General features: G+C 39.9%; 1 protein-coding gene and 1 long non-coding RNA gene across 2 annotated transcripts; one reads left to right on the top strand and one right to left on the bottom strand.

Moving 5' to 3' along the window:
• Positions 1–634: 634 nt before the first annotated feature.
• On the top strand, positions 635–11685 carry LOC139827048 (uncharacterized). Its single transcript, XR_011737233.1, has 4 exons — positions 635–809; positions 8370–8478; positions 10254–10324; positions 10791–11685. It is a non-coding gene; the product is annotated as an uncharacterized lncRNA (long non-coding RNA).
• A 914-nt stretch (positions 11686–12599) lies between these two features.
• On the bottom strand, positions 12600–57436 carry PKP2 (plakophilin 2). The gene is made up of 13 exons (XM_065842269.2): positions 57071–57436; positions 49766–49878; positions 46495–47192; positions 40982–41120; positions 37812–38019; positions 32173–32350; positions 23507–23624; positions 21894–22055; positions 20876–21049; positions 20139–20292; positions 17724–17913; positions 16703–16790; positions 12600–15179 (listed from the first exon to the last, which is right to left on the bottom strand). Exons 1-13 carry the CDS (start codon positions 57282–57284, stop codon positions 15111–15113), a joined length of 2505 nt encoding a protein of 834 aa, XP_065698341.2. The 5' UTR covers positions 57285–57436; the 3' UTR covers positions 12600–15110.
• Between the last annotated feature and the right edge of the window lie 3512 nt (positions 57437–60948).

The following is a 60948-nucleotide window of genomic DNA, read 5'->3' as shown; positions in this document are numbered from 1 at the left end:
CTGTCAGAAATAATAAATAAATTTTAAAAAGTTTATAGATATTCAACCTTGAAGGTGGAGTATCACCCAACTAACTCCTGAACCTGCTGTGCTTATAGCAGTCTGAATGATTATGAACACTGGTAGGGCTGCTCAGAACGTTGATGCCCTTTGATATCAAGCTTGTGTAACAGCTAAATATTGAAGTGGCCAAAGTGGGGTCAGGGAGATAGAAATCACCGAAACTGCAGTCCATCCAAACTGTAAAAAAGTGATGTTAAGTGACAGATTTATCCATATGCTTGTGGCCTTCCTGATCTTTTGAAAAATTTCTCCAGGTCTTTGGTCACACGGCTGAGATGCAGCTGTGCAGTCTTCCTAATCTGAGCCTGAGGTTGGGTCTGGGCTGCAGGGCTGTCTGCATCAAGCTGGTTTACACCGCTGAGTTAAGGCATGTTGAGCTGTAGTATGGATGGGCTACCTATACATTTGGAATACCTATGATTTATATTTTTAATATTAAGAACAAACTATATGTTATTAAAAAATACTGAAACAATACAATTATATGTTAGCTAATGCCTGTCTATTCCATAACTGTACAGTGCACTGACCTTTCCCTTTCTTATTTCTTTCAGCAAGGATGGGAAGGTGATGTATGGCCTCCCATCCACATGTACTGTGTGCTCAGGAGGGCTCCACAGTGTCCATTGCTGCAACAGGACATCTGTAAAGAGCAGCTTGCTTGCGAAGTGATGTATCTACTGGAATCAGGGAGGACTGTTAAAACAAACAAGCAAAAAGCAAACAACACAACCACAGATTTTCAAGTTAGTATACAGTTATATAACTGTGCATTTTTTTTAATCCAAAGATTTGATTGATATTGCTATTACTGCCTCCATCTCCACAGGGATAAGTGAGTATTGCCAGGAATGGTGATTGTTTTTTTTCTAAACGGAAACATTGAGTTGTTGTGGATATTCCCATTGCCCCAAAGAAAGGTTTTGGTAGTATCTTTGGTCTCTCTCTCTCTTTTTTTTTTTTTTTTTTTTTGAGGATATAGCTCTGTACATTCATTACACATGCTTGTGGGCTCCTAGCAGACACTGAGAAAATTCTACTTGATGTATCTAGTCTTTTAATAAGCTTTTTTCAAAGTATTAGAAAACTACTTAACAACAACAAACCACCACATCAGTACTTCGTATGGAAGTGGCATGGATTGTGATCACTGGAGAGTAACCTGAGGTGGACCTTTTAGGATAGAATAGAGTTATGTCCCTGTGGAGTTTGACGTGCTCTTCTAGATGAGGCCAGGGACAACTGGTGGTTTCTTGAAGGGCATCAAGTTCATAAAAGATTCTGATGATGCCAAGAGACTTGAATTGATGTGACAGGTGAACAACAATAAATAGATTGCCTTTGGGTGCAGGAATCCAGTAAACTCTTCAAGAACAGGTAAAACTTGTTGCTCTCTTCCTGCAGTATATTCTAAACCATAATATCTACATGGAGAATAAGATTTGAGCACAGTGTTCAGGTTGTTATTTCCTCTGTACTTTTGCGTATGCAGAGGCTTAGACATGAAATACTAAAGCGTAGTTCTGTATCCCAGTGGCATTCTGTGATTTTTCCTTAAAGTGCCTACATACTTTAGGAATAAAAATCCCTTTTTTTTTTTTTACATGCAACTCATGATGGTAACTAAGCTTCTTGAGGCTACAAACATTGAAAGGAAGGCTCTAGGGTAAAGTTATTCTACTTGCTGAGGTTTTTGGTGATCCTTAAAACACTTATCTTCACTTACTCAATTATTTGCATCTGGACTATTTGCTTGTGCTCTGACGCGCAGCAGGCATTTCAGTTTTGTAAGGCCAGGACTAACTCCCCTATTACTAGTTACTGCTGACTAGTTCATATATTTTCACAGAACTATAGCAGAGGTTGGTCAACACAGCATAACTGCTGAGATGTGGTGCTTTCAGCAGATATTCCTCAAATTTTACACCAACTAAGGAAGAAACACGGGATTTATCCTGTAAATGAACTGCCTCCAACTTCATGACTGCTGTTAGAATAGCAGATTTCTGTGATGTTCTTCCTGGGGTAGGCGGGGAGGCATAAGAGGTAAATTACTTCAGTATTAAGTTTTTTCATGATTTCTTAAAACTGTACTGTTCCCTTTTGAGCTGTTACACCTGTTCCTCCCTTTTGCTTTGTTCAGAATTTACTAAGTAACAGATGCAGCACAAGTCTTACCCATATATTAACTGCTACCCACAGGCCCAAACCTTTTCCCATTCCCCTTACGTAAGTAGGATTTAGGTTTCTAAATATGTTTAAAATCTAGGCTCAGCCTCCACAGACACTTGTTTAACCCATCAGTTGTTTATACCTTGTTCCCAAGTAAGCTAGTGTATGTAACTCAAAGCTGTTGAAAAGAAGCAGAATAAAACTGAGGCGGAGTTATCATATCAGTTACAAAATTAGTTGCAGAAGCTCCAAAATTTGAAATGAAGCAGGCTCTACATTACATTATTATCCTTCTCTCCTTTCCTCCATGATTTTTTCTCTAGGAAATAAAAATGACAATAATGAAGACCCATAAATCAAAATGAATCTATGCATCCAAGTCCTAGTACTCTAACTAATGATAAACTGATTTTTACCTATTGAATGTGGTAATTTACATCCACAGTAACTATAATGAAATAAACCAGTGTCACATTATACGAACATCAGCACTGAGGGCTCAAGGCTTGGATCCATCTGGAAGCCATTTATTGATTACAGCTGGTGAAAACAGCCAATGAACAAGGTTAGGTTTCCTCCTTATCTGAGGTCTTTTCCACAATTGGCTGTCTTTCTCATTCATCAGCTGGGCAAGACTCAAAATCATTTAAGAGATGGGACTGCTTCTTCATGTGGGGCTCGCATAAAATCTCCTGATTAGTGAGTTGACTAAAGGAATTTCCAAAGCTGGCCTGTTCTGACTGATGGTGGCTATTACAGCTATAATATGAGACTTATACTGAAAGAAGAAGATAAAAGAATAAAAGTGAAGGGAGCTGCCAGGGTTATGAAAAATCAATGCTCAAGCAAAAGTACAGTAGATTCTGAAAACAGATATGGGGAAGCTCTTTTGTAGTGATGATTTTAAGACCTGCTTCAGGAAAGTCTGTAAGTAAGGCTTGTTTTTTTATTTTTCTTAACATGTACCTTTCCTTTCATGAAAGAAATGTATGGAATTTCCTTGAGGCAGAACTGTTGGCTTAATTGGAACAACAAGAAGGAAGTACAGACCCATTCAAAAACTGTGAAAAACTATTTATTTTGCTGTTAAGCTAAGGTTTGTGATAGGCGATAAGAAAGGGATTTTTTTTTTTATTCTAGTACAAGGTCAAAACCTCTTGTTCTACTGTCATTGGTCAAACCAAATTAATGCTAATGTTAGTTGGAACAAATGTAGCTCTGGTCTGCTTCCTGCAGCACATGGTGTTTGGGTCCCCAACGAGTGAATGAAATTGCAAATGTTTCCTAGTCTTTAGCTAAAGTTAGCTCAAAAAATTTATCTTTCTATCCCCATGAAAATAAACTGGTTTGTTATTCTTTCACTTTATGCCAAGAAGCTTTTAAATTCCTGTAGGGATTATATTGTATAGAGGGGAGCAGACACAGAAGCACCACTGAAATGTCACCTGCTGACAGCAATTGTCTTGGTTGCACTGGAGATACCACCATTTGCACTGTGAACAGGGTAGGAAATATGTAGTTACTATGCCATTTTTTTCTAGCCAAGTCTTCAAAAGTGTTAAGGATGGAGCATCTCTGACCTCTCTGGGTAGCCATTTCTAGTGTGACATCACTGTCTTGATAAGATTTTTTTTTTTTTTTCCTAATACCTACTCTAAATCTCCCAAACCTCAGAATGATGCTGTTGCCTTTTTCCCCCTTGCTTTACCACCTATCACTATGTGACAAGTTTGGTTTTGTCATCTCTGGGGTTTATTTTCAAGTATTGGTAGGTTGCTTTACATCACCACTTTGCCTCCTCTTGACCAGACCAAAAAAGCCCACATCCTTCAACCTTTTGTTTCAGATTATGTGGTTTAGGTTTCTCACCATCTTCGTAGCTCTCTGCTGGATCCTCTCCAGTTTCTTGGCATGTCCCTTCTTGAACTAGGAGGGTTCAAGTCACAGTGCTGCAGTGCAGTGTTCTTTCCCTGCCAAATAGGGGTAACAACTTCCCTTGGTCTGCTGGTTGTGCCTCTCCTAACATAGCCCGTTATGCCATGTCCCCAGTTCACAAAGTAAGAGCACTGTTGTGTCAAATTTCACTTGGTGTCTGCTGTAAATCCCAGGCCCTTTTCAGCAAAGCCTTTTCTCAGTTCCAACCAGCACTGACATCTGGGTTTATTCCACCTGCAGTGCAGAAATTTGCACTTCTTGAACATTGAGATCTATGTTGTCACAGAATCACAGAATGTTAGGGATTGGAAAGGACTTCAAAAGATCACCTAGTCCAATCCCCCTGCAAGAGCAGGAACACTTAGGTGAGGTTACACAGGAATGTGTCCAGGAGGGTTTTGAATGTCTCCAGAGAAGGAGACTGCACAACCTCCCTGGGCAGCCTGTTCCAGTGCTCTGGCACTCTCACTGAGAAGTTGTTTCTTCTCAAATTTAAGTGGAAGCTCTTGTGTTCCAGTCTGAACCCATTACCCCTTGTCCTACCGTTGGTTGTCACCGAGAAGAGCCTGGCTCCATCCTCGTGACACTCACCCTTTACATATTTATAGCAATTAATGAGGTCACCCCTCAATTTCCTCTTCTCCAAGCTAAAGAGACCCAGCTCCCTCAACCTTTCCTCATAAGGGAGATGCTCCACTCCCTTAATCATCTTTGTTGACCTACGCTGGACTCTCTCCAGCAGTTCCCTGTCCTTCTTGAACTGAGGGGCCCAGAACTGGACACAATATTCTAGATGTGGTCTCACCAGGGCAGAGTAGAGGAGAAGGAGAACCTCTCTGGACCTGCTAACCACCCCCTTTCTAATACACCCCAGGATGTCATTGGCCTTCTTGAGTCTGTGTGTCAAAATGAGTGTCTCTGTTGTAGATCCTAACACAGCTTAGTCTTGTTTCCACTCCCAAGAAAGCCCAAAGTATTCCTAGGAAACTTGATTTCACAAAACTTATAGCCTGTTTCTTTTGTTTAATATTCGCATCCAAACCTGAAGTTCTCTTTGCACTTCTTCAGTTACGTGTAATACTCCTGGATTGCAAAATCACTGATATCTCCATTAGTAAGCCCTGACCAAATCCTCTATCTAGTGCAGGCATTAGCAGTAGCAATGTGGCTGTGAGAGCAGCATGCCTGCATTTTGCAGAGACCGACAAGAATAGATATTAAAAGAAATAAAATGTTTGTTTTGTAAAGTGACAAGTTGATTTGGTGTGGATAGAAGAGCTGACCACCTGCAATGGTACGTGAATAATGTATGTGATAACAGGGATCGATGCTCTACCCAAATATGCCTGTCTGTGGGATACTAATGAAAGAACAGGATGGCAAAGCTCCTGAGCCCCTAAAACTATTTGTGTTTAAGGAGAAGCATTTAAAAACTAGAAGCCAATTAACATAAAGGATTTTTAAACAAGATAAATCACATGTTGCTGTATTGCTTGAAAAAAAAAAAAAAGTTATAGAAAGCTTTTAACAGAACTTGAAAATCCAAGGTGTGGTGATTTGATTTTTTTTTTTTACAACCTGAAGTTTTATCATGTTGTTGTTTATATCAAACTGTAAGTTCAGATTTCACATAACTACCCATCCCAAACCCTCAAAGTCCCTTAGAATAGGAAGCTGTTTATGGACACAGGTGTCTCAAATAAGAAGCCTTTTTATAAAGACTCCAAACAGACCTTCTGTTATGAAATCTCTATAGTGGATGCAGTTATCAGTCAGGCGAAAAGAACTATGTACTGCACAGCACAGGTGTGAGAAACCTGTTGGATCTCCTTACCTATAAATTACAAGGGTCAGAGCTATGCAGGGAAGGGTTCACAGGTTTGAAAAAGTCATAGTGAGAAGAAGAAAATGACAAGTGATGCAATGTGGGGATGGTCTGCTAAATTCAGGCATTGATGACAGCCAGTGACAGTTGAACGAGCTGGCATCAAGAGTGGATACAAGCTTCTAGATACCACTTTACACAGAAATGATGGGATATTTCCCCCTTAGACTTTGTGGTATGTTGCTGAGAGGTGTGTTTGGAGAAATATGGGACTCCAGCAACTAGAACAATATTGCTGAAGATGCTTCCCATTGAAGCTCTTCAGGGAGAAATAAATAGACATAAGAGGTTTGCCTCATCTCTCTTGTCCCTTCAGAAATTATCTTGCATCTGAACAAAGTTTCAGTGAGCTGGGCTGCATCTCCTGATACATTCCAGTGAAAGGGCAGGTTGCGAAGCAAGCCTGAGAGCTTCTGAATCCTCTTACCACTGACAATGTGCTATCCCTTATTTTAGGGGTATCCCTTACAGGACCCATGTTTTTAAATTCCCTCTCCATCACCTGGAGGATTCCGTTCTTTGTATGGTGCTGGTACTGCAAAACACCCGTGTGTGTGTCTGCGTGGGGCCTTCCTGCACTGTTGTGACCTTAACCCTCCCCATGTGGGGAGAGCCTGTAAACCTGTGAGCAACCATTGTATTAACACAACTACTGTAATGAAGAAGGACCCAAACAGATGTATATGTCTTTGTTTTGCCAAGAAAATCCTCAAGCCACATTTGCGATATCCTTTGTTTCGCGAACCTCTCTTCCATCCACTCTGTCCTGACTTTTGTATGCCTGGTAATATATTTTGGGTTATATGGAGGTAAGCAATATGTTACTATGATTTCACTGCTTAATTTAGAGGAGATGGAACTGACTTAGATGTGGGAGCAGAGATGGGACTGCTGAATTATTTCTACTTGCATCTGTGTCAGTGAGATGTCACCCTCAGAGGTTGTCTGCTAAGCCAGAGCAAAAATCATTTGTACTTTATAACATGTTTGCAGTTTTCAGCAAGCCTGTTGTACAAAGAGATTCTAAAAAAAAAATAATATTTATTCTGGATGGGGATGGACAAAGAATAATATTTTGCTTAATTTAGGGGGATAGTTATTGTTATGGGCCAGAAAGAGAAAAAATGTTGGGAACATCTTCACAGAAACCCTTCTTCTCTTTTCCTCCTTGCCTTCCTCTTCTTACCCTGAAAAACCTATGTTAAATAGCATGAATATAGAAATTAAAATGGACAGCAGCATAAGTCAGTGTAAACTATGGACTATTTGCAGTCCTTTCTGTGAAGGTGGCAGGTCATACTGGGGCTTCACTTGCATCCAGAGCACTGGAACAGGCTGCCCAGAGATATTGTGGAGTCTCCTTCTCTGGAGATATTCAAAACCTGCCTGGACACATTCCTGAGTGATCTGTTCTAGGTGAACCTGCTTTAGCGGGGGTGTTGGACCAGGTGATCTCCAGAGATCCCTTCAAACCCCAACTATTCTGTGATTCTGCGATCTGTCTCCTGGGACTGTCCAGGGTGAAGGAAAGAAACCTTGCCAGTGGTGCTGTTAGCAGTTAGGATAGCGTTTTCTTGCCCAAACCACAGGGACATGAGCATTTAACAAGAATTTCATGTTTAACAAGGATTTTGTTTAAAGATTTCTCTGGTTTGAGATGTTACGCTGATTTTTAATTTTTTCTTAGCTGTGTGTCTACAGAGAAAAAAAATCCAAGTGAAGGCCCTACAACCAGACCACGTGAGTGGGAACAGTGGCAGAGCAAAATATATATCTGCTGCAGGTGGCTGGTACAAACTCATGAGAGATCAGGGGCCATTGTCCAGGGCAACACCTTATTTACCTTTGTTTTCTTTCCTGGCTGGGAATCAACTAACTGCTGTTTGCCAATTCTAATGGAGAACCTGAGAGCAAATGAGAGCTGAGGTGGGCCGGGGGTGGTTGCCATGACCTGGGCTGCTCTCTGGCCCTGTGGGGAAGGCAAACATGTGCCACGGCAGGGCAGATGACACATGCCCGCCGTTTTGTTGTTGAAGTCACACAGTGAAACTCTCATGTGGACCAGTAAATGTTCTTCCAAATCTGCTCCAGTACTGTGGTGCAGTGGCTAAGGCTGCGGGTGCTGGGCGTTTTTGTTTTTAGTTCATCTCTCACTGAGTTACAACAGTAGGATTTGAAAGCACTTTTCCATTGAAAAATACACAAAATGGTAACAGCGGGGTCCAACTTTTAAATCTACATATAAACATCTTCTTAGATCAAGTCACCTCAGGTTCTTATGCTTTTTCTCTCCTTTTTTTTTTTTGATGCCAAGGTAACAACTCTACATCTGTATCCACCGTGGTAGATGTGAAGAACACAAGGTTGCCTGTAAAACACAGGTCCATGTCTCCCAGGTGTACTAAATACCTCTTTTTTAATAGGTAAGCGTATTATAGACTAGAGAATTTATTGTGTCCTGCTTACTATCCATAATTACCTTCACAATAACTTAATTATAAGCCCAAGCCCCAGTAATCGTGAATCTGTCCGTCTTTCTTCATAACAGGAGAAAATAACTGATCTAAATTAGGAAAAATGTCCTTGGTGGACAGGTGATCCGCGGTGTTTATTCAGAAAGCACAGCACTGGTCGGGTTGCCAGCTGGCAGACGTGGCTGCACAAGAGGCAAGTGCCAGACCACTGTTGGCTTCCCCCAGGTCAGTGTGCAGGAGTACAGAAACCTGGAAAACAAAATGCCTTATCTATGACCAGCCCCTAAACCTTGGGAATATCTACTCCAGCTTCTTGTTTGTTCCACATACAAGTTGGGAAGGGAGTTGTGTGGAACACAGTCAGGGTTATCCTGAGATAAGTCCTCCTTGCTGGAGACACTGGAAGTGCCTCTGACCCTGCATCTAGATGGTCTTGCTTTCTGCCAAGTGAATTTCAGAGCTTCTGAAATTTCTCCTTTCTTTTCCACACTACCCATTTGGCCTTTCTCACTTTCACAGTTTACCTACCTCATAACTTTTTTGCCAAGATAGCATTTGCTGCCTGACCCTGTCTGGCTCTCACCAGAGGTTTGGCATCCCTCCTCTCTCACCAGAGAGAAACCAGCTCACTTCCTTCCTCCCCATGCTCTGGCTTCCCTGTCCCTTCCTCAATGACCTGTGCTCCCAGTCTCATCTCTTTCAAATGCCTCTGCTCCAATCTTTCACACCAGAAGACAAATTTTCCTTCACCTCTTTGTGTCGCTTAAGCTGTGCCAAAGCTTTTGCAATAACGCCTGCAGAAGCATTACTGCTATGCAAAACATCAGTTATTGACTTCCAGGTTTTAAGTATTTTTGGGTTGACTAGTAGCATAATTAAAAATGAACAAACAAACAACCTCCCTCAAAACCTACAGCAATTCCTGTAATCCCAGTTTTAGTTTTAAGCATGAAGTAGGAGCTGGATAACACAATCCAACCTGCTAGTGAACAGAGAGACCTGACACCCTGTTCCTCCTCAGGGGAAAGGTTGTCTGTGAAAGCCTCCATTGTTCTCTCTGCAGCATCCTGCCTGTTATCCTGTTGTAACTGCAATGCAAAAGCAATGGTAACCACAGCACAAATGCACCGAATGACCTACCCCAGTTATGCTGCTGAGCAGCATTTTTATTACAAAGGGGAAGTTCTATGATGAAAAAGTGTAATTCCTCTTTACATTATTTCCTCCCTTTTAGTTAACTGCTTTTTTTCCTATGGAGTCTGTTTCAATTTCAGTTACAAATCATCCCATTTTCCAAGGTTCTTTAGCCTTAAGAAGTTGTGTGGTTTAAACTTGTGCAGTTTTTAGTGCCATTTTGTGTTAAACTCCAGTGTGCTCATGTATCCTGAGACGCAGTGTGCTTTCCAGAGACAGTTCAACACTGATACTACAACATTACTGATTTATTTTGTTATTATTCCAAGCCAAACACAACTATTATGACTGTGACCCATTATCTTATGACCTTCACGGGCTTCAGAAAGTTTTTGAACTTTCTGAAAGATATTACCCGCTTAGTTGGCAGCTAAAACCCCCCTCTCAGTCTTCATCATTTGTCTGTGTTCACCCAGTGGCTCAGGCTTGGCTATTTCATTTCTTGGCGAACACAAAGTAAGACATATTTTTGAGGGTCAAACAATGTCCTTAGTTCTCTCTAGAACTGAAATCTCTTATTTAACTTACAGGAGTTCTCAGATATCTAAACACATTCAAGGCAGTAGTGGTGTCCTGATCTTCAAAAAGCAAGAGCAAGCTGGTGAGTCTTGAGACCAACACCTTTCAAGGTATAAGTGATGGCAGGCTGGCTGGTAGTCCTACGGCTGACTACAGCTCAGAGATGGCAAAACACAGGCAAAAGTAAGAGAGACCCTTGCACAGTTTCAGAGGAAATATGTGGTCAACATGGAAAAAAGAGCCCACTGATGAGTGTTTGCAGCTGATGTCCCTGTTCCCTTTCACAATCATGGTGCTGCCTGCCCTGTGACCAAGGTATGGGCATGTTCAGAAGGCCTGGGGGATATTTGCAGTATTGGCTCTAAGCTGTAGCTGCAAAGGACATGTAAGGCAAAGGCCTGCTTCCTCTTTTTGATATCCATGGATATTCAGGCTTGTCTGAGAGGTAACTAAGAATAATAGGATACAAATAAGGGAACGGAAGCTTAGGTTGAATAATGGAAAAATTTGCAACACATGTTAAGTTCCTAAACTTGAATTATTTACAGTCACACTGGATGCAACAACTAGGAGACACAGCTGAAGAAAGGATGCAAGGAATTTCTAGTTTCTGATCCTGAGATGACAACACCTTTACTGTATATAATAAAACTGTTCTGGCTCCAAACACATGAAATAAGATAAAATGGACTTATTTCCTCATAATATGAAAACCTGTTAACATATCCAAAGCATGACTGTAGAGAATGGCAAAACCCTGCCGTATGTATACTATCTGGTATAAACTTGCTTTTTATCTTTTGTATAGTTGAGCAAATCTCCCTACTTTTTTTTCAGTGGGAAAATGCTGTGCAACATCTAAACCAACATGCTAAATGTAGATTCAAAGGGTTATATTCACACCTGTCCAAGCCTTGTCCTTGATGCACTGTGATGTTGAGTTGAACGTGCGTTTTCTCCAACCTGATTTCTGCTGCTACTTCCAGATCTTTTTCTCATGTCAGATGATGCCTTAAGGTCATGTTATCTTCTCCACGGGTTGGGTCTAGAGTTTGAGTCAGGAATGCAAATTGAGGTTTTAATCAGTAGCAATTAAAGTAAAAGAAAGGAAGAGCAGCTGCTGGAGTTGAAATAACTTACGAAACACCAGTCTCATCACTTTGCATAGCTTGTGTGTGATTCACCCTGTGACTGTGCTCATTAGACCATCCCATGAACCACGCTCCTGCAAGGGGGCTGTGAAATGATACTGTTGGGATTTTTGGTCCTCAGCTCTAAGGACAGGAAAAGGCAAGCTGGAGCCTAAGGGCTAAACATGGCAAGAAGCAAATGGGCAGCCTGAGATACAATCCCTCAGCTTTACTGAGTTGCCTTTTGAGGATGTGTTGCCAGGCTGAGCAGTAGCCAGGGAACGGGCTGGGATTTTTGTATCATGGCTCATGATGGTGTCACTTCATCTCACCTGTGGTTTTGTACAGGCCCAGCAAGGAGGGTTGAACCTTTCTTAATATATAACATATTCCTACTCAAAAGATGCTCTCCCTCTCCCGCCCCCCCCCCCCACTACAAAATATCATGTAACCTAAACCCTATGTCTGTGCACAATATAATGCAATATTTTATGTAGTTTAATCCTATCTAGCAAGGAAGAGAGGAGAAAAAGCTTTAATATTTAGAAGCAATGACAGTAGGAAAAAGGTAGGAGGATGAAATGGGGAAAGAAATGACTAATTCTCGTGCAGTGAATGAATGTCTATATAGTGGTATCTACTACAATATTATCCATACTAATGAAGAGTTTCCACTAAAACAATTCAGTGAAAGGTGTTTGCACTGGGTTGTAGTTAAAACACTATGTCAAGATAGGAGGATCTGGAGTCCGTTCTTGGTTCAACCAAACACATTTTCAGACGCCACCCAGCACGCTTAAATTCAAGGTCTCAGGTCTCTGTAATATTTCTTAAGTCCAAGACTATGGTGAGGATGATTCCAATAACATTTGAGATCTCCAGGGGTGATATGGCCCATGGTAAAGTTTCCTGGCAAAGACCAATTAAAGAGGGGTGAAGACAGAGGATGCCAGGTGCTTTGATAGGTCAGCAATACTGGACAAAGAGAGCTGTAGCAGATTTTGTAAGTAAAAATAAATTGTTTGCAGAAGCACTCTGATGTCAAAAGGAGCATTACACAGCTTGCCTTCAGGAACACTCTCCTGTTGTAGAAAAGTCTAAGTCTCTGCACCTAGATTCAATTTAGATATGAATTTGCTTTTTTAAAGGAAGGGCTAAGGCTTGAAAACACATTTGTTGCATCACAGCAAGTAGGCTCACTAATAATAACAAAGACCAAAGACAGACTTTTTGCATTAGAGAGAATACTTTATTATTTCTCTGACTAACATTGTTTGCTTTCTTTGGATTCCTGCTGAAATGTTCTTGATTGCATACAAGTAGGAGATCAGTTGTACTAAGGTGTGTCATTGTTTCTCATCCCTGTTTATAGCTTTCAGTTGTTGCCCAGTCCGATAATTCTTCCTTGTGACTGCTGAACACTGATTTTAAAGGGACGCTACCAGCAGAAACAACCCCAAAAGTTTGCACCCCATTCTTAGGGACATCTTACTGGGACATAGATATCTTAAAAAGAGCATTTGAAAATGCTCAAAAAATGCCCAGCATTGATCTCTCTCTTTTTTTTCTTTTCTCTTTTTTGAATAGTGTGTGGGTTTCACAGAACTAAACCAATACTCAAGTGTTTCTGGGAGCCCTCTTCCTGACCTTTAGGCTGCCGATTTTCATTCCTGTGTTGCTCTGTATTTAGGTTTACTCTATGTATATTAATTGTGCCTATTGCTACTTCTTGGGCAGTAAAAGCATATTTGTCCCCGTTTCCTGGTGTTCATTTATTCATGGCTTACACAGTGTTACTTAGGTTGACAAGTCAGAATAAAAAGATTTTAATTGTCTGTTTTCTATAATATTTTTAAAAAATTATAAAAACAATTTCCTTGACATGCAGTGCTGTAAGTTCCCCTCCCCTGTGTTTCTTTTGGATCTGGAGTATTTTGAAAACAAACCTCTTGAAAAAACAATAGTATTTTTAAAACCTCTTACTGGAATGCATTTGATTTGAGCTATTCAAAGCAAATGCGGAGGACTAACAGCCCTATGAAAATGATCTGTGATGGGAAAGCAGGGCTGTTTGCCTACTTCCCTAGGACATGTTCTGTTCTGCACGCACATGTGAAACTTCCCAGGAACCCTATGAGAACTACGTGCACCCACCAGCAGAATTTAGCTTGCCAATATCCAGAAATATGTTTGGACATAAGGCAACGTCACAATTGGCTGGTTGCAAATTTCTGGCAGGAGCTAGACTTTTGGCCAGGAGTGTTGAAATGGAGAGGTTTGATGATCTCCTCTGTGAGGTCCCTACTCGAAGGACTGTGCATCCCTTTTTGGATAGGAAGAGCTGTAATAGCTCCTGTGCCAGTAGCTCAGCGTGGGCGTACAGGATGGGCTCCATTTGTGCAGGAAGGATTATAAATACATACGCCAAAGTCCTGGTTGCCATAAACGTAACTTAGCTCCCCTGATTTCAGAAGAGACCATGTCAGCTGATAATCCAATCCACAGAGTTTTATATATGAGTTTCCTGTTGGTTTAATGGACAATTTAACTACAGGTTTGTTGAGATAGATCTCGCTTACTAAAGGTATCAGATTGGGTTTTTTAGTGCTTCTTTTCCCTCTCTGAGGATCATATCATGCCTTTAAGTACTCAGGAATTTTTCTTCTCCTGTTACCTATTCCCACATGTGCAGACATAGTCCTTCGGTTATCACGTTGCATGTAATTGCTGTAGGGAGAAGGATGATTTCAAGTAAGAGAATATGAAGCAGGATCAGATGAATTCCTTAAGCAACACAGAGCCTTGTCTTTTCTGTGTGTGTATCTATCTGTTTCTTCAAAAATAAAGGCGAGACTCCACTCCCTTTACTATATATAGATTAGCAATAGAATCTTTTTGAAAATACAATTTTCTTAAAATAATCACTGAACCAGCAGCAGCTAACTCTTCCACCAATTAGCAAAGAATGATGGATCTAAGGTCAGCCCAAAGTGTCTGAAATATATTGGTTCTAGTTAAAACCCTTTCTGGACACAGTTCTAAATTCCAACAGCCATGTCAGGGAGGATGAGAGGAACAAGGTACAATAAGACCTATGTAAAATCAGTTTTGTTGCTGTTGCTAGTGAAATCTCAAAGAAAAGAGGCTAAAGAACCAGTGAGCACATGTATACAAGCAATAAAAAAAATAATAATTTTAACTTGATTGGTGCTTTTATAATGCCGGTAGTGAAACAGCTTCTTGTGAATAATTACAGAATCTGGAGATTCTTATTTAGCATGTGGGAAGAAACAAAAGGGTGAAAAAGTACTATGTCCTGAGCAGTGCATTTGATGATTACCCACTGTAGAAAACAATCTTTATGAAACAGTCTGAAAATAATTTGCTGCCAATCAGCATTACAAACCCCTCTGTGTGAATGCCTGTTAAACAAAATGCAGTCACCTGAAGCTCTGAGTAGTGGTTAACCTGGATGAAACTTCACCTCAGATGTCCTGAAGAATCCATCTTTGGTTATTCATATATTGATATAAGCTTCTCAAATTGAAATATACAGTGACAAAAAAGTGATTAGGATTAAAACCACAAAACAGTTATCCTCTGGTCACTCAAGTCCTATATAAAACCAGCCCCTTTTTTCTGAGTTTCCTGGTTGCTGATGGCAACACCAACCACGTGGAGACAGTTACGTTAATTGATGTGTAATCTCATTTGTCTTCAGTGGTGTTATGCTCTGATTCAATCTTTTAGTGAGTTATAGGCTTTTGTGGTCCGGCTGTTGATGAAATCCGCCTTCTTAAAGTCAGCCTTTGGAATGAAAGAAACAGAATAATTCGTTATCTTCAGTGCCAGTTCTGCAAGGGAAGGGTGGGTTCAGCTGTCAAAAAGGGTACAGGCAGAGTCCTCCACAATCAGCAGAGACAGAACAGGCATCTCCCAGGAGTGACTCCGCTCAGTCTAACATATGTGAGATGAATCACTGGAGCTGCTTAACGCTCTCCACTAACTGTCCAGGGAGTTTTTTCTTCTAGCTCAGCTCTACAGGCTCCTAACTCTTAGGTGACTAATGTCAGCTGAGATGATTAACCCTATCTGAACAAAGATTACAGGGCAATGCCAAAATGACTCAGGACATTATCAGTCTCGTTTGACCAAGTGATTTCTGTTACTTACTAGACTAACTTTTCAAAAATGTCTAGCCTTTAGGTAGCCTGCAGTTTTCAGTGCTGTACCTGATATCTCTAGGGGACCCAATTTGCTCGGGAAGAGCAAGTATTCAGCATTTTTTGAAACTCAGATCCAACAAATGTATCTTACAGGCATACTCAAAGTATCAGTGACCAGAAAATTCATGCCATGGGGGATATTGCTGTACAGCAAAGCCAGGAATGTGGTTGCCAAAAACCAGAGACAACAAAACCCAATTAGAGCTTATATGGATACAGCACCCTTATTCTTGAACACAGATTTCTGGCTTGTAGGGCAGTGTACCCTGCTGAATGTGATGCAAGGCTCTTAAAGGATACTACACTAAGTAACATTTCGAACAAATTTCAAAAAAAAATCTGCAAGAAGGAACCAGCTGACTAATAAATGTCAAAGGCTAGAACTTGAAAAAATGGAATAATTTTAGGTTATAGGGAATGTGAGGTGACAGAAATTCTGAACAGCGAGAAAACAAGGAATGAAAACAGATTTAAATGCAGCTTAAAAGTAGGTAGGCTGAAGTCAATTCACCTTCATATTCAAAAAGCAGTCATAGAGCTTCAAAAGGAGAGGAAAAAACTGTTTTGTTTGTTGATTCACTCTGGTCATTTTTTGTTTGATTTTAACCGTGGCAGTAAATGTTTGCCAACACCTTTCCTAGGCTGCCCTACCTTTTTGTCTGAATATAACTAACACCTGGGCTCGTAGACAATATAAACAACAAGGAGAACAAAACTGCTCTGGTGGTGCTTTGCCATGCCTTTGCTTTTACTGACACCTTAGGCCCTATGTGTCAGGTTGGTTCAGTCAGTGATGGATGGACACCTACTGTGCATCACTTCTCACCATCAGAGACTTCTGGCAGGCAGCAACAACATTTCTCATCAATTTTACCAGCGGATATAAAACCAGAGAGGAAGAGAATATGAACACAGATGAGAAAAAATTAAGGGCATGCCTTACTCGTGCAGGATTATGTACGAGTAATAGAAACACTAAATTCAGACGCCACTTGAAATCCTATCACAGGTTGTTTCTTAACAGCGCAGAAGTGCTCAAGGACAAACGAGAGTTCTAGGTCTGAAAGGACAGATTACACGTCTTTGCCCTAACCCAGATCTTACCTTTTTGTAAGCACTGTGGAGATCAGTATGTGACCACAAGGAGTAGAGGAGGACTGAAGCAGCCCTACTAGCTTTGCTGAACATATTGCTGCAATTTTGTGGAAAGAATAATAAAACATGTTTAATTTCCCACTTCATGATCACAGTACATGTGCAAACTTCAGCAAATGTAACCTCGTAACACTTTTTCTGTCTCTCTCTCTCCTCCTAAATGCTGTTTTACTGCATTTTAGGTATTCTAGCATGTTTCAGGCTGTCTGACTACTGAAACAAATGCAACATACCTCCCTGTTTCACTCATTCTTCAAAATTAGAGGGAAATTAAGTACTCTACAGCCTTCATCTTCAAGCAGCTATCATGCTGTTTATATGCAGTTTAAAAAAATAACACTCAACATAACAAGCATCTGAAAGGATCTTTCCAGCAGGTACAATCTCTGGTTAGTTAGATAGGATTTAAACTATTCAGAGCCTCATGAGGTTTTCTTTACTGAGATGAATTTTCTCTTTCATTTTGTAAAAAAGAGAGGAAAGCAAACAGAATAATTATTCATATTCACAAATAATGAATTATTTTCTTTTGAGTAAACACTGGTTGTGATTATGTATTAAATAATGATTAAAGGAAATTCAACATGTATTATCTAAAGTGCCCCTTTATAAATATTTTTCAAGTTCTATCAGGGCTGTGTTACAAGGAACAGGAAATATAGAAACTATCTGGGGACAGATACGATCTGATGATCAGCCACTGTATGTATTAGAATATTGTGCCATCATCTTCTGAGGAACTGTTTAAAATGCTGGAACATGGCAAATTTAGCTGTGGATGGAACAGAAGTTATAAAAGATTTTTCTGTATTTCCCAATACGTGCAATTCTATTCACATCACAGTAACTTGTTTAAACTGTCCTGTACCTTAAGATGCAACGTTTCCACCTCTGCAAATTGCAGAGGTTGCAGGTTTTTTTCTCCCCAGGGAAAGGAGGAGGGGGAGGGAAGGCTTCTCAATCACCTTACCTGTCATTCATGCTGATGGCAATAATCTTGGGCAGGCCGTCAGCACTCAGGAGAAGCCGTGCATTGTGCGAACTGCTCTGTGTCAAATTGTACAGGGTGTAGCAGATGGATGCTGTGGTTTCACAGACAATATCAGATGCCAGGACAGAACTTGGAAGTATCAAGACCAAATCAGGCAAAACTTCTCTGGCTACAAGTTGGAAGAGAGACAAGCAACTCCATTACTAACAGGTGCAGATTTATCTAGGGGTCCCAGAAGACCTTACTCCTCTCATTATCACCTACCGGCATGCTGTCTGCTCCCGCAACAGAGTAATGGATTCATACCTGCATTACATCCCCACAATTTAGGTTAAACTGCATCTGCCCTAAATTGGACAGTATCTATTTTGCTTCTTATACACAGTACATTAATACCTCGTCTGCTGTAGTGAGGACACTATGCATGCTCTAGCAGCAGGCTGCCGCTTCCCAAGGCATCCTGTGTGTCCTATAGGTAACTCTGGGTGTAGTGGTATACAGCAAACTGAGAGAGGGTGATGGCTGAGCCAGTGTGTGTGCTGTTTATTTGAGAAGAGCATCATATTCTGAAGTCCATCCCTACTCAAACACCTCGTCACTTTGACCACACTGAATGTGACCCCACCAGCCAACCAAATGTCAAACAACAGCTTTGGACAGCGGTTGAGTCTGAATGTATACTGTGAGATCTGTGCTGTATGGACCAGAGCTGATGGAGAAAATTACAGCAGCCAGCAAGAGCTTGTAGTCAGCTGCTCCCACTGTGAGAAGTAGCATCGGACATTTGGAAAGGAAGGAGGCCTTTGTATTCAGTGTGAGCCTATTTTGTCCATTCTCCTCTCCCTGCCCAGTGCTTCACTTGGATAGAGCACTTTGACTTCCGTGTGGTCTGTTTATTCCTCCAGATGGTGTGTGACAAGGTTCATGTGTACAGAGATTAAACTACATGCAATTGAGAAAAGGACCTTTAAAACAGAATGATCCACCCGCTATGCTAAGTCTCAGTCAAACCAATTATGTCAGACATGATAGCCCATCTTTTCTTCAATTGGTAAAACAAGGAAGGCAATTTTCAGAAAGTATATTTGGCAGTATCTTGATAATGTCACTTCAGAACAAATGTTATTTATTTCAAGTAAAAAAGGAAAATTTCAGCTGCTTTTTAATAATTTTTCTTTTAGAGATGTCTTATATTAAATTTATCTCAATTTAATATCAAGGGTTCATTATGATTAATAAATATAGACACTTTGATCTAGGAAACAGCATGCCCTTACAAATGTTTTCCTTTGGCCAAAATTCTTTGGAGAATTTGACTTGAATGAACACGTGTTTTTCAGTCAGTCAAAAAGAACACCTTTTCATGGAGAAAAGTTTCACCCAGAATTCCCCCAGTTCTCTCTACCATGGGTAAAGCAAGAAAATGACTGTGAATGTGCAAGGTGAAGCACCTTTCTCCAAAGTTAATGCTATTCTGTCTTTCCCACATGATTTCATAAATTGTTTTTCCTGATGAAATTACAACTTCTTGGTTTAATTTTTACTCTTTCTGGGGGATTCACCACTTGTAATTTTTAACACCATATGGATTATCCCTATGAAATCAGTCCATGTTACAATATTTTCATTAATAGGGAATGTTCTCTAAGGATTAAACATTGCCCAGGAGACTGTTTTGCAGAATTCTGGAGGTTAATCTGTCCCATGAACCAGCTATATGCCTGTAATTTCCCCTTCCCCCTTTGGTGGGAACACAGAAAAGGACAACAAATCATGTGAATTCATTTTATCTTGTACATTACATTGAAATGAGAATATTCAGAATAAAAATGGTTTCTGATGTCAAAATAATTACAACATTTTAGAAATAAGGTCCTCTAAAAAGACTGGACTATTTTCTCTATACCATCTTCTAGCTTCTGTTCTCAAAAAACTTATGCAGGAAAACTATATGAGCTGCAATCTTCTAAAGCTTTGTGTCTAAAAGAAGAAAATACCATCTTCTCTAGAGGAATCAGAGATGTTCTAGGATTTCTCACAAAGGATTGTGTAGCTGTGCTAGCACAAAACTCTGCACTCACCCTATTTTAAGCAGAAGAAAAACTCCCTCTCTAAATCTGTGTAGGTTTTACTTCCATTATGTATTTTTTGAAAGTAACATCAATGGAAGTATCTGATGAGGACTATAAAAGTAAGAAAAAGCTTGAGGTTAGAATCTTTCTTAGGCAAAACTCTTTATTTGCAATTCTGTATAATGACTACAAGTATTTGATCTAAAAATCCACTAAACTCACATATCAGGTTTTTTGCACATTTATTTTTTTAAAGAAGGAAAGTTTAAGATAAAGAGAGCAGAGAACAAAAGCCCAAGAGATAATGTTAAACCTTCCTTACCTATATCACTTTGCAGAGAGGTGTTGCGAGACAAGTTCCTGAGCAGTGAGACTGCCGTCTTCTTTACTGTCGGGTGACTTACATGCAGCATATTTCGAATGCTTGGAAGGCCATTTGCTTTCTGAACAACAGTCTGGGCCACCGCAAACGGCATCTGTTGTGAGGCGTGTGACAAAAGTGTGTTATTACCATGAATGTACAGCTTAATAAAAAGATGCAACAGGTTCTCTACTTCAATTTAAGCACGTTTAAAATAATTTAAATCCAGAGTGACATATGAGCTGCAACAGAAAAGGAAGGTGATATAAAAGAAGTTTTGAACCCTTTTCCTCCCATGTGCTCTATGGCCAGCTCCTCAGGCAAAGGTCAGTAGTTTTTTTCACCAGAAAAGTGATCTGCCATTGTGTCAGAGCCTTCCTCTCCCCATGAGACTGATTATGTTCCACAAAACCACTTTTTTTCTGTGCTTTTAATGTTTATTCATCCCTCATTGTGCAACGAATTAGCAAATTCGCATGTGAGATGTATATGGACTGAGAAGAAGCAGTCCCCATATTTGCCAAAAAATGGCTGCACTGCCAGTTTTGACTTTCCCTTCAATATTCTTCAATTTCTTGACCACGTCTGTGAGATAGTGACTTGTCAGCGGTTACCTGATCTGTGACCATGTTGCACTGCAGCCCTAAACTCTAGGTATTCACATTAAGAACAAAATGACAAGAAAAAAGCTGACTTACTGGTCCACTGCCAGCTGTGAGGTTTTGAAGAGCTCCCAGGGATGCTTCCTGGGTGTAGTTTCTGGTACTCTTTGCTATTAAGGAGAGATATATCCTAATCAGTGTGGAATGCCAGAGAGATTCGACACCTCTGGGATTGCTCTTTTCTTCGGGTATTGGGGTGTCCTGCTGCTTCTAAACGTGTAAACAGATCAAGCCTTTAGAAACAGTGACCTGAAATGACTTGATGCATCACAAGCTAAACTAGCCATTTTGTAACTCTCTTTGACCAGATTATTTGCAATCATTATCAAGTTGTGAACTCAAATAATAACATGTAAAATTTCAGTATTTAATAATACTGGCCACTCCATCCAAAGAGAGGAGACAGGTGTTGAGGAAGCTGCTTCTCATCTCTCAGCAATTGACACTGGGGGCTGAGGCCAAGGAGAAACAGAAAAGGCCAGCTAGAGTTGTACTGTGGATGGAGCAGAAGGCAGAATATGCTCCAGCAAAACTAATAGATGGGGAATCTATCCTTTTCTTTTGCTTCCCACTGCCCCGATACTTGTTTTCTCTCCAACAATTCCCAGTTGCCAGATTGTTTGTGATATGTATCACATGGCATCAAGAGAGGACGTCGTGAGACAGCCCAAAATCCAAGAAATCATGGAAATGACCAGTCACCTAAAGCTGGTTTCACTGGCAAAACCATGACAATGCCTGCTCATTAGTAAGGCACTTGCACAATTGCTGTACGTGGTACAGATACCACCTAGATCCATCAAAGGGGATGAAACTGAGTGGCAGTGTTCCTTAGCTAAAGAAATAGTGAATTGCTACATCATTTTCACCATCAGTAGCTGAACAAGATAATGAGTTTTAGTAAAGACTACCAATAAATTTGCATGTTTGGAGCAAGTAAACATCACACTACCAGATACATCAATAACAGAGTGTTAAGTAGATTACAGCCTTATTCTCCAGAAGTTGCTATAACTGATTAATAAAATGAGATGCAACTAAACATATACTTTACCTCTTTTACTTTTCGGCTCCGTGTTCCAAAACAGCCTGGTGTTTTATCATTGCTAGAAATATTTCTTCTTTGCATATATATGGTCCGGGCATAGCTCTCAGGGAGCTCTATCTCTAGCTGGTAGGAAAGATTGTGAAGAATGCACACACAGTTCTCTGTGGCCTAAAATAAGAAACGAATAGAAATCTTTAAAGCTTTGGCACATGTTGAAGGGACATGTATAGACATGGAAAGAGCTTTCATTTGTGGATCTTCAGCAACTAACTCCAGGGCTCACAGAAAAAACTAGTCTTTGTGCCGGTGATCCACAAGACTGAATTTACACTGATAAATTAAACATGCCCTGGGATGTTCCTGAGCACTGAGGCCAGCTGGCACACAGGGCTTGCATTCAGAGCGGGGAGCATGCCTGTTGAAAATGGTCTTGGGACATTATAATTCCTGAATTGTGCCTGGGAATTGTTTGGGCGAGTGCTATTTGGCACAGACCAGAAGTGTGCCAAGGAATGTTTAAGAGCTTAAGAGTAAAGCCTCACACCTCACTGTAGCATCAGCAAAAGGGAAGGTTTGTATCTTTCCTAAGGAGGAAGCAGTTTTCTGTGGTAGAATGCTTTTTAAAATTCAATGTACCGTTCTGGGCATGGCTAAGGTCAGGTCTACAATTTCTGAGTAATGAGTCTAGTGGTAAATAGCTTTATTAGCAGTTCCTCCTTTGTTGAAAGTATAAAAGGAATGAGTGGTTTTAAGACAAAATGCAGCAGGGAGCTACTGGCACAAGTGTAATGTGCTAGATTCTCCCTGAAGCTAATGGCACTGAATACAGGGAGATGGAGAAGCTCAACTAACTAATCCTAGAACAGAGCTATAAATGTGCTGTAATTACCATTACATAGCACAAGTTATAGCAGGCACACTAGAAATGCCTCATAGGTTACAGCTAACCTTCTCATAAGTGACACCTGGTCTTCTCACCCGACTTCATCCAGCTAACAGGCCAGCATCTAGTCTAAGCAATGTTTATGGTTTATCTGCAGTCAATGGTGGGAGGGAGAGAGTGAGAGAAACTGGCTTCTGGAGGTGTCCATGTCCTTGTAGCTACTGACTTAGGCAGAAAGTATAACTTAGGAAAATCAATCTCATTCTAAATGATGCAAGCTCCTTAACTATGTTGCGACTCAAAGAAATTAAGTTTCTTCATTTTCTAAGGTGTATATAGCACTAAATACACAGGAAAGTAACTAGATTAATTTTTTTAAGCTTCTAGCTGACTAGCTTCCTGAGACAACTATAAAGGTAATATCTGACTCTTCAGGTGTTTCAATATCTCTGAAAGCTGTGAATTCACGTCACATTTAAAAAGACAAAACAAAACAAAAAGACAGAAGTTTCTAGCTTTTCTGCTGATTCTGAAAATATATTCCCAATGCCAAGGTATGTTATTCTTTTGGACTGCAACATAAGAAAAAACAGTTCTGAAAGCTTCTTGCTGGACTTTCATCTTTAGCGACAGTTTGGCAGTTACATCACAGCTGTTCCCGAATATTGGTTTCTAAACAAAAAAATATTCTCCTAGCAATTTCCCCTAGGAAAAGACTTTTCATCTCAAAGAATACCTTGTCATTAGGCTCGTGGTCTGCAATAGTTCCTTGAATATAATACACAAGAGAATCAATCAAGCCGTTGCATTCTCTCATCTTTTTCCTTCCTTCTGGGCCAGCAGAGCTCATGTTTCTGTGCAGGAAGGAATATGTTGGTCAGAAGAGATTTAGTCAAAGATATTTTCTTGTGCTCCTCTGACAAACTTCTCCAGCTACATATTAAACACACCGAAGTTAAAGTTTACTGCTTCCTTTCTTTAGAGCTGTAAAATAATCTGAGCCTCTGCTAGGTAAAACTTTCACTTTAGTGCACTCCCAGACAAACATACTCCAGAAAAACAAACTGTTGTGTTTGGATGAATAAAGTAAGACCTGACTCATATCTTCATCTCAAAGCTGAATTAATCCTTTTTAAACAGTTGAACAAACTGGACTTGTTTTTCCATTATTCCATTTGTCGATATATTTTTAGCATATGAGACAGTAGCTATGTCAAAATATCAGAGGAAAGATACCTGTATCTTTAGCATTTACCTACACCAAACCAGTTCTTGATCCAGGATGACACATCAACAGACACATGTTCAGAGAGTTTTAGCAACTTTTGTACATAAATAGGTAAAGATCACCGAAGTCAGTTATGGTGCTAAATTCATATGGTATTTAATGTGCTCATGGAAATGCTTGGAGGGATGCTAGCAGTCAGGGGGGACATGAATGCAGCCGAGCCAGCAGGACAGAGCAGCTGCCTGGCCCCACTGCTGGGTGAACGGCTGATGTGATGAATCACGACATGGCAGGACAAGGAACAGGAAAAAATATACTGTGCTCAGCCGATTCCCAGCTTCCCAGAGAAACTAGTGTCATCGAAGCAGAAAAAAGCTGAAGCCACCAGAAGCTACTCAGTCAGAGCAGAAAAAGCCAGATGACTTCTGCAGAAGCCTTCTGCTGTCCTACCACAGCAGCTCAGACACTGCTCTACACGCTTTCTGCTTCCTCCAGACCCAAAGGAAGCCACTGTTTGCCTGGGTTTCAAGTAATATTTTATGTGCTTTGTGGTAACCCAAGTACAACTTGAAGATGAATTATGAAAGTGATTTTAAAATTCTCAAAAAAACCAAACACAAAATTGCTGCTTGAAGTTTGGCTTTAAATAAGCTACTGATTTCCAGGGAAGTAACAACACTTACAATTTTCGGGTATAATTATTTTTACAACTGAACAAACTCTGAATTATGGAATGCTGGAATTACAAAGCTAGGCCTCATTATTTTGGACTCCCGCAGGTCTGCTGGCCAAAAGGCTGCATGCAGTATCACATTCCAGCTTTTTTGTTTGAAATAATATTAAATATAACCCAATCTTAGCATTCATCACAAACACAGAGGGACATGTTCCTTTAGATAATTTCAGAGTGTTTATTTTGCATGCTTACTTTACCCACTGGAAATTACAATGGTTTAAAATTTTATTACTGACAAAGCCAGTAGAGTACAGCTTTAAACTTTCCTGTGGCTTATGATTGTAAAATGAATGTAGTGGTTTATATACTGTCAATGCAGTTCTTCTGTTTCTTTCCCCTGGGAAGAAAATATTCAGATTAAATACTAATGCATTGTAATTATAGTTTTACTTTAGGCCATGCTGTTTACAATATCCCTGTTTATGAGCTCATTTATTCTTTCATGGAATTATATATCACAGAATCAATACTCATATTCTTCAATATGGCCATCGCTTTGGAATTTAATTTTACCTATATATGTCACATTCAAGGTGTGCCCCCTTTTCATATGTTTATGGTTATTCTGACAGAACTGTACATGTTACAGCCCTTCTAGCACATAGTCAAAATAGCTTCTGAGGCACTCAGACTAAAAATACTGTTAAAAGATAAGTGTGGAATTTCCCTCACCAAAGACACTTCTGCTGATCCAGTATTTCATTTCGTCACCGTACATTATTCTAAAAATCCCTGAACTTCTGACAGCTATGACCATGCTGAATGGCTGTGCAAGAAGAGGCCATCACCTGGTCTTGCTTTCTAGAATGATATGATGGGAAACGTAACTTTATAGCTCTGGTGGTAGAGAAAAGCCTGAATAAGAGGCACCGGCCTGTTCTGCAAAGGAAATGAATTACTAAACTCTGTTTCATCAGGAAGCTGATGCTCAACTGCTCATCCAGACAGAGATACCAGTGTGTGCCTGCGTGCATCTGCACACATGTGGCTACTCCATTCTCCTTTTTTCCCTGTTTCTTTGTCACCACAATATGGATGGGGAAGAGAAGAGCTCCCGTTCTCCCACTTGCCCAATATGGTCATAACCACGTTACTCTGAAGAAGGTTTGAGCTGGTTTCAAAGCAGAGAAGAGTATTTCAGGCAAAAGCTTAGTTGACAGTTTATTTGCTAATTAAAGCTAGAGAAATTCCAAGAAATAAAAATATTCTTAGACCAGGAAAAAATAAATGTTTCTGCAATGTTTCACAGAAGTGTAAATTAAAAAAAATAAATAAATATTGATTTTGACACAATGGTAACATTTTGCTTAGAAAATTGTAAAACTGACTTCGTCTTGACTTCCCATGATTTGAGGTTTCTGACAACTGGAATGCCTTGCACTGAGCTCGGGAGTTGGATTCTCTTGCAGTGGAGCTCCTGGAGCCCTTGAAACACGCAGTGCTTAGGCAAATAACATGGTTGGGCTGGCCCAGTACTGTGGCTCGTGGCAACTCCATGGTGAGACTTCAGGGCTACCTAGAAATCTTCAAATCTGCTCTGCAAGTTTGTTTTGCTGGCATTTCATCACAAGTACACTGAGACAAATACATTTGTGGAAAAAAGGATCAACTGGAGTCAAGATCAAGAATCTTCTCATAGAAAAACTCTTCTGTTACACAGTTCCTGATATCTCAGCCCTGTGTTGGTATTGAGTGGCTGGGAGAATACAGCACAGGGAGAACGCAGCCTGAGGGAGATTGCTGCTTGTAGGGATGCTCTCCTTCGAATGACGCAGAACTTATGTTTTGGGCTCATCTAACTATTAAAAATTTCTGGCTTTTGGCATGCTTAAATATGCTAATCTTGGTGATATGCCCAAACTGTGCCCCATTCTAATGTGGCTGCATTGTATCTAGTTATGTGCCTCATTTATCTCCTCCTGTATTTACTGCTTCTGTTTTCTCTTGCACACACACATGGTATAACTATATCTGTAACCAAAATAGCCAAAACAATATTTCTGTGGCATTTGTGGAGGATGAGCTAATTCCCTCTTGGGAAATACCATTTTGATCCAGAGATATGAGGTAAATACGAAGAAGTGCAACATAGTAAAATCAAGGGTGATTTTGAAAGAAACAGAATGATAATATATGTTCAGTTAGATTGCAAATGGCACCAAATGAAAGGGATACTCCCTTGAAGCCTGCATGGAGTCACACACAGGCTGAGTATGTTGGAAAAGGTTTTTGCACTGCTGCGAGTGATCCACACAACTGATAAGAAGAACGTTTTTACTCCTGGGACTCATTCTGCTAAAACTGGTAATTGGAATGTAACTCAATTATGTGATAACAATTTCCTGAAGTAGTTCTGGAAATTCCATTCCCTTCATGACTTACACAGTTCAAAATGCAACAGGGAGGGAAAAATATCCAGGGATCTACTTAGTGACTACAGGCACCAGGCTGCAAGCTCCTTGCTGGAAATAACAGAATTCCTTTCAGGAATTGAGGGAGCAGATAAACGGAAGAGGAGGGAAGAGAAGATAAGAGCAGACAAATAAATTTAAAGGAATGGCAATGCTATGCAAGAGGCCTTGGCTCAAAGACTTGTTATCAGTCATTTGTTTTACGTTCTCTCTTAGAAGCTTCCATTATGAAATTGAGCTGCCATTACACTTTTCAACACACAATGAGAGATTTGGCTTTGCTTCTCTCCAGAGCAAACTGAAGTAGATGTTTACACAGCCTCCTGATCTGAAGTGCTCCTTGTGGGTCACTGTGTAATTCACAAAGACCTTAAAAGGGAGTTGGGACAGATGGAGGGTAAAAAATAATAAAGAAAGAGGAAGCGTTACTTCAATTTTACTGGCTGGGGAACCAGGAACAGAGAGGTTGGCTGACTTTCTGGAGGCAGTTGTCTAGAAAGGTTTGAAGAATCAGGATGCATAGGACTATAGGATGCTCCAGTTGCAGAGCAGTTAAAAGGGAAGACTCTGTAATGAAACACAGCAGTTGCAATTGCTAGATCCATCACTTAAATGAAATATTTTGCAGGAGGAAATGTGATCACTAAACATAAATTTTGGAATGTTAAACATTGCAGAACTTTTGGGAACAGGTATTTCAAGCTAAAAATGGAACTAGATCATTATCAGCTTTCAAGGTATAATACAGCCAGCCTTCTACTAAGTCTTCCCTTTTATCAGTGGAAGAATCATGCCAGAAATCCACTTACGTATATATATAATATTCAAAACCATATGTTCTGTATGCTGTTGGCATCTTACCCTTTCAGACTCAGAAAAGGAGTATGAAGGAGGAGGAGAAGTGTCTTAAAGACTTCTACATACTTGTATTGGAACTGGTGACAGAACTATTATGTGTAGGACTTTCAGGCTAAGAAAAAGTGACTTTAAAACTCAACAAGACTTGTCTGCAAAAGCCTGCAATACTCCTCTAGGTAGTTTAATATACAAATTTTACTTCTTCACCTTGTTGTCAGTCAACGAGTGAAGTCTTTTGATTTGGCTTATTCTGCCTGTTCAGGGCACAGTGCTTTTCATCATATTCCAGAACTGAATTATACCCTTACTTATTGTAACTGCTAATGCAGAATTGTGGTGTACACAGCTTCTTTTAATCATATTTTGTGACTAATGATTTCCATAAAACTGTGACAAATTACAGACCTAGAGAATGGGATTAAAAAAACCTTCTAATGTCAGACTTCCTTATCAGTGACTACATACACTGACACAGGTAGATGAAATTCAGGACTCCACAATCCTTGTTGCAATAACTGGTTCACAGAATAGAGAATGTTCCAGTCATTCACTCATTCCAGTGTTATTTTCTGCAATATTATCTGCTAGATGCAGATTCACTTCTCCTGAAATTCTGTCAGAGGATGAAGAGAGCTTTAATTTACTAGTTGGTAACTGTGTCGCACTGTGCAGATGCCTGTGTTAGATTTGGACTGTGGGTGTCCCTGTCAGTCAATCAGTGCATGTAAATTTTTGAAAACAAGTTTTGGAATTCTCCTATAACTAAGTACAGTACTATGCATAAAGTATTGCACTTCAAAGAACTATTTTTACCCTGTAATAGAAGCTGCAGGCTATAGACTTTATCAACATACATAACAAACATGTTAGTATTACAAAAGGGAAGACTAATTATAGATTTATATTTTGGCAAATATATATGCTCTTTAAATATCTTCATTAGTAACATCATTCCCTCAGTGGACAGTTTTTTATTTTGTGGTATGCTCTTCTTTTACTTTTCAGCACTTCTTTGTGCAGAGAGATTTTTTTGAAATTTATGCATAAGGAAGCAATACTTTTAGTGACCTAGCTTGGGAGGTGCATTAGTTTACAATAAAGAGATTCAAAGTGATTATTCTTTAGAAATTCAGATATTTAGTCTGTACAAATATGGTAAGCCTCATTAAAAACTCTTGTCTTCTAGAAAGTATGTTGGCTGGCAATCTTGCAGATCAGCTTTAGCTGTGGATCACAGAATGTTAGGAATTGGAAGGGACCTCAAAAGCTCATCTAGTCCAATTTCCCTGCAGGAGCAGGAACACCTGGATGAGGTTACACAGGAAGGCATCCTGACGGGTTTTGAATGCCTCCAGAGTAGGAGACTCCACAACCTCCCTGGGCAGCCTGTTCCAGTGCTCTGGAACCCTTGCTGAGAAGTTTCTTCTCATATTTAAGTGGAACCTCTTGTGTTCCAGTTTGTAACTATTTCCCCTTGTCCTATCATTGGTTGTCACTGAGAAGAGCCTGGCTCCATCCTCGTGACATTCATCCTTTACATATTTATAAACATTACTAAGGTCACCCCTCAATCTCCTCCAAGCTAAAGAGACCCAGCTCGCTCAGCCTTTCCTCATTAGGGAGATGCTCCACTCCATCATCTTTGTTGCACTGCACTGGACTCTCTCCAGCAGTTCCCTGACCTTCGGGAACTGAGGGGCCCAGAACTGGACACAATATTCCAGGTGTGGTCTCACCAGCACAGAGTAGAGGGGAAGAAGAACCTCTCTTGACCTACTAACTGCCCCCCTTCTAATACACCCCAGGATGCCATTGGCCTTCCTGGCCACAAGGGCACAGTGCTGGCTCATGGTCATCCTGCTGTCCACCAGGACCCCCAGGTCCCTTTCCCCTACATGGTCCTCCAACAGCTCATTCCCCAACTTATACTGGAACCTGGGGTTGTCCTTGCCCTTGTTACGTTTTATTAATTTTTTCCCTGCCCAACTCTCCAGCCTGTCCAGATCTTGCTGGATGCCAGCACAGCCTTCTGGCATGTCAGCCACTCCTCCCAGCTTGGTGTCATCAGCGAACTTGCTTGTCAATACACTCTATTTTGACACTCTATTCCCTCATCTAAGTTGTTGATGAATATATTGAATAGCATTGGTCCCAATACCAACCCTTGAGAGACTCCACTAGATACAGGCCTCCAACTAGACTCTGTCCTATTGACCACAACTCTTTGGCTTCTTTCCTTCAGCCAGTTCACAGTCCACCTTATTACCCGATCATCCAGACCCCTGTTTTCCTCTCAGTTATCATTTTTAGTACTCAAGCTCTTAAACATTGAGAAGGACTAGAATATGGACATCATATTTTTACAATAGGTAATGTATCCTTTGACATCTCAATAAGGGCAGTTTAAGAGACTTTTCACTGAGGCTGCAGAGCCAACTGCAGCTCTGGAGCAGCCCCACTCACTGACTTTCTGTACAGAGTGTTCAGAACCTACGGTTATTTAAGTTAAAACAACTCAGCTACTGCTACTCTTTATTTGTCTCATACCAAGTTGCAGTGACAAGCTCAGAAAGAACAATACCATGCTAAAATGGAGAATGATTCTATGTCCCCACTGGCTGGCTCATTGGGAAGAGATGGTTCCAGAGTCCAAATGCAGGAGAGGAGCAGAGCAGCACAGCTGACAGCCAAACTGTTTTTTTGTTACAAATGCAGCTTGGGCTAATTAGTATGAAAAAGGACAAACTGCTTCATTTCATAGACAACACCACTAGCATTAGCTAGAGAGATTTTATCATGGGTCATTAATGTTTCTCTGTACTTTCTTTTGAGCCATCAGAGTAAATGAAAGTTAATTACTACTTACAGATGAAGTTAAATAGTAGTTAGTGGGCTGACAGAAGTTCCTGCAGAAAGTGGTGCTTTATTGTTGAGTATTTTGTATAGCTAACAATTCTTTTGTCCTCTGAAACCACCCATGACTCAGATACAGTGCTGTTTACACAGTAAATATTCATGCAATACAGATACAACTACTCAAGGACATGTTAACAAAACAGATACACGTAAGGCAAAACTGGGCAGCTTCCCTGCCTCTAAATTTCAGACTTAATTCCTTGTACTTTGTAAAGAAGAGTTTCAAACTCAGGCCATGCTTTTGCACTCATACCTTACCCATTAATTATTTCAAACTATGTCCTTTCATACATTTTAAAATGTGTAAACAATAGACATGTAACTCTAATGCTCATATTTTTATTTATTTAACATGCAATGACTTTGAACTCAAAAGCACAAAGAGCCACAGTTTTATGGTCTGTTATTTTTAGAGGTGTTTTCATTAAAGATGTGATTTTTATACTTCAGTCATTTAGGGGTGTGTTTACTGAGGCCTTTGGTGTTTCTTTGTAGTAGCTGCTGCTGTGTTGATGAGACTACTAGCTGATTGCAGTAGTAAATACACAATTGTAAATCTATTCATTCACCCCATGGCTGCAGCCTGGGCTCAATGTATTTGAACTTGTGCATAAAGTTGCACAGGACTTACTTTCGTTTAAAATATGGCTTTTTCCAATTTAGATTAAGTCATTTTTTAATCAGTTTAGCTATAGATTATGATATATCAAAACAAGTATTTTTGACAGCAGCTGAAAACGGAACACTGCTCTGTGTTTTCATGTACCCTGTCGCCTTTACTCAGCCTATTTAGAAGAGAAGTGATTATGACTTGAAATTAACTTTATATATTTAACCAAAAGGTCCTTGGAGATGCTACTGAATGTAACTGTTAGTTGTGGTTTATATGGCAAGCAGAAGAAAAGAGTGACTTGATCACTGCTGAACATGTTCTGTTTACCACCCAAAAAACTGCTCCTATGCCTGGTAAAGCTCATACGACTCAGCAGGTATTACAGCAGGTGACCATACATCCCTCATAGGGATGTATGATCAAAAAGGTTTGGAGACCACTGCACTTAAAAAGAAAGTTGTTTTCATTGTATTGAACAGTAATTCTTGTGGTCTGATATGCATGAGCCCATATTTCAAAATATGATCTGTATGCGAACTCTTCTCTTGGAGCCATCAAAGTTCAAAGCAAGAAAGAAAACAAGTGTGCAGCCTGTTTTATCATCGCTATTGTTCTGGGTACTTGTAGACAGAGTGCTCACCTCAAGCATCCTGTGGCATTGTAGAAGATATCAGGGTCAGGTAAAACACTCGACTTTGGATAATCTCGATCTGGCCAGCCAGAGTGAGGGATGAGAACAGCTTCAGTCAGCGTCTGCAGGGCTTCTCTAATCAACAGATGCTTCAGCTGGTCATTGGAGGATAAATTCCACAACAAACCTGCAATATCCAAAATAAAATCAGAGTGGCAAAAAGACTCCCCCACAGATTGAAAGACCTAATCTGAAACTCCTTGAAATGAATAAGTGAAGGAGCCTGCCTGGCACTTGATATTCTGACGAGGAGCAGAAACGTGTGATATGAGTTTATCAGCCCTGGTCTGAGGCCATGGAAATAGGGCAAAAAAAGGGGCACAATTATCCATGTAATTCAAGTCAGATCTCTACATAGTCAAACACCTGAGAAGTGCAGTTTTCCATGACTCTGCATGTGCCTTGCCCATCTGCAGCAATCATCTTCTCCATTATCAAATAACACAAGCTAAATAGAGCTGACATTACCAATGCCAGTGATCATTCTCCACACTTCCAGGGAAGAATTAATCTCTTTTGGATGCCTGGCAGGACTAGTTGCACTTCCAAGTACCAAGTAAAAACCAATGAGTGGAAGAATAAACTTGCATGCAAAGGGGGTAGATGGGAGGTACTCAGAGGGCAATTACAGGTCTTTGGAAATCTGCTGGAAGACAGGAAATGCCCATTATCAAGTTTCTCTAACACTTAATAGTGAAATTCCTCATAGGACAGAAAGCTGTGAATCACTGGCTGGCCATTCCTGTCCAGGCATTTGTCACTAAACAAATCATTAGGTTACATGACACATCTTGTTTGCTCACTATCTCCAAACAGCAAAACAAATCTCAAATATAGTCTTCTATAATTAGCTTTGTTTGTGTCCTATTCTAACAGATGTTCCAGTATTTAAAGGGTGGCTACAAAGAAGACAGAGACTCTTTTTTTAACAAGGAGTCACATGGTAGTGGGTACAAGTTACTCTTGGGGAATTTCTACCGGACACAAGAAGGAAATTTTTCATGATGAGAACAATCATCCATTCGAATAATCTCCCTTGGGAAGTGGTGGATTTCCCAACAATGGATACTTTTAAGTTTCATCTGGAGAGGGCACTGGGCCATCTTGTCTAGACTGTACTTTTGCCGAGAAAGGTTGGACCAGGTGATTCTTGTGGGCCCTTCCAACCTGATATTCTATGATTCTATTAATTCTTTTTAAAGTACTATTTCCCTGGAAATAGACACGTATCTGGTTTTCACTACAAAGGCATTCATTGTTTCCCCAGCTTGCTGCTCTAAGTTTCACAGACCTCCTCCTCCAAACACCGGCAGATTATTAGTGAATGTTCCTTTCATCCGTTCACAACAACAAAAAAAATGTTTCTTTTGTATCTCCTTACACTTTGAATTTAATTACAGCTATTGTGAGCAATAGTAAAATCAAAACAAAAGCCAGCCAGAAGGAGTCTGTTCCTTCTTCTGGGATCAACTCTTCAGCCTCTGATTTAGGAGATAAAAAGAAGAATGTACTTTCCTAAAGGATAAATAAGGCTTACAGGAAAATCAAACATGCATTGGTAAGGGAAGCAGGTTAGGACAGAATGGCACAAACGCAAGAGCACAAGGATAGTATATAATAATAAAAGGAACAAGTGTATTTTGGATTACAGACAGATACCTACAACAGAATTGTCAGAACAGTGTTTGAGATGTTGCTCACACTGTAAATTTTGCAACAAAACCCCTATCTTTACCCACAGGCATTATCTCACTGAGTTCAGAAGGATTCTCTCAGTGGCATTCTGGGTGTGAATGAATTTATTCACAGTCGAAAATGTCTTTACGAGTGGGCTATTTCCTCACAGCTATGCTATAATGTGTTCATAGGGACATAGTTTGCCCTTAGATGGTTATTTGGGAAAGGGGTGGGGTCTCCTTTTAAATTTATATTTCTTTTAATGACAGTTCTGTTTATGCTGTAATCTTCCCTGTGAGAAAAAAATTCTTTCATTTCTTAGATTTATGCTGCATGATAAGAAGATCAAGAGGTTAGATACTCCCTCGAGTTTCATCTGGCTTACCTTCAAAAGCTAATATTTTTTTTTTTTTTTCCACTCCACAAGCATTTTACTTTCTATTCCTCCATATGTTCTCCAAATACTATAAAATGCCATTCTTGTACTGGCTCCTGCATTATCTCCAAGTCACATCCTCTCCTACTGTTCCACGAGTAACCTCATTGCATCACTAAGAGATTTGCGAGAAGTTTGTTTGTATGTCAAGCAAATGATAGAGCCTATGGTTCCTTTTCTTGTAACAATGATTTTATGAAGCTAGCAAATCCAGCCAATGTGACCTTCAGGCGGTCTCACTCCCCATAAAAGAAGTGGTATAAGCACAGAAATTACACGAAGAAACCAGGCAGCTATTCTCTGCACGTGGGCATTAGGTAAACTGGTTCACAGCAGCTTTCAAACGACTGTCATAAGTGCAGAGCCGCTTTGGTGGGGGCTTTTGTGTGTTTGTTTGGGATGCACAGACTATGAGGCAGAACACAGCACTTGCTATAATCAGCATTTGTCTCCATACACTTAGTTGCTTTCAGGCTTTGCATGGGAGGATACAAGGCACACTGCATGACTGTGCTCAGACTGTGTTCCTCAGCCTAGGTCTTGGCCTGCATCTGCACTTCTGATGTGCCTACGGGAGCATCTACAAAGGGATGAGCAGGTTCTGTGTGTAGTGAAATCAAAACAAGTGAGTTACATTTTTGCTCCTGATCCTTACTTTCCTGTTACTGGCTTTTTAGTTCCTTTTGCACAGTAAGAGAGAAAGTGGAGGGAGGACCAGAACAACAGGTCAGCAGAAAACACAAGCCATCAAAATACTGTTTGAGAATATGAGCTATGGTATGGCTTAATGTTAGGTAAGCATTTATCTATATTAACACTGCTGCTACTAATAAGCCAGTGACCTTAAAGATAAGCTTCTAAGGTTGAGATGTACTTATCTCATGTGCACAAGTATCAGATCATACTTCTGACAGGTAACGAAGATTGGTATGAGAAAATCTCTGTGTCTTAGAGTTTTAACTTCCTTCTCTCCAACAACTTCCTTATCTTTGTGTATTTTTGTCAGGTGGAGTGCTTTGGTACCATGCTTCGTACACAGCAGCAGAAACAAAAAGCTTTCCTCTGCTAAGCTTAGAGATCTTTATTAATGAGTATCACACGCTTTTGACCCTTGGCCAGGAGTCTTTCACCAGAGTTCAGTGTGGTATTATCAGCTATCAAGATTATTTTACTAATCATTTATGGGAGGAGACATCCAGTTAATTATCATATCACACATTTGGAAGTCTATAATTTACAGTTAGTAGGCAAGTAATAACTATAATGTAGAAAGAGAGATGGGTTTCTCATGCTGACCAAGTGGAAACCCAAAGGTTCTACACTAACATTTTGATAGAAAAGCACTCAGAGGTTTGCATTGTGCTTGGAAAAGCTTTATATATTGCAGCCCTTCTTGGGCTACGTAGTCAATCTGTACAGGACAGTAAATCCAGTGTTTCCTAGATATCACTGTATATGCCAAGCTCATCATGAAGCACTGACCTTTGTAAGCATATGCTTAACAGTGACTGTCTACCTCCTGTCTGCAGCCCGCTTCTCACCTGCCTTTGAAGTGCGGGCTGGGAAAGAATGTGGTTGGAAGAAAAGTCAATATTCTTATAAAAATTCATTCAATAAGGCTGCCTTTTGCCCTGTGGGCTCCTCGCAGCTTTCTAGGGAGCTGGAAGAATTTCCCAAGTAATGGCAAAAGGTACGTCCTAGTGCGATTTTCACCAAGAGACCTAGTGTATTTCCTAGTAACTGCACATTTGATCTTGAACAAAATGAGAAATACTTCTCCTTTCCTGTTTTCTGAAAGCCAGTCCCTGCAGCTGATAGTACATAATAATATTTTGGTTTTTGTAAACTACAGCATCCTGCCCAATATTGCTTAAATATTTTGTTGGTGTCTTGTATGTTTTCTAAGTGAATATTCATGTTCAGTAACAGCAGTAATTGCAGGAAGAAGGTGCCCCTTCACCTATTTTTACAGTGGTAAAAGGGAAGACAGTAGTATTCACAATATCTGTATGAGTTACCCTGCACAAACAGTCGAGGCTCTTCTCAGAAATTACGAAGTTGCTAGCAAGAAAAAAGCATTAGCTTTCTGGCCACTCTGCCACCATTTTCACTGCTTCCCTCAACTGGTGTGTAATAACACTGAGAGACAACACACTCTGCAATTAGTCACCAAGTGACCCAATTCTTCATCTGATGAATGTGAAAAACTTCAAAATATTTCAATCTTGCAGAACTGAGCCAAAAGAGCCAACAATACAAAGCTTTGTTCTCCAGCTTAGGGAGCACAGAATTTCAAATACTTAAAAGAATGCAGGATTACAGAAGGTCTCAACATGTCTTTGCTTCAAGGCAGGGCTGCTTGACACCTTCTATATCTTTTCAAGCACTGTTATTTTAATAACTTGTGTTCCTGGCATTTTTAAAGATCACTTGAAACAAATCCCTATTCACTTATTCCTGTTTCCTTCCATTTATAAAATATAAACCTGCTTTCCCTGAATCTGGGTCACAAGCAGTGGACTTCTTAGAGATACACTACGGTCAAACAGGAGTGCAGGGATGAAGTGATGGACATTTTTTAACTGGCTGCTGCAAAGCCAACAATCCAGTAACCACAGGTTTCTTTGTGAGCAATGGTGGACATTTCCTTCCACCATTCCTTCTGCTACAGTGATGTACAAGAAGAGGTGCAATATGGGGTTTCTGATCCAAAGGACTCTTCCTTCAAAATTGCAATGGGACCTGCTTATTTTTAACAGTTCCTTCTCAAGGACATTGGAAATAAAAGGATGAGAACATAAGCCCTGCAAAGACTGAATCCAGAATGTAGGTCACTTCACTGATGGTACCATATGATCTTTACAGTCAAATGGATACCCTGCAGAAATTCACTCCCCTGCACACAGAAAGGAGCAAACTGTTTCTGTGGCAGGATTTTCTGCTTGTCACAGATCTGAGAACACAGACTCAGGTGTAAACAGCAAAAAGTGAGAGAGGTCTGAGTAGAAATTTGGGTTAGTAGGATTTGTAGGAAGTAGGATACCCACTTTTTGTCCACAGCACCTGCCAGTTCCGGGGGCTAGTTTTCAAGAAGGAGCTCCCAGTATGCACTGGCAGCATAATGTCAGAAAGTGAGGGCTGAGCTGCTGTCTAAGTAGTGGGCATTAATTACGATCCTCACTTTCTTTTCTGGAATATCTAGAACTTTAAGTTTCCTGAAAATGAAGAAACTCATGTCATTTCTGAAGAAGCTTTAAGAAGGCAAGTTGTAGTTCTTAGTCTCATCTTACTGTCTTAAAAACTGGTCTTGAGTTCAGACCTTGGAATTTCACCCTAACGGAAGAGCTTAGAACAGGTGACAGTGTTCTTGTATTTAGTCAGTAAACATTGGCCTAGGTAAACAATCATGTACCTCATAGGGAAAGTTTGTGAATTACTTAATGCACTTCATGCTTGACTGCAAAGAAAACACTACCTGTTATTTGCTTTTTAGTCTCCACATCCCTGGTTTGTCGGAGTAGGCGGAGCAAGAGTGGGATCCCTTTCTGTTCTGACACTTCCAGTTTGTTGTCATTGTCCTCAAACACCAAGTTTCTCAGAGCACCACATGCTGCCCGCTGAATGTCCTCATTCTGAATGTCAAGAAGCTGTAAAAGTTTGGGGATACCACCGAGTGAGAAAACCTATGAGGAAAACAAAACACAGCAGAAAATAGTTAGATACTGTAAATGACGAACTTCACCCTACTCCCAGCAAATCTTTGAATAGTCATAGGGACTTTTTTCGTTTGCTTCTATTTGAAAGACTTGAAGCATAGATCATTAATCATTTGGACATGACTGTTAACTTCTGGGCTTTCATATAGCTTTCATAGTTAAAATCTACAACTAAGGGAGGCATCATATTTTAATAATTAATGTAAGAAAATGAAACTAAATCTCTTCCAGCTGTGCTGCAGATTTGTCCTCTCTGACAAGACATTTAATTGCTCTGTATTTTAGCTTCCATGTTGGTGAGATGGATATCTGAGATTTAACTCTGGACCATTTATAAACTGCTTTCAGATTTCTGAATGTAAAGTGTTCCTGATGTGCCAAGTTTGCTTTTTTCCTCAGCAGCTAGCCTGATGGAAAGACAATATTTTTCTCTGTTATCTTTTGTTTCCATATTGAAAGTGTATTAAATGATAATACATTTTACTTAGTACTTCTCATCTGTGACATACTGAGAATAAAATAGGAAACCAGTGAACTTCAAAATGTAGACCACTAAACATTGTAAGCTAGACTACCTATGTTTAACAAAGACTACTTTTCAGCATCTGATTCTTTAGAAAATGAGGTTTTGGCCCCCAATGAAGAATTAAGAAGACGTTATTTTACAGGAGCTGCATGGAAGCAAAGAGTTTCCCTGCCCTACATGTTGTGGCAAAAGATGAATCTGGTATATGATGTGGCATACGCAAGCCTTGGCTCATTTAAGAATGAGTTTACTATGGAAAATCCTTTACATTCATGTACAATTGGGAACGGTTTCCTCCAGCATCTCAAAATGCCATATGGTTTTGTGGACAAACTCATCCTTGTGTAGAATCAACAGTATGTGAAAGGCTTAGAAATCTGATACAACTGTTTTGAGAAGTCCAGGATTTAACGATAAAAAGAATTCAATATGACCGACAGGTGCTGGCAACAGGAAGAAATGAAATGCAACAAAGTCTTTTTCCCTTCCTGCCCTGGCAAACTACACTGCCTGACTTTCTTTTGATTCTGTTGCACAAAAGACACAGTTTCGTGCTGCTGCACTGCTGACCTTATTCTCCCTGATTCAACAGTCATTTCTCTGTTAACAGAAGGAAATACAGAAATATATATCTTGAGGTAAATGGAGCACAGAAAATAACCAAGGTGCATCGACCTATTTTATTACAGTAGATAAGCCCTTTTGACACCAATACTGGTTGTTTTTTAAAAACATTTATGCAGACTTTCTGTTGGTAATTTTAAATGATTTACAGCTTGCAAAAGAAGTGGTGTTGTTTTGACCTAATGTACAGGGCAGGATATAAAAAAGCTAATAATTGGTCTGTCTACATTTTCGTTGGTAGACAAAAAAAACCACTAGATCCACAGATTATCAACTATCGGAGAATAAAGCACTGGGAGAGAGAGAAAATGAATGCAGGCTGAAAGGCTAAAAAGGGCAAACAAGAAAATGCCAATTTGAACAAGTCTGATGGGCACCAAACAGAATTCAGTTAGGATAGGTAGAATAGACAGGAAAACAGAAGGCGGCTGAGGCTGACTGCTCTAATTTGAACTCTTTTAACTCATCCACTTGTTTTTCAGGGAAGGTGCCTGAGAGAGGTTTGAATAATAAACGACCTTCAAACACTCATTTCTGAAGCTCCGTCCTCAATCTGAAGTTAAGACTGCTAATTGTACTGGTATCTTTTTCTAAAACAGACTTTGATCTACTGTGAAGCAAGTTAAAACTACCAAAAGACTGAGTGATATTTGGCTGTCACTGACCTGCACTGCATATACATGGATATGGAGTTAAGGCTGAGATTATGTATTAATAACACCAAGGAAATATGAAACAAAACAGGCATAGGAAATTTTTGGAAGAGGTTGAAATAACCACCTTCCACATTAATGCACAGCACTTTTCAGCAAAGGAGCCATAATTGTGTCTGACAGTGGAATTAAAAAAAAAAATAAGGAAGAAGAGAATATTTTTCATATGCCCTTTCAAAAAAACTTGTAAGAGACTTAACAAATCTCTTATAAGAGACTTAACAAATTTAGTTAATCCAAACGATGTATTAATGCAATTGTGCTGTCCCAGCAAGCCCTTACTGGTTTGGCTAATCCATACACTGTATTAACGCACTCATGAAGCCCTAGAAAACCCTGAAGCTTGGATAACTCTGCACTGAACTCCCAGAGTTTTATTTTCTGGGATATTTCTGTACCAACAGTGTAAGCATGCCAGTCAAAAATGAGAGATGGGAACAATTATACTCACAGAGTTCAGATGCCATGACTTACTCATAAAGAATGAAAGAACTACATTTATTTAGCCTGGAAAAGGGGAGACTAAGTAGGCAAAGACTTGGCAGCCTTAACACACATGAAAATCCATTATAAAAGGGATGGAAAAAAAAAGACAGTTTTCTCCATATCCACGAAGACAGGACAGAAACTAATCAACTCAATTTGCGTAAGGGAGATTCAAGTTATACTTTAGGATTAACTGATAGGAGTAGTAAAGCTCTTTCATTGCAGGAGCTTGTGGGATCTTAAACCATGGGTTTTTTTAAAAGTTGTTCATAAACATCTGCAATTACAGATGGCTTCTTGGGTGAATGCTTACTCTACATTTCTATGTCTCCTATCACAAAACATTAAAGACCCAATTTTTGCCAGAGCAGACTAATGCCATTCCATGGATTTAGAAGAATCTGCAGCAAAAACCATAAGCATATTTTAGGGAAAATATTCAACATCAGTATCCTACAATATCCTACAAGGTTTCTTGGAGTGTTTTATTTTGTTTTTCCCATGTTGGCACACAGTGCTATACACTATAGAAAGCTATTTGCTTGACCTGATTGTAACTGGCATAAAAAGAATTACTTACTTTTCTTCTGGCATCTGCTTTCTGGAAGCACTCATGCTGTATGAAAGTTACTGCAGCAAGAATCCTAGGTGTGGACTGTGTATTTTCACTCTTCAGTATGCTCACTGCACGTTCTAGAGTCATCTCCCCCTCTGGGCTCCTTAAAAGTATAGACAGAGGAAATATAATGAAGTAAGACTGCACAAAAATCATCCTTTAATATGTGAAATTCCTTGTAGTACTAGGATTTTTGTACTTTTCAAGTAATTTTAACTTTGCTTAGAAAATTATTCCCTTTCCAGTATCAGAAAATATTACAAAGTCTTTAAGTGATACTAATACTATGGGGGAAATTAAAACCAGAAGTCTTGCAACAATGAGAGATGCTGGACAAAGCAAGTCATGCTTCAGATTATAAAAACAGAAGGGAAACACCACTGGATGAAGGACTGAGATCCAAAAAAGGCCACAACCAAATCAGAGTATCTTTTGCTGATCATAAAGATACCTTTATGTTTTTCTCAGTAATGAGATGATTGCTTTTTTATATTTCTTTTCATACCTTCCTTCAGTTTTTCAGTTCCCAGACAACAAATTTGAGGGCTCAGTACCTGCATTTTTCAAGCTTATAAAAGTTGTTTTATTTTGAAATATATAGGTAAAACCTTTTTTTTTTTTTTTTTAGGTGGGACAAAATAAAACCACTACTCATTAAGTATGTACATTGCCTGTGGAAGAGTTAAAATTATGTGTGGCCATTTTCCTCCCAGCTTCCAGCATGTTTGTTTGAATGATAATTGTGTTAAACAACAATATAAAAAACTGGAAAGATTGTTCACAGACCCATTTTTTCGCCAGTAAACAGAACATAAAACAATTCATGGCACAATCAGGTGCATTAAGTCTGGGACAAGTGGTTATGTTCCCCAGACTTTTTATTTACTTTTTGTTTCAAATAGTCTCCACCTATATAAGAAAAAATAAAAAAAGGCACGGGAGGGGGTAGGGGGGCAGAGAGAAGTGGACAAAAGCACGAGTGTTCTATTTTTTTTTTGTTTGTTTAAATCAAATAATTTTGTAGAATCAGACCCCAGGCTGGCCAGACAGGGATGAAAGGGCAGTCTGTGAGCCACAGTGAAACAGGTAGTCATTGGCAACAACTCCATATTTCAGAGCTACCAGAATCAGAGTGGTTTACTTGGTAATCATTTCAGTAAATGCATCTCAAATGAGAAATTGCGACACAATAACCTTTCATGTTAAAATAGGTGCCTGGGAAATAAATTGGCTTAAATTGAAATTTTGCTTTTTTTTTTCTTTTAACTAAGCAGAAATATTAAATAATAAACAGTGTTCAGAAAAATGAAAAATGAAGGGGTTTGATGCTGAGAAAAGAAACATTTCGAAAGCACATGTTTGTGGACTGCACCAGGAGTCACTCTGTTCTTCAGCTCTGAGACTTTCTCAGTAATGGACTGGCAGAAGTGAAAGAGCCTGGAAGTCCAGGCTTGCCAAGAATGGGCTGCGGAGAAGCAAGGTAGACAAGCCAAACAGAAATCTGGCAGATTTCTCACATGAATTTTTGCTACAAATACATTGAAATCCACCTATTTTCCCCAAAATATTTTATGATGAACTCATGAGCTCTGAGACAAAAATGGATTTTATTGGAATTTCTCCTGCCAGTGACACTGTAAATCAACATCTGCTGCTTACTTGTGTTAAGGCAAAAGACAATTAGTATGGCTGCAAGGACAGCAAAGAAATGAAGAACAATTTTAATACACCTGTTGCAAATGAAATTATTCTCCTGTACCCTGAGGTTTCCACCTGCCTTTATTTTTCCCTTTGGTATAAATCATGTTATTTCTTGTCTTCTGCTCCGAGTTAGCGTTTTGAACAAATATGTTGCATCTGTAGGTGGTGAGGCATGGTTGTGCAAGACAAAGATGAAATGAAGTGGACAGTGTGTTGAGGGTGTCAAAAGTTAAAACAAAAGTGAAATCAGACAGAACTACAGTTAATAACGCTAGTGCCCTGGGCTCTGGTCTGGCAATGCTTACAGCTTCCAGATTTTCAGAGGTTACTTCAGCCTGGATTTAAAACAAAGTAGCTACTAAGTTACTCAAAGTTGCAAGTCCTATGTACTGATCAGGAACTCAAAGATATTGAACAATGAGTAATGGAAAAAAAGTCTGATCATATTTCTTCTTACTCTGTTTTAAGTAGAGCAGAAAAACAGGCTTTTCATGCTTGGGTTTTAGTCAGGTTTCTTAAATCAACAAGGGGTTTGTGAGCATGTTATATATGTCACTGCAATAGGTATGTCACTGCAACAACTTTGGAGTCCTTTGACCAAATTCAGTCACCTTCTACACAGTGGCAGACATCTCCAATATATTAAATTGTGACTCATTTCAGTGACTAACAGCAGAGAAGGACTCTATCCATGCACTTTCCAAGCTCAAGATTGCTGCATGAGCTGATGCCTCATGGGGCACCAAAGAATTTATGTGGGAACTCAGCCTCAGGATGCCAAGGATGTCCCAGTGTAGTAAAGGTCCATCAGCAGCCTCTGCCAGACTGAAATAAACACCTGTACAGCTTCAAATCACATTTCTAAGTGCTGGATATGCAGATCTGCCCACCAGACCCCAGAGTTATCCCTTCACAGCCGATACTCCTTCATGAGGAGTAGTCAAAATCTTTTTCTCCTGTTGTGCTTTGCAATTCTAGGATTGCTCCTCATGGGATAAAAATAACACTCACTAACACTTTATCTGACAGTAATAGAGGATGCAATATAACCTTTGACACTCAATGCTCTTTATAAAGTTGCAGCGCCATAACTCTTGTCAAAATAGAATTTGATGCAATGGCTCCATCCTACCCCCAAAACATTTACAGGTAAACTTAACAGTCATGTGGCTGACTAGCATGCGTAATGACAACAAACAAATACACATTCAGGCAATGGTTGTTAAACACAAAAATGATTAGACAAGTTCTGACTTCACCTTAATTGCCAGAATATAACATTTTTGAGATATATAGACCATGGTGTCTAATCGTTTTGTGACAGTTCTCAGCACATTTAGAAGTCAGATTCTGTAAGCAGCTGTTCTCAAGACAGCTTTAGGTTGAATATCTCTCTTTCCTAAGCCCTTGGTACGATTCTTCACTTTACTGGAAGATACAGAGATAACATCTTTATACTTTGATTTTTCTGTTTTGATTTCATAGCACAAGCCAATTATTCTACAGAAAGTTTGAAAATGTTTTTATATACATTTCAAATACTAAACATAGCTAGCCCACTATTTCTCTTTAACCTTACACCACTATTTTACATCCTCTTAATTAACCTTGGAAAGACACAAATTGTGTTTTCCATAAAAAAAGTGCAAATTTCTGGAAAAATCCAATTACTCAGAAAATGTATTTATCTTTTTTTCTCCCTTCCACTACTATGGGAGCAACATGTAAGGGAACAATATATCAGATAATGCAACTTTAAACTCATAGAGAATGGGAAATCACAAGAACGTGAAAGTCTATACTAACGTCTTAAACTGAGAAGTCTTGCCAGAAGAAATTATTGTACTACTAGTGGAATGATGGACTCAAGTGAAATTTTTCTGATTTGACAGCAGTGTATACCCCAAAGTAAAATACAGTCTATTATCTTTGAAGTACTTAATTCTACATTAAACTGTGCAGTAGCTAGACATGGATCAACCAGAATGTACTACAACCAAAATAGGACTTCTGCATCAAGCCCTTCTGGTGGCAAGAATTGCAAGGGGAGTTGTTAAAAGTGTCTTTTAGATGTCTGAAAAGAGTAGAAATGTATGTTGATATCATACACATATTAGTACACAAGCATAGGTAACAAATACTGACTTAAATCAGCTAAAATAGCTATAGTTTCTTCCTCATAATTTAAGGATCAGGTGGTGCATATCTCTTGTGGAATTTTATCTTTCATGCTCTTTTTCACCATCCTCTTCACCAATATATTTTACAGAGACTTTTTAAAAGTCTCCCTAAAAGCACTCCCCCAAAAACCTAGCTATAAATCTAAAGTAGAACCTAGGATATTTGAAAATCTAAACAAGATATTTACAAGTAAATTAAATAGTCAGAAGTACTGAGATAAATGAAATCTGCAAACATCTGCAAAAGGAACTTTAGAAGCTTTCACAGCACTTCCAATTGTTTTCCTCTGTAATTTCCAGCAAGAGCTGAGCTTAAAAAGGGCATCTAAGGAATTTAACTGTCAAAAAGATTTCCATTGGGTCACAGATTTTTCACCTGGAGTTCGGCATGGTCTCAGCAAGCCACTTGTACAATGACTGCAGATAGATGTTTATATCTGCAGGTATGAAAAACACTTCAGTTGATGTTTGTGCAGGCAGACAACCAGACTCCAGAGGCTGCACCTGCAAAAGTAGATCCAGAATTGCTCCTACACAAATTTAAATACCAAAATTGCTCATTGTGGCTCAGAAACGCATGCAAGACTGCACTTAAAGTTAAGTAAATGATCACATCAAGGGATGTCTCTGCCTGTTTGCAAATTGTCTTACTGAAAAACAAAGTCCTTCCAGGTATCTGTTTTCAACATCACTTCTCCCCAGCTGTTGTGAGCTCTCAGCTGTTTTTTTTCTGGACTTACTTGCTGTAAAGACTGAATAAGTGTCACATAATAAATACTGAATCTCTTAACTCCTGCATCACCTGGAGGTGAAAATTTCAATCCAGATCAGATGTGGGCACAATATGTTTGTAGATCTAATCACAACACACAACATGTAGAAAAATGAACTTAATGACTACACAGTTACAGAAAAAGAGACATTTCTTAATAACACTGTTATAAATCACACCATCATTAATTTACATAAAAAACCTTGGGATCCTGTTTGGGTTATGAAACAACAGAAACCTCAGTAAACAGTGCAACTAACCACCTCCTGTTTACCAAGTGGTTTGTTCTATTTGTTGAACCTTAAGAGCTCTGGAAACTTTCAGAATTATTCTAAAATGAAGAAAAAACTTCACTCCTGAGAGGAATTTCAGAACTGATAAATTTTCTCTTTTGAAAATGAAATTGATTTTAAACATTCAGAAATCTTCTCTGGAAGGGAATTTCAAGGGGGAAAAAAAAGTAATTTTGAGAAAATTTTCCAATACATCACTGTGTATTATGTCTTAGGTTATCAATTGCTCACTGACTACTTCATGTATCCTTATAAAATTGATTAACTCTTGGCAAAAGGGGTCCCAAACCTGAGCAGGAGGTGTTGACCCTGCAATATGTACATACGTGTACATTTTTTCTCCTTTTCCTCTGCTGTACTGGAAGTGGATTTTTCAAAGCAAATCTACTTTCTGCATCCTCTGACCTGACATTTCGTACATTGTGCTGTCTGCTCAGCCACAAGCTGTCTGTTCATTTTCTCTTTTTAAACAAACAGGTTCCTTTCAGCTGTGACACCCCAGAATCAAAGCAGATCCTGCATTGTGCTTACCCTAGCTGAGATCCATTGATGGTGACTTGTTCACTCTGCAGGAAACCATTTCTCCCAGCTGCTGCCATAGCAGCTGTCAATGGCATCCTCTTCCCATCTGTTTCTGCAGTGACACTGGTTATCACTGAAGCTGGTTGGGAAGCTTCCCTCCTGAGCTGTGTGTTTCTGGAAGTGGTTTGGTACCAGCTGGACCTTAAAGATTGCCTGTTCTGAGACCCCAAATGGGAAGCAACTGGTGATCTCACTTGTCCCATTGCACTGCTTGAGGTCAGGTAGTTCTCCTTCTCCAAAAGGTTGGTCATACTGCGACTGTTGCCTGCTTGATGGTACAGAGGTACAGTGGGGCTGGGGTAGACACCATCAAGGACGGCATCATTAGTAGCCCCCATTTGGGAAAGTCTCTTATAAGAGCGTCCCCTATTCACTGAATCACGAAGAGTGTAACCAACAATCTCAGACCGAGCATATCTTGGTGGGACAGTCCCGACAGATCTCCCGCTATCTCCATGTCTCATGGAGAATCCAGTTGAAAACCCTCCGTCATAGTGAAAATCATTAGACACATTTGCCAATCTTTCAGGACCTCGCTGGGGTGAAACCTCTAGTCTCTTGAGAGGCTGCCTTTGTGCTCTTTCTTCCATTGTCTTGTAAGTAGCCCTCGTCCCCCAGCCATTTGTGTAAGAGGATGGTGAGGCCACCTGTTCAAGGGTGCATAAAAGAACAGGAGTCACAGTAAGATCACAACATTTAGGGTTAACAGCAAAGAAACCAAACAAAAAAAAAAGGCAAAGATAATTATTCTAAGATCTGCTATCAGAATCAGAAAACAAAATGTAAACATCACTAAAATTGTGTATTAAATGAGATTCTGTGACACTTCTTTGTATCTGCCTAATGAAAGCAGGAAGAAGCACAGTCTAAATATTAGGACACAAAGACTAAGCGTGTAGTTTCCTGCCATTAACTCAAAATAGGTGTGTAAGTCAATTATGCCTGGTAGTGAACAGTCTGCTTAATAATGGGGATTCTAGTTTTAGTTTGAAACTCCTTGGGGATCTGCTACTAAAATTAAGTTCAAGGCAGATATTAAACGATTATAGGAAAGTGTCTGCATATTGCTATTAACCTTATTAATAAAAGGTTATTTAGCCCTCCTGTTCACTTTGTGGTATGATTTAGTAAGAAGAGATAGTCCCTTCCCTGTTTGTCTAGTCTCTTAAAACTGAAGATTATATAACATTCCAAGGAAACCAAAGTGACCATTTCAATGGTTTCCCTAATTCTACTGTTACAATTTAAGATGATTTTTCTTTTCCTGTCCCTAATGGGCGTGGACATCAGTCATCATCATCCTGTTTTATAAGTTTCTCTTTTCTGAACTCAACAAACCCACCTCCTTCAACGTTTTTTTGTAAGATGTGTCTTCAAGATTCTTACTGTTCAGGTGCCATCTGGGGCTCTCCAATTTTTCTACCTTTTTCTTATGCTTTAAACTGGACATCATACTCTATTCAAGACCTTCCAGAACTGAATCAACTTGGGAGACTATCTGGCTTTGAAATAAAGGAGTCATGGCCTGATTTTTTGAAAAAATCAGTAAGCATAGTGCCATCCAACCATAAATCAAAAGCCTGTATATTCTATTTCCATGTTATATTGAAGTTTTGTAATATTAGAAGCATTTTTTAAGGTAAACTGAGAAGCTTATACAAGATATTAATTGAAGGGACAGTGCTTAGCAAATAGTGACCAGACTGACAACCCTTAATTTCATTGTTGAGGAATTACTGAGGGTGAAAATCAACTCACAAAAGGAGCAAATGTTGCTGAATCTAGCAGGGGGAAGCAAGGATCATCGGATATATCTGTTTATTTTACAGAAGCTATGCAAGGATATACTTATCTTTTGTTTGGGGACAATGAGATTAATGCTTTTGTGAAATACTAGACCTCGGGGCTTTTTCTGGTTTTCATATGGGACAAATCATCTTTCTCACTCTCTCCCTCCCTTTTTTTTTGTTTTGTTTGGTTTGGTTTTGTTTTGTTTTGTTTTTTTGTTTTCCCTGCCTGGAAAACTGCAGTATTTTCTTGTGATTCTTATGTCATCTCCAGTTTTCTTCTTGGTCTATTCTAGAAAGAATAGTTTCACATAAAATATTATGGACTGGATGATAGGTGAGAACAGAGGATAAGAGGACAGAGAAGGAAGTGTATTCAGGTAAATGATTCTAACTCTACCCCTACAGAACAGGAGTTGCTTCATTAACAGGCCAGGAGCTGGGCTGTTTCATTTAATGAGAATAAGCCATTCTTAGGTAATCTAAAATGAAGAAAGAATTTGCCCCTATCTATACAGCTGTTTACTAGATAAATATATCTGTTTCCAGGCTGAACTGGTTTCAGTTTGCTAATGTGGATCATGCAACAGCATTGCTACTGAGCTATGTGTTGATTTCTATGCCATATGGTTGCTCCTTCAAACAGGTTCATACCAGTTATGAGCTGTGTCACAAATCCTGCAGAAAACCAGCTATTTATCTTAGCATTCAAGTCATGAACTCAAGAAAAGTTGGTCAAAATGACAAGTGAATTTATGATTAGACCGTTTAGAAACACCATTGGATTGCAAGGCCTGTACTGCTGAAATTCTTGTAATGCTAAAACAGGTTACAACAGGATTATTTAAAATGATAAGGAACACTCTACCCATCATCACAAAACCAAAGCAATCTGTTTTCCCATGGCTTTGGATGCTTAGTTCCCTAACCTCATTCACCACATTCCCAGCCCCTACCCATGTCACTCATTACCCCATGGGATTGCTGGGCTTCCTCCAGCAACCTCTAGCTGTTCGGCTGGGTGAGTGTCAGCCTGGCCTCTGGCTGCTTTGAGCTACTGATGTGCTGGCTGACCTGCAGCATGGTGAGATGAATAAAGGTCTGACTTATTACAGCCTTTGCCTTAGAGGAGTGTTAATACAGTTTTTCATTTTCTACCCAATGCTCACAAACCCAACTGGATTGCAGAAAGTCCGTCTTTATGACTGAGTTCAGTTTAGCAGTTGGGCTCAAAAGTCACCAGAAGCAGGAAAAAACATTAACAAATCTCAGTTGTAAAAACCTCCACTTCTAGAAATCAAGCTTTAAAAAGCAAACAAGCAAGCAAGCAAACATCAGAACACCTTCTACATGGTATTACTTGTAGTAACAAAATGGATAAACTATGCATGTGATACTATATTTATTTCTATTCAGTGTTGGCTTTTCCTCACCTGGTTTGACTGATAATATGAGAAACTATGGGGGGTTCTTGGTGCAAAATCATTTTCAGTAATCCCCATGTTATAGACACGCTCTGGAACACTGGATGCACGGTGCAAACTGCCTGTAACCAAAGACTCGTATTAGTAAGATGTCAACAAAACATGATATTGTTATAAAGGGTGATGTACTAGGGAAATGTCCCAGTCTGCACTACCATTAATAGATATAAGCTGAAAATCAGATAGGTAAGTGATGGGAAGAGTGTATGACATTCAAAACATGGTTAAGCAAAGCTTTCTGAGAACACAAGCCAGCTTATCAGTTTCCTACATAGTTTGCTTAAGACATACTTTTAACTTCTAGAAGCCTTGTTGTTCATGTAGCTATTTAATGAAAAATGTTTTAACATAGCAAGTTGATTTTTTAAACATCCCAGAACATGACAGATTATTACGTACTGAGAGACGGTGTCACTGAACAGCTACTAAGAACACTTATTTTGCACAGTAACCACTTTGAATATATATGTATGATTTACACCAGAGACTGACTATAGCATGCACAGTACACAAAATGAAAATATTGCAGCTGTAGTTCGTAGATGAGAAATATGGGTTGATGTGTGTACCTGTTACTGTGCACCCTAGAGAAGCAATTTTCACAATGTACTACTGTAAACAAATAGCATACACTGAGTATAGACTGTTCATTCTGTAGTTGTCTACCTCAACTGCTGATGTTTCTTCTCCCTTAGGTGCTAATTTAATCATAATATATTGGAGCAACTAATGCTTCACTACTCTTCTCAGTGCTGCACCCAAAGAGCGTGAAGAGTCCATGAACAAATTCCATGGTTTATAGAGGCATGTGGCATATGATGCTGTAAAGTAGGGTTGTTTAATGACACTTCAAATCTGCATCTGAAAGGTTCACTAATCCTACAAATAACGTAGAAGATGCACAGTGTATTTGCTCTGATTCTTTTTTTTCATGACCCACCTTTGAAAACAGAACAGCGCATGGTGATTATTTCTTTCATTAAAACTGCATTCTTCTTTTAATTAAAACCAAACAAACAAACTTCAGGCTGTTTTTCTTTCACTGATAAAATACATTTTCAAAGAAAAACTGCTTCTCTTTTTTAAAGTAACAGATACTGCTGAAATAATTGTTCGTGAAATTCCCATGTTACTATGAGAATCTGCATATAGAAATATAAATAGCACCGGTTATAACACAGACAGGTTTAAAGAGGTGAAACAGAAGTTGAAAGCAAGATACACCTCAAATTGGTCATAAATGGGGTCAGTGTGTGCTGCAGAAGTTCAGTCTGAACAGATAACAGTGGTCAATAAAGAAGTTAATTTGCCATGAATTTTCAAAACAGCAGGTATTACCCGAGATACTACAGAAATCTGAAGAAACAACCATTAACTGGGTCAGACTGACGAAGTCTCCACTTGTAGAAATAGTGAGAGTCCTATGTCCAATGGGAATTCAGGTGCCAAAGACATGCAGGCAAGTGTCTGCTGTGATTTTTGAAGCACCTGGTGTATGTGGGCCAAATAGCTGAGGCTTTCAGTTCATGCAGCTGGATTCCAGGCCTCATTGGGTGCATGTGGGTATCCCTGAGAACTTCAGTGCTCCTGTATCCTTGAGCCTTAGTGTCTGTAGTTAGTAAAGGGCTTGATAAGAATGACGATAAGCAAGTGGGTCATGTAACAAGAATAATTTACGAATGATTCTTATTAGCACATAGTGGCTTGTCTAAGTCCAAATTTGTGTGCAATATCATATAGTATAATACAATACAGTAGCAGACTGCAATAATTTGATGTCTAATTCAATCATACTTTGCAGTTATTTAGCTTATTTAATCATACTTCCCAGTTCTTTCATTTTGGCCATGCAAGACAGATTTAAACATGTATTAGGTGATTTGTTAAGACACATTCACGGTAACTTTATATCATGAGAGTGCAATGATGCAGTTTGGTCAAACTCATTATTTGGATTCTAATAATTCCTTAGTGACAGTACAAGGTTACCATATCCCAAGGGTTACCCAGATACATGAGAAAGCAGTAAGAGGAAACTGTTGCAGAAAAATCCTGACAGTATACAACCACATCCAAAATCCACAAACTCATATACATCTCTCATTTTTGTGATATCATTCCCATATCAATGTACTGTTGCAGATGCCAAATAAGACTCCTTCTTAGCCCATCACCTGTGCCTGTTTTTTAAACATACACTTTATTAATTGCTACATATTAAAGTACTTCCATATAACAAACCTTTAAATACGTATACATTTCTGTTTCTTAGTAGCTATTACTTTTTGCCCACTTAGTTTAACTAGCAAGAAATTACTGTCAGCTATTTATGTACTTAGGGCACAAAGATCCTTTGAGCAAGTAATTTGTTTAAGTTTTAGCTAACTCTAAACTCCTTATCTTTACTAAACAAATTTTTAAAAATTAAAAATAACAAGGCTGTCCATGGACTACTTGAGGATAAACTACATATCTAATGGTTCCCTCTTTGCAAAAGCAAAGTGCAGTCCATCAGAAATTGTAACATGCAGTTATCTTCAAGTAGTCCTCTTTTTTTTAGCCTTCAGTGTCCCTGTGAAAATATCCATCAATAAAAATTTTTCTCTTTCAGAGATAAACACAATATATGTTAGCTTATGGAATTTCATTTTGCATTTACAGTATCTCTTATTTGCTTTTACCACATCTGTAGATTATTTTGCCAGCACTTTATTTGTAGATTTATTAGGTAGACATAAAACGTGTGTCTTTATACTGTGTGTTGTTTACTTGTACCAAAAGCCAGTGTGCTAAAGGAAAGAGTAGTAATTAAAATGTTGTGCCTTTCCATTAGTTATGAGATGCAGAATATGTGACCTGATCAAAACTCACCTCTGTCAGTAAGGCTTCCTTCAGCTTACTTCTAACATACTACAAAAACCTACATGTTTTTCACACCTCTCAGGCTTGCTCAGTATTGCATATATTCAGAAATCATTAGGCAGTCCTTCTATAAGGGCTCAGTGCTCTGGTTTTAAAAAAATACCAAAAAAGGCTTCTTTAAAAATTTTTACTGTTACAATTAATATTTTATAACTATGACACTCAGTGCTTTAAGTCTCATAAAACCTCTCTCTTCAGAAAGCACGTACACAATTCACTTACTCATCCATAGGGGACAAATACTATTTGAAGAGGTCATAGGATACTGCATTTTGTTTCTAGCATCCAGTCAACAAAAGGCTGGGTTTTGTATGGGTCCTGTGTCATGTCTGTCAACCCATGAGGATATTTTGGAATACTCAGGCATTTCAGACAGCAGCAGACACCCATGTGTGGGCGGTTAAGTGGAACCATTTATCACAGTCTCCCCTGTGCCCTGTCAGTTTGAACTAATGCAGCTCAGGAACGCTTTGGATGCAGGGAGTGCAGAAGGAGAACTTAGCCCCTCCACCCTTCTCCATGCCCAAAATAAAAGCTGTACAAAAATCACTTGATATCACAACAGTTATGACAAAATGTTGTACTTGAATGGTTTCCATGAAAGCCAAATTTTGGCTCTAAACTGCCTCCCCTGCCTCCACTGCAGGCATCAGTGTAGTTCTACTCTATACACAGAAGTCTACTAAGGACTGTGATATTTTCACGCATCCTGAGTGCCCTTTTGCTGATTATCCATTGTCCACGGCAGGTGAGTGATTATATCCTCAAGAGGAACTCCTAAGTGTTCTGAGACTGTCATTTTTTAATCTTTTTTATACTCCTCCACTCATGATGGTTTGAGATGGTGACAGTTAAAAATGACATATCAAAAGATTCACTGAAACACTTCAGCTAGAGATCAAAGACCCTTCTTTTGATAACGCTTCTTCACTCTGCCAGCATATGCCTCATCTCAAAGCAGTTTTTCTAATATTCTTTTTACTTTGTGTTGGTCAGTACATTTACACAAGTGCTCAAATTTGAGAAAAAGATTTCTTCTGGGTCAGGAAGCTGAGGTGAGGGATTTATTGAAACTCACAGAAAGTAGAAGTTGCTAATAAGGAGTTTTTTCTATTTCCTTTTACCACGAAGCTATAAACAGAAAATCACTACGAAGCAGTTAACATGGTCAGAATTCTGCAAATTAGAAGGCTGAGGACAGGAAACCCTCTCAAACCCTAAAAACAAGTTTCACAAAAAATACTACTAAGAATTTTAGAAATGAAGAAACCTGAAGAATAAATAAGGCTCTGATTGGAACTGTCTTGTATCTTACGCTGTTGATTTGGAAAGCATGTAAGTTTTCATTCTGTTTTTTATAAACACACCATGTTTATTAAACCCTGTGTTAGAGAAAGAATCTCTACAGAGGCAGCAGTTCATCAAGCTGCTTGTTTTTTTTTTTTTTTATGATCTATTACGCAGTTCTGCCCTCACTTTTTACAATGGAACTGATAAGGATGTACAGGATGCCCAGGAAAGTAGACTTTAGTCCAGGGCTTATACTAAAGACACAGAAGTACCACAAATGAATTCAAAAAGCCAATCAAATTCCAAACAGAACAAGCTCAGGGGCAAGTGGACTCATAAACAGAATAAAGTGTATTATACACAAAATAAACAATACTGTTGCATAACATGTGAGCTGAGAAACACCAGTCATTAAGATATATGCTTCTGAATGCCATTTTCCTTTGATAAGGCCCAACTGTCTACCATTCTATTTCCACCTATAAATAACATTCAGAAATTCGATACAGTTGCTTTAGTTGTTCACACTTTTTCAGGGTACTATAATCTTTAATTTATAAAGGTTCAGCAACTGATGAACTGGAAAAGTTGCAGCTGTTGTTAAGCTACTGCTTTAAAACCCTTTAATAACATTTGACAGTGTCTTAGAAGCTGGGGCAGTCTTTCACTTCAATGTTCTGACGGCTGCTGGAATCCTCAAATATGAGGATGACCTGAATTTCTATTATAAAAAAGAAGAGGAAGTATATCCTCAAAAATGAGGTAAAAGGGCATAAAACAGCAAACAATATGGGGGTAAGAGGCAAAAAGATGTTTTTTTTTTCCACTTAAAGGTAATGCTGAAGGCTAAGCAAACAGCTTTAATTTGAAACTTTAAGGAGATATTACGCTGCCTGACAGAGTCCCTGCAGCTTCAAAGATTCCAGTTCCAGCAGAAAATGGGTGTGCACAGATGATACTGGGTAAGACTTTACTACCACTGATTTTTCATACCCAGTGGTTATGCACTTCGTTAATTTTAGGCATGTATGTGGTGAACACTCCGGTTAGGTATGTGTTAAGTATCTTGCTGAACAGGGTCTGAAATACACTTGCAGATAGTGCAGTTGTATCATAGGAGCCTGCTCCTGCTCCATCTAAGTCTTCCCTGTGACACCAAACAATATGGCACCCCTGGTGAATTTATCTAGAAAACTCCTAAAATTCAGAGAAAGTGAGGGGGCTTTTTGCATGCAAAACAGTGCATATTATTTTAAGGTACCCTACATGTAAGAATTCAAATGTTTCTTAAAGCACAGTCGAATTTCGAGCTAGTCAATGAAGAAAGCACATTGGGATAAACATGTATATACATATATTTCTCAGGAAATGTATAAATATACGGAACAGATTCAGTTCTCTTTAATTTTTTGTGAGTTTTACAGTGGGATTAAAAAATGCAGGGTAAGTGGGGCACAAGAACACTTTTGAAAGAAGAAAAGTTCATTTTATGTATGAACAATCCATGTAACAGACATGACATTTGCCACTCCTGATCCTGAAGCTTTAAAGTTTCGGTATTTCAGAAACACGAAAGGCTCAAACACCTGACCTTTAGAAAAATAAAGCAAACCAAGACAAATACCCCCAAATCCATCAGGTTTGTTAATATATTCCAGAGAAGTTGAGTTAGAAGGATGGAAACTTTGTCTTCATAGTGTTTTATCTGTGGTTTATAGACATAATCTCAGGTTCATGACACCATCTCATTAACTATTGCTTAAAAAGCTTTTCCCATGCTCTCTATTGAGAGAAAAAGAGATCAAGTCACTTTAAAAGTGTTTAGAAACCTAATTTAAAAGAGAGCTGCTAAACTAAGAACTTGCATGTGTAGCATTACTTTGCATAGCTGTGTATATCTGTCTACGCAATGCGTGTACCTAATTTTTCTGAGCAGAGTATGTCCATATCTGCACTGTATGCATTTTTGCCATGAGGTGCTTTTCATATGAAAGCCAGATGAAGTACAAGGAAACATTCCTCTGCCTGTCAAGACAGACGAATGAAGCATAGTTAGAAATTTGAAGTTCTTTGGCTCACAGTATTTTACAAATGAGACGTAACAGCTTCTTTAATGACAACTGAGCAACAGGGTATATAGCCAGTAAGTTAGCCATACCATCCTATTTAAAAACAGGATTGAAGTTTTCATGGTAAGGGCTGCCTTTTACTTATTTACTAATTAATTTTAATTTCACTTTGAAAACAACACATCTCTTCACTGTTAATGGTTAAGACTAAACTCCTCAAGCAGCTTGCCTTTAACCTTCAACACCTGGCAAAGTCATTCTTTGGGTGCCTGACACTGCAAAAGGCACAACTGTGCGAACCTTACAGGAGGATCTGGCTTTCTGGCTACAAGATCTTAGAAGTAAGGATTGATAGACTTCAAACTGTGTTGTGCACATCAAAGAAAGAGGTAAATACAAGTCTGGTAGCATTATTATTCCATGTTTTCCCTTCACGTCATACCTAGAGTTACAATTTTCCAAACCTCTTTTTTTTGTTGTTGTTTTGTTTGTTTGTTTTGGTTTTTTTTCCTTCTGTTTTGTTTTTTAAATTTCCACGTGAAACAAGGAAAGACATTCCTCTGTTTCTTCCCATTTTATTTTGCAAACGAGGTAAAGCTAAGGTATTCAAGTAAGCACAGTAAGCGGTTGCTGGATTAGGAGAATTTCGGTTCGATTCTTTCTTCGGGCAGTGGTGAACCGAGAACAGCCCCCATCACTCACACAAATTGCGGCGGCTGGGAGGGAAAAACTTCTGACTCACTTGGGTGGGAAAAAAGAAGAAAGACGCGACAGAACCACGATTTTATGCCAAACCCCGTGGAGGCCGGTGACCGGCACCGCGGCTGGCCTGAGCGGCCCAGGGCCGAGGAAACTGCGGTCACGGCAGGGTCTCTCCCCGCAGCCCCTTCCCCTGCTCCCGAAACCACCACCGACACCACCAGGCAGTACCGAGGGGCGCAGGGTCGAGCCCGGCACCGGGGAGGGCACTCACCGTTGTGCAGTGAGCCCCGGCTCTTCCTGGCCAGAGTCTGCTGGACCTGCCTCTGGATGCGCAGCACCTTCTCCTCCCCGGCCCGGCCGCCCGAGAGCTTGAGCCTGGCCTCGGAGGGCAGCGCCAGGCTGGAGCTGTCCAGCTCCCCCAGGATCTGCTGGCCCAGCACGGTGCGGATGTAGCCCTGCTCGGCGGCGAGGCCGCGGCCGGCCATGGACACAGCCGGGCACGGCGCGGCTCCGCTTCGACAACCTGTTGCGCCTCCGCTGGCTCCCCAGCACCAGGGCTCAACCGCCGAGGGCCGAGCCGCGCCCAGCGCCCAGCACCACCCCGGGCTCAGCCCCGCCCGCCGCACAGGTGCCAGGCACGACCTGCGCCCCCGTCCCGCCCGCCGTGGCTGCCTGGGGCGGGGTAGGGTAGGGCAGGGCCTCCCCCTCCCCGTTCTCCCCGTCTCCGCCCCGCCCCGCCCCGCCCCGCCCCGCCCCGTCCCGTCCCGTCCCTTTCCGCCGGGGTGAAGGGTCTCTCACAGCGGTTCTGCCCGGCCCGGCCCAGCCCAGCCCTTGCCAGCGGGGCGCGGTGGTGAGCACCTGCCCCGGGCGAGCAGCCGCCGCCTCAGGAAGCCGCCGCCCGTCCCCGTCCTCTCTGTGCGCAGAACGCCCTGTGCAACCCCCGCCGTGAGGACGGGGCTGCGCAGCCGGGACCGAGAAGAAACCTCTTCACAGTGAGGGTAGCAGAACACTGGAACAGGCTGCCCAAGGAGGTCGTGGAGTCTCCTTCTCTGGAGACATTCAAAACCCCACTGGACGCCTTCCCGTGTAACCTCATCCAGGTGTTCCTGTTCCGGCGGGGGGATTGGACTAGATGATCTTCTGAGGTCCCTTCCAATCCCTAACATTCTTTGATTCTGTGTGGACTCCCGGGGGGATCTGTGGCGCCGTGTCCCGCATCCACGTTCCTGTGGCACACGTAACCCCCGCGGGAACAAACACATGCACACGTTTTAAACATATAAATATGCTCTGTCCGCATGCGTTTTCCCTTGCAGATCCTTTTGCATTATGGTATATGTTTTAGGTACGTCTATATTTTACACACAGCTGCATTTTGTGCACACGTACCTAAGTTTCAATCTAGAAATAAAATATGCGAAACTGCTGACAGTAGTTTCACCCCTTGCTGTGAAGATCAAAGTTTCGGGCGGGGCTGTGTTAGGGGGCTGAAGAGTTGTTGGTTTGAGAGATTTTCCTGCTCTCTAGGGTTTTTTTTCAGGCTGTCCTGAGGATTTGCAGAGAGAGGAATTGAAGTCGCCTTTTCTCCGTTTCCTTGTAAAGAGGTGGTGAGGAAATTGTGCAATTAAGGGCTGAAAAAAAACCCCAGACCGGCTCTGCCCTTGCAAGGATCTGTCTGTACGGTCGTTAAGTGGCTCCTTACACACCGAAATACAGCTCAGTGGATGTGAGCCAGAGGAAGGTTGAAGTTCTCACACTATCTCAGGACACAGTTTGGAGTTACTGTTTAAACACTCTGCTCATGGTGGGTTAAAAGAAGGAGGGGAAAAACGGGACATGCAATGTCTTGGGGAAAAGAAAATGCAGGCGTTAGAAAAAAAGTGGGTGATCCAGAATTGCATGATTTAAAACAAACAAATGAACAAACAAAACAAAACCAAACCACTCAAAAGAACCCAAAACACCAAAAAACCCCCAAATCACTACGAAACTAAACATAGCTATTTTAGTGGAAAAGCTGATGTTTCTTAAATGCGAATGAAAACTAATGTGGCATTTAACTTCATGTGTTGCTATTCCAGAGACACACTGGGACTCTTTTTTTTTTTTTTTTTTACCAGAACTTCAGAGAGTGGTGAAGCTACAAGGTGACTGTGGAGAAACTGGGGCAATCCTTGTTTTAGGGTATACCATAATGTAAGAAACTGGGGCACCTTCTTTATTCTCCATGCTGAGGAGTCCACAATCCCTTTGCCCCTGATTTACTCCTTGTTTCTCTCTTCTTTTTTTTTTTTTTTCCCTTTAGGTGGTGGAGGGACCTCTGGCCTTTCTCACCACTTGGTCTGGCAAATGTCATCCTCTTTTGTTCTGATGTGGCATATCACGGGAGAGGTCACATTAGTGATATGTGAGAACATTTTCACTGGTGAAGAGAAATGGAGTGACGTGCTCCTTCCTTTTAGAGGGGGAAAGGTTATGTATGGGAGCAGAAAGGTTGGAGATAACCTGTGGGGGTACCAGCTGGGAAGGAGGAGGAGTTTGTGGAGAGGAGAAAGTGGGAGATATGTGGCAGAACTATGGGAAGCAGGGGGAAAATGTAGCAGAAAAGTGGAAGGATAAAAACCCCAAAGAGTGGGCAGGATAAGGCAGGAAAAACAATGGGGAAGACACATCACAGCTAGGAAGGAATGTAAACTATGTTAGAAACTATGTTAGACCCTTTTGCTGACATACAGACAGTCACAAAAACATTTCCAGTAAACAATAGATACTACAATCTCTGCACGTATGACTGAGGACTACTGAGGAGATTAGAAAATAGTCTAAAAAATGTGAAACATTTCCTCCCCTCCTCCTTTTCCCTGCCCTCTTCTCCATTCCTGAACTCCAGCACAAACATGAATTCTGGATAGTTTTTATATTCAAAACCAATTTGGTTTCATGCACAGAATATACCTGAAATGAATTCAGTATTTAGAAAATCCTCTCGATAGAGGGTATCCTCAGATGTCACTGACACCACATATAGGTTTACAAGCTCTTGACACATTGGCATTGTCTCAGTTGGAAGAGCTGTTGAATTGTTATTAACTTTATTTTGCAAGTATGTACATTTATTTGTGCTTGTGAGATCTGCGGCAAAAGATATCACAGTTTGCTCTGGGATTTAAAATCTTTAATGAGATTTCTGAGATAAATTTTTCTCCTCGTAACTAGGAATGCTGACTGGAAAGTTTGAGGGGTGGGGGAAGGGGAGAGACAAAGAATTTTGTGTGCACAGCAATCCAGACAATGCTTAGCTAAGATCTGAAATAGAAATGAATTACGACTTTTTATTACCTGAAGAAAACATCATGTAACTGATTGCCCTATCAATAGCAGTTCCTTGAAGTTGACTTATGTTGGATTAATACCTCTTCTCAACTGAATAACAAAAAAACTCCATGTCTTTTGAGAGGGAAATATTTTACCAGTGCGATTTGAGGATGCAAAGTGACATAGGTGGGATTATCCCTGAAAGGGTCGCAACTTGTGATAGATGATTGCTCCTTAGATTTTTGAAAAAGAGATTTAATTATGATGCATGTAGTGACTGAGGGATGAGGAATCACATACAGAAACATTTGCTTTCTGTCCAGTGTCTAATGCAGTCAAGCAGATCAGAAAACCAGATATTTCTTTGTAACACTTATTTCCTATTCTGGCCGGATGTGCTTGGTCTGAATGGTGCAACCTTTTTCCATTAGAAATTCTCCACAAATAAAGTTTGTATTAAAATTGTGGTAGTTAGTCCTTTCACTCTTTTTTGCCCTTCCTCCCACCCCTCTCTCCGTGTTAGAACTTACAGAACAAGCTGGGTTTGTGCCTTGGAAACAGATTATTTTCAGCTTCGCGAACCTTAGAGGAAATGGATGTAGGTATGAACATTGAGTAGTTCAGTTTAAATGTGAAGTAGCTCGCCAACGAGGGCTTAATCTTAAATACACACAACATTATTCCGAAGTGTATCTTTAAGACAACATGGAAAATGAAGTGCTGTTACGTGCCGTTCACTCAAGGGTATTTTTTTTTAATCAATATTTTGGATCTCGTGGTTGAAGGTGTTACGTGCAAATGCCGGTTGGTCAGGAAAAGCCGGACCGTTTTCGC

This window comes from Patagioenas fasciata, chromosome 1 (genome assembly GCF_037038585.1).
Source record: "Patagioenas fasciata isolate bPatFas1 chromosome 1, bPatFas1.hap1, whole genome shotgun sequence".
NCBI classification, from domain to species: domain Eukaryota; kingdom Metazoa; phylum Chordata; class Aves; order Columbiformes; family Columbidae; genus Patagioenas; species Patagioenas fasciata.
The sequence above is the reverse complement of the archived record's forward strand: the minus strand, read 5'-3'. Positions and strand labels throughout refer to the sequence as shown.

Excerpts from the sequence above, each read along its gene's own strand:
- PKP2 (XM_065842269.2), bottom strand. The coding sequence starts at position 57,284 with ATGGCCGGCCGCGGCCTCGCCGCCGAGCAGGGCTACATCCGCACCGTG. Across the intron at positions 47,193-49,765 it reads CATATTATCAGTCAAACCAG|GTGGCCTCACCATCCTCTTA; the intron begins GTGAGGAAAAGC and ends ACCCTTGAACAG. Across the intron at positions 22,056-23,506 it reads ACCACGAGCCTAATGACAAG|GCCACAGAGAACTGTGTGTG; the intron begins GTATTCTTTGAG and ends TTCTTATTTTAG.